This window comes from Stenella coeruleoalba (genome assembly GCF_951394435.1).
Source record: "Stenella coeruleoalba genome assembly, chromosome: 15".
NCBI lineage: Eukaryota > Metazoa > Chordata > Mammalia > Artiodactyla > Delphinidae > Stenella > Stenella coeruleoalba.
The window spans coordinates 32,357,332-32,429,420 of NC_137161.1; positions in this window are offsets into that span (position 1 = coordinate 32,357,332).

Genomic DNA, 72,089 nt, shown 5'->3' on the forward strand with positions numbered 1-72,089 from the left:
GGAGTCCAATTTGTTACCACGAGATTGTTACCATGATGTGCATTTCTTCGCCAAGCACCCCAGTAACTTGAAACCATTCTGCTTCATTTTGAACGGGAGGTTGGTATTGTACCTTCCATTGCCAAGTCCTCCTGACCCGAGAGAAATGGTACTTTGCAGGTAAAAGCATAAATAAAGGGCATTGGAATAGTGCTTAGATGCTGGGAGTAAACAAAAGACACAGAAAATATACCTCTGCTGAGTAATGCAGACTCAGAACAAATACAGAATCATTTAAGTCATATTGTGTATAAGAGCCTAAAATGAGTGGTCACATTAATACATAGCAATTTCTTTGGCTTTGGGGTTCAACATTCTGAATAGGTGTCAGGGTATCAAGAATGCATCACCTCTGGGAAGCCTCTAATATTTTTAAAACTCCCTTCATATGGCCACCAGCCCTTTAGTGTCTAGGCTCTTGGAGCCATTGTTCACCATAACTAAATTTGTTTTAGAGCAGCCCCAGGACATGACTTCTTAATTTGAAAGGGTTGTTAGCCTTCTGACACCAGCTTTTTGGACTTTTCAATTTGGTGCCTGTACCTATTGTTAACCTTCCTCTGTTTACATGGATTTGGGGGTAATTTCTCCCCATGTCATCAATCTCCAATATTCTTCATTTTGGGAAGATATTTTCACTGTCAGTCTTCAGCAAGTGCCAGTAAATAACAAAAGCAGCAAGGCTGTGAAAAAATCTAATAGTAAGAAATCAGTCAGACTCTTTCCACTCAAATGTGGGCTTTCTATGTGTGGATGCAGCTAATTTTAATCTTTTGAAACCTTATTATAGTAGCAAAGAATAATCATCAGAACTTAGGCCTCTGTGGTGGCTGCCCTTAGTGCTGCATAATGCGGGTGGAGGGAGGAAGGCTTTTGAGCCATTCTCAATTTAGAATGGGAGAGAGGGAAAGCAATGAACAGCATCCACAGGTTGGTCATTTAATGGGGTTTTAACATAAGAACTTTCAAGAGTACATGCCATCCTTCCTTCCCCTGCCAGCCCGTCTTTAGGCTATTTGTATTTTCCTGGTTTTAGCCCAGTTAGTTGAGGTAGTTAACTAGGGATGCTAGTGAGATCAAGATCATATGGTTATTATCCAGTATTGTCCAATATTGACCACTTGAGAGGTAAACCAATGTAATGGCAGAAAGGTGAGTTCTAGAACCAGAAGACTCAGGTTTGAAATCCAGGCCCTGTTACCTACTATGACCTTGGATTTGTCAATTAATCTCTATGAGCCAGTTATGAATGACAAAATATGAATAGTATCTCATTTCCAGGATTGTCTAGGGGGACTAAATTAGATGATGTATACACCTACCTGTCATATATTAGTTACTCACTAACTAGATATGCTTCTATTAGCTCTTCAAAAAATAAATGTTTCCAAAACCACAAACAATATCTTATTTCTTTCTGGTAAATTGTCTTTTTTTTTTTAAACATCTTTATTGGAGTATAATTGCTTTACAATGGTGTGTTAGTTTCTGCTTTATAACAAAGTGAATCAGTTATGCATATACATATGTTTCCATACCTCTTCCCTCTTGTGTCTCCCTCCCTCCCACCCTCCCTATCCCACCCCTCTAGTGGTCACAAAGCACCGAACCGATCTCCCTATGCTATGCGGATGCTTCCCACTAGCTATCTATTTTACGTTTGGTAGTGTATATATGTCCATGCCACTCTCTGACTTTGTCACAACTTACCATTGCCTCTCCCCATATCCTCAAGTCCATGCTCTAGTAGGTCTGTGTCTTATTCCCGCCTTACCACTAGGATCTTCATGACCTTTTTTCTTTCTTTCTTAGATTCCATATATACGTGTTAGCATACGGTATTGTTTTTTCTCTTTCTGACTTACTTCACTCTGTATGACAGACTCTAGGTCCATCCACTTCACTACAAATAACTCAATTTCTTTTCTTTTTAGGGCTGAGTAATATTCCATTGTATATATGTGCCACATCTTCTTTATCCATTCATGTGTTGATGGACACTTAGGTTGCTTTCAGATCCTAGCTATTGTAAATAGAGCTGCAATGAACATTTTAGTACATGACTCTTTTTGAATTATGGTTTTCTCAGGGTATATGCCCAGTAGTGGGATTGCTGGGTCGTATGGTAGTGCTATTTGTAGTTTTTTAAGGAACCTCCATACTGTTCTCCATAGTGGCTGTATCAATTTACATTCCCACCAGCAGTGCAAGAGGGTTCCCTTTTCTCCACACCCTCTCCAGCATTTATTGTTTCTAGATTTTTTGATGATGGCCATTCTGACCCGTGTGAGATGATATCTCATTGTAGTTTTCATTTGCATTTCTCTAATGATTAATGATGTTGAGCATTGTTTCATGTGTTTGTTGGCAATCTGTATATCTTCTTTGGAGAAATGTCTATTTAGGTCTTCTGGCCATTTTTGGATTGGGTTGTTTGTTTTTCTGTTATTGAGCTGCACGAGCTGCTTGTAAATTTTGGAGATTAATCCTTTGTCAGTTGCTTCACTTGCAAATATTTTCTCCCATTCTGAATGTTGTCTTTTGGTCTTGTTTATAGTTTCCTTTGCTGTGCAAAGGCTTTTAAGTTTCATTAGGTCCCATTTTTTAATTTTTGTTTTTATTTCCATTTCTCTAAGAGGTGGGTCAAAAAGGATCTTGCTGTGATTTATGTCATAGAGTGTTCTGCCTATGTTTTCCTCTAAGAGTTTGATAGTGTCTGGCCTTACATTTAGGTCTTTGATCCATTTTGAGCTTATTTTTGTGTATGGTGTTAGGGAGCATTCTAACCTCATACTTTTACATGTACCTGTCCAGTTTTCCCAGCACCACTTATTGAATAGGCTGTCCTTTCTCCACTGTACATTCCTGCCTCCTTTATCAAAGATAAGGTGACCATATGTGTGTGGGTTTATCTCTGGGCTTTCTATCCTGTTCCATTGATCTATATGTCTGTTTTTGTGCCAGTACCATACTGTCTTGATTACTGTAGCTTTGTAGTATAGTCTGAAGTCAGGGATCCTGATTACTCCAGCTCTGTTTTTCGTTCTCAAGATTGCATTGGCTATTTGGGGTCTTTTGTGTTTCCATACAAATTGTGAAAATTTTTGTTCTAGTTTTGTGAGAAATGCCAGTAGTAGTTTGATAGGGATTGCATTGAATCTGTAGATTGCTTTGGGTAATAGAGTCATTTTCACAATGTTGGTTCTTCCAATCCAAGAACATGGTATGTCTCTCCATCTATTTGTATCATCTTTAATTTCTTTCATCAGTGTCTTATAATTTTCTGCATACAGGTCTTTTGTCTCCTTAGGTAGGTTTATTCCTAGATATTTTATTCTTTTTGTTGCAATGCTAAATGGGAGTGTTGTCTTAATTTCACTTTCAGATTTTTCATCATTAATGTATAAGGATGCCAGAGATTTCTGTGCATTAATTTTGTATCCTGCTACTTTACCAAATTCATTGATTAGCTCTGGTAGTTTTCTGGTAACATCTTTAGGATTCTCTATGTATAGTATCATGTCATCTTCAAACAGTGACAGCTTTACTTCTTCTTTTCCGATTTGGATACGTTTTATTTCTTTTTATTCTCTGATTGTTGTGGCTATAACTTCCAAAACTATGTTGAATAAGAGTGGTGAGAGTGGGCAACCTTGTCTTGCTCCTGATCTTAGAGGAAATGGTTTCAAGTTTTCACCATTGAGGATGATGTTTTTTCTGGGTTTGTCATATATGGCCTTTATTATGTTGAGGAAAGTTCCCTCTATGCCTACTTTCTGCAGGGTTTTTTATCATAAATGGGTGTTGAATTTTGTTGAAAGCTTTCTCTGCATCTATTGAGATGATCATATGGTTTTTCTCCTTCAATTTGTTAATATGGTGTATCATGTTGATTGATTTGTGTATATTGAAGAATTATTGCATTCCTGGAATAAACCCCACTTGATCATGGTGTATGATCCTTTTTATGTACTGTTGGATTCTGTTTGCTAGTATTTTGATGAGAATTTTTGCATCTATGTTCATCAGTGATATTGGCCTGTAGTTTTCTTTCTTTGTGACATCTTTGTCTGGTTTTGGTATCAGGGTGATGGTAACCTCGTAGAATGAGTTTTGGCCAATTGTCTTAACAAAGGTTGAATCTCTACTGCCTGGGATGTGCTTGGCACATAGTATGATTTCAATAAACATTTAAATAAGTGAAATGTGCCCTACTGCCTTTAAGAGCATTTCCATTTGTAGCATGTTCTTTGTACAGCAGAAGATCCCCCTCACCCACCTTTTCTTCTTTGAGCAGTGCTCTATCTGAATTGTTGTAAAGTGGGGCTCTGGAAGGAAAGAGGAATGATTGTGCTCTGATGAGAGAAGAAGGGGGGGATTAGGCCCACTAGATGATTCCAGTCACCCAAAACATGTAGGGACATTCTATCTGGTCTGCCCTGGGCCTCTGGAAAAAAGGCCTGCCACTCTACTAAACAGCCTGTCTCCACACATGGGACATGGACCTTTCTTCCCTTCCCTCAACATATACTGTGGGGCTCTTCCCAGCTGGATGTCTGATTTGACCTAATTTTCTACCATGTTGGTCCCACTTTTCACCTCTCTGCAAGACAGATCCTAACAGGGAAATTCTGTGCTGAGAAGAAACACTGAAAATAGAATCCAAATTGAGCAGGACAGAGACAATGGGGCAAAAGAAAGAGAAGGTCTAGATAAAAGTGCGGGAAACGGAGAGTCAGACACCATGTTTATGATCACTTCCCAAAAACAACAGAAGAGAGAGATTGAGAGCTGTGAGGTGATAAAAGCTATCACCTTTTTCTCCTAAGAGTATAGACAACTGAATCACCCTTGAAAATAAGCCACAGAAAAGGATTTAGTTTGACTCTAATGCAAAATTACTGTAAAGAAAAAAGAGAATGTGGAGCAGAATAATTCTTTTACAAGCAATGAAGGCATGCAATAAAGACATGCTCACAAAGAAGATAAAGAGTATAACTTTATATTTTAAAACAGACTAAAAGAAATTAATGAATTGATAAAAGCAATAAAAGAATAAATCAAAGTTAGAAAAATTCATAAAATATAACAAAAGGAAATTTTGAGAAGTAAGGGGCAAAACAGTACAATTTAGATGTTTTAAAAAATATTTCAGAAGTTTGAAGACTAAACTAGAAGGAACTCAAGTGTAAAAACTTACCATTGATAATGGTTTAAGAGAAAATTTGCAAAGGAGGAAGATCTTTAAAATAAATAAATGCAACAAGAGATAAAAGGGATTCATGAGAAAGTAATGGATATAAAAAGACAAGCAAAAATAGATATAAAAGGAAAGCAAGGGCTTCCCTGGTGGCACAGTGGTTGAGAGTCTGCCTGCCGATGCAGGAGACACGGGTTCGTGCCCCAGTCTGGGAAGATCCCACATGCTGTGGAGCGGCTGGGCCTGTGAGCCACGGCCACTGAGCCTGCACGTCCGGAGCCTGTGCTCTGCAATGGGAGAGGCCACAACAGTGAGAGGCCTGCGTACTGCAAAAAAAAAAAAAAAAAAAAAAAAGCAAGCAAAAGTGATCCAATATATGTACAATAAAAAGTCCACATGTAGAAAGCCAACACAATGGATTGAGTTTGACTCCTATGCAAAATTACTGTAAAGAAAGAAGATATGGAACAAAATAACTCTTTTACAAGCAATGAAGCCATGCAAGAAAGACATGATTACAAAGAAGATAAAGGCTGTAATCTTATAAATAAAAACTATATATAGGGCTTGCCTGGTGGTGCCATGGTTAAGAATCTGCCTGCTAATGCAGGGGATGCAGGTTCGAGCCCTGGTCCAGGAAGATCCCACATGCCGCGGAGCAACTCAGCCCGCGTGCTGCAACTACTGAAGCCCGCGCACCTAGAGCCTGTGCTCTGCAACAAGAGAAGCCACTGCAATGAGAAGCCAGTGCACCGCAACGAAGAGTAACCGCCGATCTCCAAAACTAGAGAAAGCTCCGTGCACAGCAATGAAGACCCAATGCAGCCAAAAATAAATAAAATTTATTAAAAAAAAACTATATATAAAGATACAAATATTTAAACATACATAACAAAACAATTATTGGGAAACAGCAGCATAGCACAGGGAGATCAGCTCAGTGCTTTGCGACGAATTAGAGAGGTGGGATGGGGAGGGTGGGAGGGAGGCTCAAGAGGGACGGGATATGGCAATATATGTATGCATATGGCTGATTCACACTGTTGTACAACAGAAACTAACACAGCATTATGAAACAATTATACTCCAATGAAGATGTATTAGAAAATAAAAAAAAAACTCATCCTAACATACAAAAAAAGTGTAAGAATTGGGATCAAATATATTGATCATATTGATAAGGATAATCAAAAAAAGATTTTCAGATTGAATACAAAGCAAGTTAACAATGTGTTGTGTGTAAGACAAACCAAAACCAAAACGAGTCAAAAGGTTAAAAATAAAAGAATGAACAAAGTACATCAGGCATATTCAAACTAAAAGAAGGCTGATGTCTCAATCTTGTTATATGATAAGAATTAAGACCAAAAGGCATTTTTATTTTTATTTTTAAATTTTTTAAATAAAAAAAATATTTTTCACTGGAGTACAGTTGATTAACAATGTTGTGTTAGTTTCAGGTTTACAGCAAAGTGATTAAGTTATACATATACATGTATCTATTGTTTTTCAAAATCTTTTCCCACTTAGGTTATTACAGAATATTGACCAGAGTTCCCTGTGCTATACAGTAGGCTCCTGTTGGTTATCTATTTTATTTATTTATTTATTTATTTATTTATTTGTTTGTCTATTTTTACTGGTATAGACATCTTTTATTTTATTTATTATTTTTTTAATTTTCTATTTTTATTGGACTATAGTTGATTAACAATGTCATAATTTCAGGTGTACAGCAAAGTGATTCAGTTATACATATACATGTATCTATTCTTTTTCAAGTTCTTTTCCCATTTACATTGTTACATAATATTGAACAGAGTTCCCTGTGTTATACAGTAGGTCCTTGTTGGTTATCCATTTTAAATATAGCAGTGGGTATGTGTCAATTCCAAATTCCCAATCTATCCCTCTCCCCGCCCTTCTCTCCTGGGAACCATAAGTTCATTCTCTAAGTCTGTTTCTGCTTTGTAAATAATTTCATTCGTATCATTTTTTTTAAGATTCTGTATATAAGCCACATCATATGATATTTGTCTTTCTCTGTCTGACTTACTTCACTTAGTATAATAATCTCTAAGTCCATCCCTGTTGCTGCAAATGGCATTATTTCATTCTTTTTAATGGCAGGGTAATATTCCATTGTATATATGTACCGCATCTTCTTTATCCATTCATCTGTTGATGGACATTTAGGTTGTTCCCATGTTGGCTATTGTAAATAGCACTGCAATGAACACTGGGGGTCATATATCCTTTCAAACCATGTTTTTCTCTGGCTATATGCCCAGAAGTGGGATTGTTGGATCATATGGTAGCTCTATTTTTAGTTTTTAAAGGAACATCCATACTGTTGTCCATAGTGGCTGTATCAATTTACATTCCCACCAGCAGTGCAAGAGGGTTCCCTTTTATCCACACCCTCTACAGCATTTATTGTTTCTAGATTTTTTGATGATGGCCATTCTGACCAGTGTGAGGTGATATCCCATTGTAGTTTTGATTTGCATTTCTCTAATAATTAGTGATGTTTAGAATATTTTCATGTGCCTCTTGGCCATCTGTATGTCTTCCTTGGAGAAGTGTCTCTTTAGCTCTTATGCACATTTTTAACTAGGTTGCTTGTTTTTTTTTGATATTGAGCTGCATGAGCCATTTGTAAATTTTGGACAATAATCCCTTGTCAGTCACATTGTTTGCAAATATTTTCACCCATTTTAAGTGTTGTCTTTTTGTTTTGTTTATGGTTTCCTTTGCTGTGCAAAAATATTTTTGTTTTTATTTCCATTATTCTAGGAGATGGCTTGAAAAAGATATTGCTGTGATTTATGTCAAAGAGTGTTCTGCCTACGTTTTCCTCTAAGAGTTTTATAGTGTTTGATCTTATATTTAGGTCTTTCATCCATTTTTAGTTTATTTTTGTGCATGGTGTTAAAGAGTGTTCTAATTTCATTTTTTTTTTACATGTAGCTGTCCAGTTTTCCCAGCACCATTTATTGAAGAGACTGTCTTGCATCCATTGTATAGTCTTGCCTCCTTTGTTGTAGATTAATTGACCACAGGTGTGTGGGTTTATTTCTGGGCTTTCTATCCTGGTCCATTGATCTATATTTCTGTTTTTGTGACAGTTCCCTACTGTTTTGATGACTGTAGCTTTGTACTATAGTCTGAAGTCAGGAAGCCTGATTCCCAGCTCCATTTTTCTTTCTCAACATTGCTTTGGCTATTCAGGGTCTTTTGTGTCTCCATACGAATTTCAAGATTTTTTGTTCTAGTTCTGTGAAAATTGCCACTGGTAATTTGATAAGGATTGCATTGAATCTATAGGTTGCCTTGGGCATATGTAGACAATGTTGATTCTTCCAATCCAAGAACATGATATATCTTTCCATCTGTTTCTGTAATCTTCAATTACTTTCATCAGCATCTTATAGTTTTCAGAATACAGGTCTTTTGCCTCATTAGGAAGCTTTATTCCTAGGTATTTTATTCTTTTTGATGCAGTGATAAATAGGGTTGTTTCTTTAATTTCTCTTTCTGATCTTTCATTGTTAGTGTATAGGAATGCAAGAGATTTCTGTGTATTAATTTTGCATCCTGCCACTTTACCAAATTCATTGATAAGCTCTAGTAGTTTTCTGGTAGCATCTTTAGGATTTTCTATGTATAGTATCATGTCATCTGCAAACAGTGACAGCTTTACTTCTTCTTTTCCAATTTGTATTCCTTTTATTTCTTTTCTTCTCTGATTGCCCTGACTATGACTTCCAAAATTTTGTTGAATAAAAGTAGCAAGAGTGGACATCTTTGTCTTGGTCCTGATCTTAGAGGAAATGCTTTCATCTTTTTACCATTGAGTGTGATGTTAGCTGTAGGTTTGTCATATATGGCCTTTATTATGTTGAGGTATATTCCCTCTACGCCCACTTTCTGGAGAGTTTTTATCATAAATCGGTGTTGAATTTTGTCAAAAGCTTTTTCTGCATCTATTGAGATGATCATATGATTTTTATTCTCCAAAAGGCATTTTTTAAAAAGAAAAGAAAAGACACTTTATAAGGCAGAAGTCCTTATTTACAAATATATAGCCACTATTAATATTTATGTACCCAATAGCACTTTAACAACTTTTGCACAGCAAAAGTTAGAAGAAATGTAAGGAGAAAGAAAACAAAAATGCTAATAGTAGAGAATTCTAATATGTCTTGCTCAATTCCAAATAAATCATATAGGGGAAAAATCAGTTACAATACAGAAAACTTATTCAACATAATAACCAAGGGCTTGCCTGGTGGCACAGTGGTTAAGAATCCACCTGTGAATGCAGGGTGCACGGTTTCAAGCCCTGATCTGGGAAGATCCCACATGCCGCAGAGCACCTAAGCACATGCACCACAACTACTGAGCCTGTGCTCTAGAGCCCGTGAGCTACAACTACTGAGCCCACGTGCCACAACTACTGAAACTTGCACACCTAGAGCCCTTGCTCTGCAACAAGAGAAGCCACCGCAATGAGAAGCCTGAGCACCACAACGAAGAGTAGCCCCTGCTAGCCACAACTAGAGAAAGCCCATGGGCAGCAACAAAGACCCAATACAGCCAAAAATAAATAAATGAAATAAATTTTAAAAAACATAATAATCAAGTAGATCTCATAAATATCTAACTCTTAATCCCAATAATGGAAAATATACATTTCCACTGTACATGGAACATTCATGAAGATTGATCACACCTTAAGCTGGAAATAAAACTTCAATAAATTCTAAAGAATTGCATTCTGATTTAAAAAATGCTATAAATGAATTACAAAATCAGATCACCTACTTGGAAATTTAAAAACCCACCATTAAAACAAATTCTTTGGTCAAAGAAAAAATGCTAAGTGAAATTGTAGAATTTCCTATAAACAATGATAAGCAGTAAAGCCACTATGGAGAACAGTATGGAGGTTCCTTAAAAAACCACAAATAGAACTACCATATGACCCAGCAATCCCACTACTGGGCATATACCCTGAGAAAACCATAATTCAAAAAGAATCATGTGCCACAATGTTCATTGCAGCTCTATTTACAATAGCCAGGACATGGAAGCAACCTAAGTGTCCATCAACAGATGAATGGATAAAGAAGATGTGGCACATATATACAATGGAATATTACTCAGCCATAAAAAGAAATGAAATTGAGTTATTTGTAGTGAGGTGGATGGACCTAGAGTTTGTCATACAGAGTGAAGTAAGTCAGAAAGAGAAAAATAAATACCGTATGCTAACACATATAGATGGAATCTTAAAAAAAAGAAAAAGGTTCTGAAGAACCTAGGGTCAGGACAGGAATAAAGACGCAGACTTAGAGAAACAACTTGAGGACCCAGTAAGGGGGAAGTGTAAGCTGGGATGAAGTGAGAGAGTGGTATGGACATATATACACTACCAAACGTAAAATAGATAGCTAGTGGGAAGCAGCCGCATAGCACAGGGAGATCAGTTCCGTGCTTTGTGACCACATAGAGGAGTGGGATAGGGAGGGTGGGAGGGAGATGCAAAAGGGGGGGATATGGGGATATATGTATACATATAGGTGATTCACTTTGTTATTCAGCAGCAACTAACAAAACATTGTAAAGAAATTATACTCCAGTAAAGATGTTAAAAAAGTATATTATACAATGATACCAATAAAAATTAAAAATAAATGAAATAAAAAACAAAGTTTAAAAACCAGAAAAAGAACAAATAAACTAGAAAAAGCAGAAGGAAGAAATTAATATAGATGAAAGCAAAAATTAATAAGAAAAACTGGTTCTTTTAAAAAAATCAATAAAGTAGACAAACTGCTAACCTAATTAGTAAAAAAGGGAGGAAACACACAAAATTAGAAATGTCTAAGTGAAAAATAATCAAAACAGGAAATTTTAAAGAAATCATAAGAGGCTACTTTGCACAACTTTATGCAAATACATTTGAAAATCTTGATGAAATTAATACTCGTCTGAAAAAATACAGTTTACCAAATATAGGTCTCAGTGAGAGATATAAAAAGCCTACTATACAATCTTCTATGATAGACAGTTACATAGACAAAGTGATCAAAATAAATTGCAGTGATGTTCCTGGACACTTTGAGAGAACCTTTCCTCTAAAACATTATCCATCTGGACTATCATAGTAAATTAAAAAAGAAACCTAATGGCATTATGCTTGTAATCCAAGACAAATTTTTGTTTTGCTGGATGAACTCAGCCTGGAATGAGCATGAGCCAGGACAAAAATTAATCCACACTCTGATAAGCACTAACATCCACAAGGACCTCAGAATGTGAAAAAGTCTTAGTTGTCAACTTGCCCCTGGCTTTCTTAAACCTTCCTTGTAAAATCTAGGCACAAGCCCAAATGCTGTGATAAGCTCCTCCCAACTTCCTCCTACTGAGGTGCCCATGATTTCTCAGTGTGCGTTCTCCTTTGCTGCAGCAAGCTCAATAAACCTAACTTTATCTTTGATTACAGAAGTGTGCCTGGTCTTCTTTGACTGGTGGGCACTGACAGATGTACAAATCCCTTAACCCATGGGACAAGAAGTCAAATCTCTGAGTAACATCACATTCCAGCAATTAGAGTCTAGTAACAAAAAAATAATTTAAAAAGGAAATTTAATCTGTGAGAAAGAAATCTAAGTATACCACACCTGTAGAAGTCTTTCTTCTCCTACTCACTTTCTTTATATGAACATAGTTTTGAAGCACCTCCTCATTACCCCAGTCTCAACACCCTTTGACCTCCCGCTCTTGTCTCCTCTGTCTTTCCACTCCGTTATTATGTAGATGAATCTAGTCCTCTCCCAGCAAGAAAGACTCTTCCCTAGGAGGAAGACGGGGAATGAGGTTTTGGTTTTATGGTTCTTTTTGGTGGGCTAGGGGAGGAGGAAATTGATGAAACTGCCATATAGTAGCTTTTTTTTTTTTTTTTTTTCGGTACGTGGGCCTCTCACTGTTGTGGTCTCTCCCGCCGCGGAGCACAGGCTCCGGATGCGCAGGCCCAGCGGCCACGGCTCACGGGCCCAGCCGCTCCGCGGCACGTGGGATCCTCCCGGACCAGAGCACGAACCCGTGTCCCCTGCGTCGGCAGGCGGACTCCCAATGACTGCGCCACCAGGGAAGCCCATATAGTAGCTTTTTGTCTTCCCACTACTACAGAGTTTGATAGTTTATGAGCAGTTTCCTTTTTCATTGACTCATCCCAACAGCTGAAGAGGTGTTGGCAAGTTGTGATTCTTTCCCCTGTAATAATTGAGGGAAAATTCAGAAAGGCTAAGGACCCCCAGCCAGTAAATTAGCAGGCTGCAATTAGAGCCACTTGCTCCAAGCAGGCTCTCCATCTAAGCTCATAGCCTCCATTTACATTAGTAATAGTTACAAAACCATCACCTCCCCTGATGAGCTCCTACTTCGTGCCAGACTAATGATAGGTGATTTACGCAAGCGCTTCTCAAACTGTGATATGTACATCAATCACGTGGGCATCTTGTTAAAATGAAGACTGTGATTCATTGTGTCTGGGTGGGGCCTGAGGGTCTACATTTCTAATAAGTAAGTTCTCTGTTAATGCTGATGCTGCAGGTCCACCGTCCATACTTTGAGTAGCAAGGCTTTATATTTACCGCCTTGATTCAGCCTCACAGTAAACCCACACGGCAGTACTTCTCAACCCTGGCTGTACCTCATCAGGGAGGATGGCATTTGAAGACTTCTAATCCTCAGGTGCAGCCCAAATTTTTCGTGAGACACCTATTGCTATATGGGCTAGGTAATATCATCCTCATTTTACAGCTGAAGAAACTGAAGCTTAGAGAGATTAATTACTTTATCTAAAATCCTATACAGTGATGGAAGTAGGATCTGAAGCCAGGGCTATTTGGCTTCAACGTCCTTTCTCTTAACTACTGCTCTCTATGGACTCCCATGGAGGCGACACTAGTTTGCAATCTATTATTGTTGTTAACTAAGAAAAGAAGACCCACACATGTTAAACCATTAGAAAAGAGCCTGAGCCCACAAATACCCCAGTGTTAAGACTCTCAAGATGATTTATGGTCCTTTAACACTAGGAAAGTAGAAATCTCTCCCTGGGGCTGCAGGTAACTATTGTCCCCTCTGCACCCCTCCCCACCCCCACCCCACCCCCGACCCAGCACATGCCCTGGAACTGACTTTGTACATTGGTTCTCTGCTTTTCCATTAAATGCTGACTGGTCAGAGTATTTTCTCTCCCATTGAGGTTTTAAGTTTAAGAGAAAGCCTGGTGCATTAAATCAGTGTAATTAGCCCTGCAATGCATGTGATTGAGAAAGTGCATTCCCAGAGAAAGAAAGAGACTCTCCAAGGTTTTATCAAACTGGAATTGTGAGCCCAGGGCTTGAAAACAACCCCTTTATGATGGGAAGCAAAGGATTCCCCAGGGACGGATGTGCTGGCAGTGGCTAGGCTTATTCTCCCATCTCTGAATTCGTTAATGAGGACTTAGGTTCAAAAGCAGATAACAAGCTAATCAAAAGGGGAAGGGAAGCCTGCAAATTATGCTGCCTAACGAGTTACACTGGGGAGAGCAAGGGAGAAGGTAGAACAGGCAGAGTGATGGGCTGGGGGTGGGGCTGTCTTCTTTGTCAGGATGCTGGCAGACCACAGGCTTTGAACCAAAGAATCAATCACATGATTGATTTAAAAAGAGAGATCACAGGATATTATTTAAAGTCAGTAATGGCATAACCCTCTTATGCCAGCCTCTTCCCTCAATATTCTTTGCTCCATCACCATCTCATTTTTCCAAAGACTGAGACCACAAAGTTCCTGCCCACTGAGAATGCCACCTGGGCCCAAGGCCAAACCAGCTAGCTGAGTGAGGGTGGGGGGTGGGGTGAGAGGTGTGGGAAGGGGGGGAGAAAAAGGAGCTTTTTGAGAGGCTTCCTCTGACCCAGATGCTATCTCAGAGCACAAAAGTGCATTGTTTATACTCAAGAACTAAACTTTTGCTTTATGCTTTAAAATAGGCAATTGGGGTTTATAAAACTAAATTTTGTTCTGTTTGAGCTCATTAGCTACATAATTTGGGAAAGAAACAGCAAATGTAATGAACGTAGTTACATTTGTCAGGTTTTCTTTGTCCCCATGGGAAATCCTTGGTGCTTTCTGACTTCCTAAACATTTTCTGATACTCAGTACATCTTCGGAGTTTTGCTTCTATTCAAAAATGAAGGAGGCCTGAAGTCTCACCCCAAATGTCACCTTTATGGATCTTCTATGGCTGAGAATCTCCTGTGAATAATAGAGCTTGGAACCAGTTTGAATACTGATATGCCACCAAATTGATCACTTTCATGGCTTCTCTCTTCCCAGGTGTCTCTCTTCTGTCCATTCCTCTGTCTTCCACCTGTCCCTCTCTTTTCATCCTTTACTCAAACTCTTCTCTCCCTTCTGTCATGAAAAACCATTAGTTGTCCGGTACCTTGACTGTCAGGGAATGAACATGAGAACCCTGACTAGAGCTGTCCTCAGTTGTGGTGCTGAAAGGATAACTTTGACCATCTACTAACCAAAGATTCTGGAAACATTGGAGAGCCTAAACAATGAATTAGAACAGCTTTTGGGAAGGTCCTTTTTGGGGTGTCCTTCAGGTCACTCAACCTTTACAGTCCAAAACAAAATTCATTTTCTTCCAGACACCCTGTTTTCCCTCTTATATTCCCCAAGTCTTGCCATCCTTCTTCTTAGTTTTCAAAACCATCTTCTCCTCTCCATTCCCATTGTCATTAAAATAATTTCCTAACTGGTTTCTCTCAAATATCTCAATACTCAATGGCTTTCATTAACAATTCCCATCCCCAATTCCTATAGAATTTAATTCAAAATTGTTAGAGTGGGAGCAGGTACAGCAAAGCACTCCAGAAACTCTGCCAGTTAAACCATAAACACCAACCAATAGTAGATGAGAATGATATATACAAACAGCTCCTTGGAGATAAAATAGTTCCAGGTCTAGAAACAGCAAGAGTAAACAAAGCCTGCTTATGTGAGCCAGATCAATCCTGGACAGAGTGAAGGCCATGTCAATATTTAAAGAGGGTCAATAAAAGAAATACGTTGTTCAAAAGGGTTGTTCACAACAACACAAATATGTTGTTCAGAAGATAGGAGGGTGAGTTTGCAATAAGGAAGAACTGCAACTGTTGGTTCTAGCACTGCTTTGGTGGCCTGTCTGCTCTTCGTCACTGATGCATCTCTGGTGGGTAAACAAGATGTGCTGGTTATTCTCAGTTGGCTCCTCTACCCTGCTCTGGCCTTGGGAGGCTGACCTGAATGGACCACATATATGTGTTCCCTTGCCCTCTGGCTTTGCATTGGAATTGGTTACTAGAGAACATATTCAGGAGATAAGAGGGAGAGAGGAGAGTGAGGTTGGATTATTACTTCTTCCAGTTCCATCCCATGCTGGTTGTCCTGACTTATGCCCATAGTGTCTGCACTGTGGCTTCTTCTACAGTCTTTCCCTCTGACTTGCAATAGCCACTCCCTTCTCTCATCCCTGCTGGCCTGGAGGTAGTGATGATTGTATTGCACCGTCCCCCAAGTTACCCACTTCACGTGTGCCATCTGTTTCCTGCTAGGTCTCTGATTAGGGCCTGATATCATTAAGCATTCGAATCCCAACTCCTCTGTCCCAATTTCATCCTCACCAAATATTACTCTGTTTATAAATTGGCTTCACATGTAAATCCATGTACATGTAGAGAGTGTACTGGTCATGTTGACACAAGCATTCTGTTCTGCTTGGCATTTATTTAGTTATTTAGTTTTGTTTCTTATTAGTATATACCTTTTATTTAAAAAAATTAACTTTTATTGAAGTATAGTTGATTCACAATATCATGTTAGTTTCTGCTGTACAGCAAAGTGAATCAGTTATATGTATACATATATCCACTCTTTTTTAGATTATATTCCCATATAGGTTATTACAGAGCACTTAGTTTAGTTCCCTGTGCTACACAGTAGGTCCTTATTAGTATCTATTTTATATATAGTAGTGTGTATTTCAATCCCAATCTCCCATTTTCCCAATCTCCCAATTTATCCCTCTCCATCCCCTTTCCCCCTTGGTCACCATAAGTTTGTTTTCTACATCTGTGATTCTATTTCTGTTTTGTAAATAGGTTCATTTGTACCTTTTTTTTAAATTCCACATATTGCTTGGCATTAATACTTCTCATTGTTAATTAAAGAATTGGCATTCTGATTTTATATCTTCTTATTAAACTAGCTTTGTTAGTGCAATTTAGCCTGCCTGGGATTAATGAATCTGAGGTGTTGCCAAAGCTGAAGGTCTGGCCAACCTCTGCTGGTTTGGGGCTGGGGAACAGGTTGTGGATTTTCTATAGGATAAAGCTGCTCTCATTTGTAATTACTTTTAGGGATGGGAAGCTGTTCTGGTCTTTCTAAATTAAAAAGAAGATTGAAAGACATTAAAAAAATAACACGAAGGTCTGGGCTGAATTCACCCAGATGATATTATCTTTGGGGGCCTCTGTGACCATCCACACACACCCCTCACCAAGTTACTTGGTCCTTATGTTTCCTCTACCATGTCATGCTTTCATGCCTTTGGGTTTTTATCCAGGCTGTTCTCTCTGTCTTTGAAACCCACACTTTCATCCCTTGGATCACTCCTATGCATCCTCCAAATCACTGTTCAGGCATCACTTCCTTTGTGGAGTATTTATCTTTTATAGAAATAATCTATTTAGCAGCTCTTTATTGAGCACATTTGTACCAGGAACTCTGAGATGTCCTGGGGACATAGGAGTGACTCAGACAGGTCATACTTTGCAGTTTCATAGATGAGATGAAGTGATGTAAAAAAAAAATCCTCTCTAAATGACAAGGTAAGACATCTGACAGTGACAAGCATAGGATGCAACGGAGACGTGAGTGGTGCAATGGATGAGCAGGTGTCAGGGGAGAAGGCTACCTGTAAGGGATTTTATTTAACCTTGTTCATGAATAAATGCGACAGGCAAAGGTTTTCGGGGTAGACTCTGTCAGAGGTCTGTCAAGCTTGTAACCGCCCTCTGAGTGGCAGCTTAAGCATGGATGCTGCATCCAGGATATTGGCCCTCCCACTTTGATCCCAGCTGACTGGAGCAGGACTGGGTGCCAGATCAAAGGACAGACACTCTATAGGGTGGACAGGGACATAGGAAGGGGCTAACATGAAAACAGTGCTGCTGTATAAATGAGCCAAATATGGCCTCTGTGTATTGGTCCCCAGGTTGTTTATGTCTTCACAGCAGGCTTAGACTCATTAGCTCAAAAGTCCACAGACACCAAATTCAAAATTTTACATATTTACTTATTTTAAAAAGAGCCCAAACAAGCAAAATTTTAGCCATTTAGGGCCTGCCTGTCTTGCATACCCTGTGAAACTATACCTACCATCTGCTTGCCATTGATAAGACAAAGCCTTGTGGTCAGAAGACACCCCAAGCTTCTACTGCCCCTCAGAGCTCTCTCTGACCCAGATAGGTAAACCCCCTCTCCATCCCCCCTCTCTCTTGAGAGTTCCCTTCCTTCCTCTCCTTCTGGATGGTGGTCCCTGTGCCGTAGCCTCTGGACAGTTTCATGTTACGAGGAACTTCCCTCTCATGCAAATATGTCCAAACAACACCCAATAAAGCTTATTGTGTGTTACTGCCTCTTGTGGTCATATCTTTTTCCTTGATCAGCTTCAGATTCCTCAAACCCCCTAGAAGCCCACACTGGATGCTGACCGACTCAACCCATTAGAGCCCTTCTTTGAGGGAGTTTTTATCTGAAGGGGAGAGATGATGAGCATTTGACAACCAGGAGCAGAAGTAGAAAGGCATGAAGAGAAAAGGAGGCAGTAAGCAGGAGCCACAAGGCAGCAGAAGCCATGAATCAGAGGGAAGGGGCAGGGCTCTTAGTGACAGTAAAAGACAAAGCAAGGACAAATAGACCTAGAGTGACCATAAACGTGAAACACTGGAGCAGGAAACTGTGGGTACATATAGCTAGCTAGGGAGGAACAAAATACTACAGGAGTACCCAAATGGCATTTCTGTTCCTGAACCACATTCTGGTCTCCACAATGCCTGTCAGTGTCCTGGTTCCAGTCCTGCAATGAGGACATGCTACTTAGTGTAAATTCCATTCTGATAGACAATAACACCTTTCCTAAGGCAATGCTAGTATGTTGCATTATTATTCTTTGCATCCAAGAGAGCCAGCTCCCACATAGACTATAGGAAGAGCATAGGCAAGGTCTGGAGTGGGGAACTCTGTAGTGTTTTGGGGAATCCCAAGCAATTTGATATTTCTAGTTAAGACAGTGCAAGTTGGAGGGTTGGTGGAAATGAGATTAGAGAGTTGAGCAGGGTCAGGACATGGAGTCCTTGTGTGCTCTGCTGAGGGTCCCCAGTGTCATCTTGCAGGGAGCTAGTGTGGTAAAGGCAATAGTAATGTGTCAGATTCACGTTTTCATCACATCAGTGGCAACAGTGTAGGTGGAGTTTGAGATGTTAGTTTGGAGGCAACTAGCATTCTGGACAGGAAATGAGAGAATGCATAACAGGAATGGAGAGGAGAGGACATATTCAATAAACACTCTAGAGGTGAGAGCAACAGGAGTTGGTGACATTACCTATTAGGGTGAAAGAAAGAAAGATAAATCTGTGATGGATGATTTCTGTTTTTCAGATTTTGGCACTGGATGAATGGAATACCATTGACTGAGATATAATTGCAAATTAGAGTTAGGAAGGGATAAGAAAGAGGAAGAATATGTGTTTGAGGACTGCACAGGAGTTCTAAATGGAGAAACCCAGTGGGCATTTGGGTCCATGAATGTGGGTCTCAGAGTGAGTCCTAAGTCACATCAGTAGCCATGATTACTCAGACTCATCCTTGTATGTAGAGTCCATACCCTAATATGGACCAATCCTCCAAACCTCCTCTCCATCTGAAAGATTTCCTCTGTGTCCTCTGGTACGCCAGCAAAGTTTCCTGTCATCAACACCTTCTCAAACCATTTCTTATTTCTTCTGGACTTGCACGGACTCTACTCAAGGACTCTTGTTCCCTTACAGCTCTCTCTAATGGAGGCTGGTCTTTCTTTCTTTCTTTCTCTCTCTCTTTCCTTCTTTCTTTCTTTCTTTCTTTCTTTCTTTCTTTCTTTCTTCCTTTCTTCCTTTCCTTTCTTCCTTCCTTTCTTTCTTTCTTCTTCTTTCTTTCTTTCTTCTTTCTTTTCTTTCTCCTTCCTTCCTTCCTTCCTTCCTTCCTTCCTTCCTTCTTTCCTTCATTCCTTCCTTTCTTTCTTTCTCCTCACACAACACAAGCTCTTCAGAGCCAAGAAGTGTCTTCTCTCCCCTTTCTCACTTTTATAATTCACTGACATCCTCATCACTTTCTTTCATTTGCCAAAGAAGGTGGGTCCGTTTTCATAGTCTTCTTCTCTCTTCAACATTTGCTTCATTCTGAATGATTTCCCCTTTCATGTGGATGAATAATCCACCACCCTTGTTCCTCAGTTTCTTGACTTAATCATCTCTAAAGACTTCTCCATTTCAACTTCTTTATTCCTAGGTTGAACCCTATATCATGGCTTCTGAAATAGCAACTTCAAACATCCATTCTCTAACCACTACCTCCTGTCAAATACTACACAGAAACTATCTTTGACCTTATTGAAACCTTTCAAATTTTGGCCTTCACCTTTTCTCACTTTCTAGGGTTATTGTACAGTTATTAAGATCCTAGCTTTTGGAACTAGAATGCCAGGTTAACTTGTAGGAAAGGCTGAAAATGTGGGGATATATCAGTTAAAAAAATGAATCCAGATTCCAGAGTTCATCCTGATGGTTGGGAAAGGATGAGCACTGCAGGGAGATGGACATCAATAATGGATGGTTTCCATCATAGTCATGGCAAGAAAGCAGAAGAAATGCTGGAATCCACCCCTCACATAACTCTCTCATCACTTGTTGTCTGCCTGCAATGTTTTTTGGCTCAATAACTGGGTACTTAATTACGTACTCTTTAATTTTTCACATCTCTCTGTCTGGAGCCTGGAATGCGGTCATGGAAAGTTCCCTGGGCCTGCATTCAAAACAATGGATTCCAGATACAACTTCTTCCTGCAAGGTCTTGAGCAAATCATTTAACTTCATTTGAAAATGTAAATAACAGTCCTCATCAAGTTGCTGTAAATATTAATGAGATAATAGATACAACAACATGTGCTAAGCTTTAAAATGTTTAAAGGACATCAGGTCTACTGTTTCCCAGTTATATTTGCGAACAGGAATTTTGTGTTCCTTGCGTGATTCATCAAGCGTGGTACTCAAATAATATTTGTTGAGTAAATGAGTGACTGAATAAATTAATGAATGAATGATTGAATGAATCAAATGCCTGAGTGCAAGCTGAGCCTCAAGCCTTTTGATCCTAGTCCAACAAGAATTAGCTGTCTTATCAAGTTAACGCCATTCATTCATTCACTTATTTGACAAACACATTCACTGCCTGCCACATCTGGTAGTATGTGTTTTTAGTTGCTATCTCATTCAAAACTCTATGTATGAGGAAGTTCTTTTGAATTCCATCCTACAGATGAGGAATCTGAAGTACAGAGAAATTAAGTAACTTGCCCAAGGTGATACAGGTAAGGAGTTATAGGACTTGAAATATAGACAGGGCTCCTAGATATATGCAGGAGTCAACATTGAGAGGTACCCTTAAAGGGTGTGAAAAGGAAGGAACAACAGTTTCTAAATGCACATGTGATGGCCAAGAGAAGACATAGGAAAGTCAGCTGAGAATCCATTAGGCTTGGTATCAAGAGTAAAGCTGTCTTATGTCACGTTTTCCAGAAAACATACTCTAAGACAAGAGTTTGTGTGCTGGAGAATTGAAACCTATGAGGCAGTGAAGAGGGCAGGGTGAAGAAGTTGGGTAGTGATGCAGCTACAATATAATAGAGACCTCAGCCAACATAATGGGCAGCTCTGCAGCTCTTCAGTATGAGTTGGGATGAGGGGGGTGGGCTTTTACACCTCTGCATGTACCAGCCATTGGATGCTGGATATCCCTAGGGAGGGAGTATGACCTCGGGCAAGGCAGCTCCCCAGGGAGGGACTGAGCTCTGAGTCTTCAGCAGGTGACACTTCAGCAGCTGGAAGCGTTGAGTGTCTTGGTTCTGAAGGTGGGTCTGGGCAGTGAATCACAGCATCCACCACAATGTTATTAACACTTCTAAAGAATGAGTGTGTTAACTAGTCTGGAGTGACAAATTTGCATAGAGATAGGAGTTTGAAAAAAGCAGAGTTTCAGAGACAAAGACTAGCAATATCCACAGAAGACCTGTGCCACCCATCACCAGGATGCTCTTCCAAGGATGGCTGCAGGCACCATCACAGCCTGGTGCCAGGCTGCCTTCCCATTATCCAGCACAAACTCCTTGCTGTAGGCCCAAGCCTTCCAGGAGACATTTGGGCTTCCAGTGTAGCAAGGCTACAGAGACCAAATGGTATGGTGGCATTTTGCCCCAAGAGGTCAGCCCCTCTGGCCATGTAGGCATGAGCCCCATTCCCAAGTCCTGTCACCTCCGGGACAATGAGAAGATCAAATTTCTGAGCAGGCAGCCTGAGGGCCTCACCAAGGAAATGACAACTTCTTAGGGAGCTGTCTGAGAGGCCAACAGGTCTTTCCCAGGCCTTTCCCATGGACATGGTCATTATTAGCAACTCTGCACCCTGAAAAGTAGCAGTGGAACTAACCAGGCAGGTAACAAGAATCATAGGGAATTCAGAGGAAAGAAAGGTCCAAAGAGAGATGCCGCCAAGAAATGACCATGTAAATTCACATGGGCTAGGATGTCCCTGAGGAGGCAGGTGTCCCAGTGGTTGAGGTCAGCATGGAAACCATTGAGTGTGTCAATGTGGGCCTGAGCGTTAAAAAGATGAAGAAGCTTGAGCTTTTAATGGGGCAGGAGCAAATTATTTATTCTGAAGGGATTAACCAAGCTCACTCTGTGACTTAGGGACAATTGGTGTTAAGAAACCCAGACCCAGCCGAGCTAATTTCAGTCAAAGGATGCCATTGTTAGAGACTGGGCATCTCACAAAGTTCAGCAGCAAGAAGACAGCCCACAAGGACAGAGAGAAGGGATATGAAACACCTTTGAAATGGCACTGGAAGAGGAAGGAGGCTGTGTAAACACACCAAAGCCATTTCTTTGTAAGTGACTTGAACTTGGTGCTTTTTGCTAATACTTGTGGGAGCATGATGAAGCAAAAGCAGGATTAATTTGCTGATAGTCAATGACTCTTTACTAAAGCTGAATTTTATACACATTTATGAAAGAATCATGAACATTTTCACAGACCTCTGGACAGCAGATTAGGATATCAAAACGTAACAGCAGAAAAAAGCTTAATTGAAAGATGAAAAACTTTAGTTGCATTAGTGCTATGGCAACCAGCCAGATCACTCCAATTATGTCCCTAATTTGGTCCATAAATAATTTATAATCCACCATTTGTGTCTAGGGCAAAAGATTTCTAAAAGCAAACACTTAAGTAGCTGTTAAGGCACCTAATGATTTCCGATTCTGGATTCATCAGAACTCCTCCAGGCTGTGATTCCACAGCCCTACTTGAAGTAGTTTGGTGGGGATTACTCAACTATCTTCAGTGTCTAGTTGGAACGGATTGTCAGAGAAAGCAATGAGCTCACTTCTCTTTGCTGTTAACTTTGCCATTGACTTTCAATTAAGGTCAAAAGCCAAATCCATGAAAATCAGAAATAAAACTGAAAGCGAAGTATCCAGGGACCGTACGATTAGTGCTCAGAAGCTGAGGGCAACTTGCCGCCGATAGTCCGCACTGGTTATTTCTGGTGTTTGTATGCTGCCTGTTGATTTTCACAGCTTCTCTCTGTGTTCTTATTTTTCTTTAAAATTTTCAGTTGAAGTTAGTTACATATGTATAGCACAGTGGATGAAGTGCACACGTTGTAAGTACAGAACTCAAAGAATGTTTTGCAAATGGATTCACTCATGTGAGAGGCACCCAGATTGAGATATAGAACATTCACTCCCCAAAGCCTCCCTTTCTTCCCAGTGTGATTTGCCTCTTCATAGAGACAGCTGGAGAGTGAAGCTAAAACCCTGAGTCTTGGTTATTACAGGATCCATGTGCTGTCCACTGTGAGGAGACATTGGGAACACTTCCTTATGATATCAACATGTCAGCAACTGTGAGCAGACGGGTTTAAAACTCAGATGCCCCAGGTGGTGTTTAATAATGAGATGTATGTGGCCCAGCCATAGGGGAAAGGTCTTGTTTGCTTCCTGCCAAAAGCCATGGAGGTTTACAAAGCTCCTTTTCCCACTGTCCCCTCCAGGGAAGCCACAGCTTCTCCATCCAGGAGCCCATTCAAATGTTCTGTAATCCTTGGAAGGCACTTGCATGACCACATAGGACAAGTGGCAGCCTGAATGTCTGGTTCAGCCAACGAGAATTGGGAGGCCATCTGCCACTGACCACTTCTGGAGAAGGACGAGGCCTAGGCTCTCCATGGGTCCTACTTTGTCAAGGCCTATTGCTGTAAGATTTCAGTCCCAGGAATAAGTGGCCATCCAGGATCATGCCTGGCAGGGAGGAAACCCCTGTTTTCTCTTTCACACACAGCTTTTGACCCCTGGGGAGGGATAGCTAATAGTTCATACTTACTATACATTTATTAAGTACTAGGTACCATGATGAACACTTTGATAATCATTGATAATCGATAATCTCATTAATCTTTAACTGTATTGACCAATATCTCTATTTTAGAAATAATGAAATAGAGAGAAGATACAGCTAGTAAAATGTGGTCTCAGACTCCAGACCTTGGCAATCTTGCTCCAGGGCTTTGGCATTTCCCCAAATGACCCCACTGCCTTGGTGCTTCCCCAAATGAACCTACTGCTACCCAGGTAGAGTTCCTGGGGAGTCCTTTTCATGCTCAGCACCCCCACACCTACAATGGGACTGGCTCTTTGCTAAGAGAGGAAGCACAATTCACCTGACTTATGAGTTAATTAAATTCCTGAGCCATAGCTACAAATCCACGCCTCATAAATCAAACCCTTATTTCCTAGAGGCACAAAGTTATAAACTGAAGTTCTGTTTCTGGAAATCCGTTTATTTCACAAAAATATAAAAACTGATGAAAGTAAAACAAAATACATATATGACAAAGATTTATTAAATAAGAAAAAGCAAATCATAGAAAACTAATGTTATAATTGTTAAATTGGGTGGACTTTTCTGCAACTGGCTTGGCTTGGCTAGGGTATCTTAAAACGATTTAAATGAGATTCCTCCTTTTTGAGTAAAATTTCCCTGGAGCAAAAATAGGTATTCTTCACTGTTCCAAGCACGTTTAAACAGAGTGCAAAATCAGGGGTGTCTTTCTGAAATTTTTTCATGGCGTGAAGACATCTGAAACTTTGAGTAGCATTGCTGCTGCTTTGATCATCTCTTCTGCTTTGTTAGAAATTGTCAGATGATTGTAATGTGAGGTTTGGACATGACAGTAAGTCTCACAATGAGAAAGAATGTAATGACGAGGGTGACAATTCCTGCAGTGGAGAGTCAAGGATCAGCCTGACTCATCAGCCTGACACTCACAAAACCTCCAGCCCCCCTCTGCCCCATGCTCTAAAACACCTCCACCTGGCTGCCCAGGGGGTCCAGGATCTCAGGCAGTAGGTTTAGAGGTGGTGAAGAGACATACACAGGGCTAGGTGCAAAATCGTGAGGGAAGGTGGAAAGTTTCCAGCCAAAGTCTATCTCATTTTTTATAGTCTACTCAGAGCAGTCAGAGCTAAAACATAAGCATCTCAAAGGACTGACAGCAGACCTACTCATATTTTAATGTGCATGGGAATCACTGTGAATCTTGTTAGAGAGCAGATTCTGATTCTGCAGGTCTGGGATGGGGTCTGGGACTCTATTTCTAACAAGCTCTCAGGTGATGCTGATGCTGCTGGCCTGAGGGCTACACCTTGAGTAGCAAGAGTTCACAGATGGATGGTCATGGACCAGATGTCTATGTCTTGCCTGAAAAGTATGTCTCTGTCCTAGATAACACTACCTTTGAATCCCTATCCAGAAACATTTGATCATGTCATCAGCACTTTTACTCTTGATAGTTTTGTATTTGGTCATATTAATCAGTCAATTCAGTATTTTAAGCCTCCTATGATTCAAAATAGACTAAAGCCTTTTAAAGGGGCTCTACTGAAATTCTCAGGCTTCTCCTGCTATAAGAGCTTCTCCAGACAATCCCCCCATATCCCCTAGTCCCCAGAAATCTACCTCTGATCTTTGACTGTAAGACTTCTCATGACTAAATCCTTGCTTCAATTTGTCTCTTTTCCCATTGTTAATTAAAAAAGTGATCTATGCTGGTGACTTTGTGTCATTTTGAATGTACAGGAAATTTGAAATAAATGAATGAAGTACACAGTGTGGTTCAGATGAAATTTTGGGGTTGGAAAACCATGTTTATGAAAAATAAATGAGTAAATACGGTTTGGGCTGGATAAGGCATTGGAAGATTAAGCATAAGCCAACAGCTGGCTGAAATGGGACCCCAGAGTTAAAAAGCCAGACCTGAAATGTCCACTGCTTTGGGAGATGCCCTTTGTGATTTCTCATCACAGACACCTGAGGAAAGAGCTGAATGGGCATTGACCTGGCCCTTCTGTGTCCCTAGACCACAGGCTTACCTCAGGCATTTATGAGGCCTGGGGAAAGAATACAAATAGAGGCCTTCAAACCATTTGTCTAGATACTTCAAGTTATAAATCGACATAACAAACTGTAAATAAAATGTTCTATCCTTTACCATGACATATCTCTATAATCACCTGGAAGGCCAGGTTCAATGCCAGAATTCTTGTGTTCCTTGGATTCCTGAACTAGAACATGGTGGTGCTAAGATAACTGACCCCTGGCTTGTGGTTCACCCTTTCTCCCTTTCTCTTCTACCTTCAGCTATATTCCACAGCAAGAGGAACCACTTGTGTCTGGACACTCAGCCTGCAGTCCAAGCTCCTTCCACACCCCTCCTAGCAGCAGCCCTTGGCTATTCCTCAAGGCCACGGGAGTGCACATAGGGTGTGGTCTGCCCCTGGAAGGATGATCCCAGGAAGGAGGCCTCCAAGACTCAGCTCCCTGGGGGATCATGTTGTGCTGGAAGGTGAAAGACGAAGGATGTATCTAGTCTTCAGGATAGTCCATTATGAAGGGAGACACCTCCAAGGATTCTGGACTGTGACATTGCTTCTCCTAGGACATCCCACAAACACTGCTCTGTGTGTTGGGGTCCTCTGTGAACTATGCCCTGTCAGGTAAAATCCATACTTGGACTTTTGAGTTTGCTCTTTAGAATTGGCAATTAGCTCTTTAGACAAATCACTGCAACATTTCTGTAGCAAGGATAACAATGCAGGAAGTGGAGAGGGGAGGCAGGAGCCTTCCCTGTAATTTGATTCATTTTCTATTGGAGAGGAGCACAACCAGAGTGCTTCTGCAGTGGTTGATGGCTTAACTGCCACATGCATCTCGTGGGGAACACTTACTTAGCATCCCTATGCTTGATTCCCTGGCACTTGATTTCCCTGGGAAACAGCTGACACCTGGAGGGAGTTGAAGGGGTTGGTGGCTGCCACCCAACAGTGAAGGAGGAGTTGGAAACAACCCTCCTTTGCTCCCATGTAAATCACCTCTTTATTTTTAAGGACTGTGTAAATTGGTGACATGTTAGTCACCAGAGACTGCACCTTAATTGCTCATATATTGTATCTCCAGTACCCGGGGCAGTGCCTGGCACAGGCCAGGGGTTCAGCAACATCTGCTTGGTGAGGATACACTGGCTCTGAGCTGGGTCTTGGTGAATGGCTTCATAACCCTCCTAGTCTGCGTGCATGACACCTTCCCCTCACCTTCCTCTCTTGGTAGATTGTAGTACTTGTCAGAAAATTTTCCCTTTCTCCTCCTCTGTCTGAGGTGGAATGAGCTTCCCCACCCCGCTGATGCTGGGCTTGGCCTTGTGACTTACTCTGGCTAATGGCATGTGAACAGATGTGACATAAGCAGAGGCTTTAGAAGTGCTTATGTGGTCTCACTTGGCCCCTTTGATCCTGTCCTCTGTCCTGACAAGAGCATGTCTCAGTTAGCTGCACTGCTGGCCCCAAAATGAGACTTGTGGAGCACACTTGAATCCAACCATAGCCTGGAGCTAAGCCCAGCTGAATCCAGCCAAGCCCAGTCAAATCCAAGAGTCATAGCTAACCTTCAGATCAATTAGAGAGAAATAAATGCGTATTGCTTTAAGGCACTGAGATTTTAGTGTTGTTTGTTATGCAATGTTAATAAGTCAATAGCTGATTAATATACCCTCTCATGCTGGACAACAAACCCTGGTTCAGAGCAACAGCAAAAAATGGCTTTGATAATCACAGAGACTAGAAAGAGAGAAAAACTGAACATAGCCCACTATATCTCATACATTTTCCAGCATCACCATTTTCTGGTAGTCTTATAGCTCCTGAATATCAGGATCCTTTGTTTTACACTAACATCCTGTCAATGAACACATTTCCATTCTATCCCCACTAGCTGTTTTACCCCAACTCTTTCAATTAGTCATCCCTCATGAGCATCTTCTTACAGGTCATGAAAGACTCTGCAGAACTCAAAGCATTTCCACTCCAACTTTGAGAGCCCAGTGTGCTCTTTGTTCTGGCTCTGGCTCAAATTCTTGCCCTGACTTCAGACTATACTACAAAGCTACAGTAATCAAGACAGTATGGTACTGGCACAAATACATACATATGGGAACATATGTATATGTATAACTGTTTCACTTTGTTATAAAGCAGAAACTAACACACCATTGTAAAGCAATTATACTCCAATAAAGATGTTAAAAAAAAAATTCTTGCCAAGACCAACCCCATCCCAGCTATTTCTTGGCTTGTCTGGCTGCTCCAAGCCACTGGGAGGATACAATGACTCCCCAACTCTCTAGGATTTTTGGTTTAGAAAATTAAAGCAGTGGAATTTTTTCAAATGACTAAACTAAAACTCTAAAACCCAGGCAGCTGCCTTTTATGTTCTTATAGAACATCCCACCCAAACCCTGCCACCCAAAGGCAGACCTTAGATCATACGCCATTCTCCAAATCAAACACACTTAACTCTTTAACTTGCCTCCTAAGTTCTATTTCCAAATGTTTCTCTCAGAATCACTGCTCAGCATGACAGTGATAATCAGGGTCAATTATGACTTTCGTGGGCACTTTTGCCTTCTTGGGTCCTTTCCTCAATTTAAAAAAATTTTAGGGGGGATCAAGATGGTAGAGTAGGAGGATGTGGAGCTCACCTCCCCCTATAAGCACATCAAAACTACATCTACATGTGGAAAAGTTTTCACAGAAAACTATCTGGAAACTGGCAGAAGATCTCCCATAAAACCAAAGCTGCAAGAAAGATCTCCACCTAACTGGGTAGGAGATAGGGACTCAACCTTGGGCTGCCTCTGGGTGGGACTGTGGACACCCTCATGGGTGGTGCATAGGTTCACTGGGAACACGTGGGTCTCAATTGCTTCAGCAGTCACCTCCTCTGGGGCAGGGCACACACTCAAGGGCAATGGAGGCTGATCAAACTCAACTTTCAGGGCCTCCATTCCAACAACTGGGGAGAAGAACCTGCACCCTGTGGTAATGACTGCCACAGAGCAAAGAAGAGGCCCCACCCAACATCCAGCACTGACTCTGGGCACCACAATGACAATCATACCCCTTTTCAAGGGGATAATGGCCAGCACACTCTGAGGAAAGATGTGCTGGCATCCATACCAAAACCAGCCCTCACAACAACAATACTGGACACACACAGTCTACACAGGGACACTCCCACATAAAAACACCCCTTTGAAACCAAAGTATATAACTGTTTCTTCTAAATTCATAGAGACAGAGGAAGTTAAGTAAAATGAAAAAGCAGAGGAACTACCCCCAATTAAAAAACAAGAGAAATCCACTGACAGACCAAATAATGAAACAGACCTCACCAGTCTACTAGACCCAGAGTTTGAAAAGGAGGTAACAGGGACATCCCTGGTGGCCCAGTGGTTAAGATTCTGTGCTTCCAATTCAGGGGGCCTGGGTTCCATCCCTGGTCAGGGAACTGGATCCTGCGTGCTGCCACTAAAAGCCTGCATGCCACAACTAAAAAAAAGATCCTGCATGCCACAACTAAAGATCCTGCATGCATCCAAAATTAGACAACTCAGTTGGCAAGATAAAAACCAATCCAGAAGCAATGAATAGAAGACTAAATGACACAGAAGAATGAATAAGTGATCTGGAAGATAGAATAATGAAAATCATCCAATCAGAACACCACATAGAAAGACAAATGAAAAAAGATATGAAAGCAACATATGAGGTATATGGGATAATATAAAGCATGCCAACTTATGCATAATAGGATTCCAGGAGGAAAAGAAAGAGAAAAGGGGATCAAAAGTGTATTTGAAGAAATTATGGCTAAAAAATTCCCAAACCTAAAGAAGGAAACAGATATCCATGCACCAGAAACACAGAGGGTTCCAAACAAGATGAATCCAAACAGACCTACACCAAGACATATCATAATTAAAACAGCAAAAGTGAAAAATAGAGAATTCTAAAGGCAGAAAGTCACCACAACTAGAGAAAGCCCGCACGCAGCAATGAAGATCCAATGCAGCCAAAAATAAATAAATTTTTAAAAATGTAAAAATATTGAAATATAGTTGATTTACAATGTTGTGTTAGTTGCTGGTGTACAGCAATGTGATTCAGTTATATGTATAATATAATATATTATATATATTATACACATATTTTTAATTTCTAGACCTTTATTTCTCTGTGAAAAGGAATAAAATTAAAATGGCACAGTTGAGACAAAAAACCCACTGGGGGGAAGGGATGTGGAGAAGTAGATGGGGGAGGGGTTTCCCATTACAGCAGCAGGAGCCAGCAACCTGAAATGCTCACATCTCTCCCCCAGAGTGGGCAGGAGTGGCCCTGTCCTCCCAGGGTCACTGTCCTACTCCACCTCCCTCCGTTTCCTGAATTTAGCAGGAATGCTTTCAGCTTTTCAATGTTGAGTATTATGTTGGCTGTGGGTTTGTCATAAATGGCTTTTATTATGTTGAGATGCATTCCTTTTATATCCCCTTTAATAAGAGTTTTTTTTTTTTTTTTTTTTTTGTGGTACGCGGGCCTCTCACTGCTGTGGCCTCTCCCATTGCGGAGCACAGGCTCCGGATGCACAGGCTCAGCGGCCATGGCTCATGGACCCAGCTGCTCCACGGCATGTGGGATCCTCCCGGATCGGGGCACAAACCCGTGTCCCCCGCATCGGCAGGCGGACTATCAACCACCATGCCACCAGGGAAGCCCTAGTGAGAGTTTTTATCATGAATGGATGTTGAATTTTCTCAAATGATTTTTCTGCATCTATTGAGATAATCTTGTGGGTTTTGTCTTTCCTTTTGTTAATGTGGTGTATCACATTGATTGATTTACATGTGTTGAACCACTCTTGTGACCCTGGAGTGAATCCAACTTTATCACGGTGTAAGATCCTATTTATATGTTGTTGGATTCAGTTTACTAATATTTTATTGAGAATTTTTACATCTACATTCATCAAAGATACTGGCCTCTAATTTTCTCCTTTGTAATGTCTATGTCTGGTTTTGGTATGTTGGTGATTCTGGCTTCATAGAATGAATTTGGGAATGGTTCCTTCTCTTCAATTTTTTGGAATAGTTTGAGAAGAATAGGTGTAGATTCTTCTTTGTATGTTTTGCAAAATTCCCCAGTGAGGCCTTCCAGTCCTGGACTTTTGTTTTCAGGGAGTTTTGTTTGTTTGTTTGTTTTTGTTGTTGTTGTTAAAGATCAATTAGAAGTGAAATAGAATTATCCCTTCAAATTATCTATTTCTTCTTGACTCAGTTTTGGCAGGCTATATGTTTCTAGAAACTTGTCCATTTCTTCTAGGTTGTCCAATTTGTTGACATATGACTGTTCATAGTATTCTCTTATGATTTTTTTGTATTTCTGTGGTACCAGTAGTTGTTTCTCCTCTTTCATGTCTTATTTCATTTCTTATATTTTTTATTTGGGTTCACTCTCTTTTCTTCTTGGTGAGCCTAGCTAGAAGTTTGTCAACTTTTTAATTTTTTCAAAAAACCAGGTCTTATTTTTATTGATTTTTCTCTTTTTTTTTCTTAATTTCTATTTTGTTTATCTCCTTGCTGATCTTCATCATTTTTTTCTTTTTGCTGACTCTGGGTTTTGTTTGCTCTTCTTTTTCTCATTCTTTTAGATGGTAGGTTAGGTTGTTTATTTGAGATTTTTCTTGTTTCTTGAGGAAGGCCTGTATCACTATGAACTTCCCTCTTAGAACTGCTTTTGCTACATCCCATAGATTTTGTATGGTTGTGTTTTCATTTTCATTTATCTCAAGATATTTTCTGATTTGTTCTTTTATTTCACCTTTGACCAATTGGTTTTTTAGTATCATGTTGTTTAGCCTCCACGTGTTCATTCTTTTCCCATTTTTCTTTCTGTTGTTGATTTCTAGTTTCACACTGTTGTGGTCAGAAAAGATGCTTGAAATAATTTCTATCCTCTTAAATTTGTTGAGGCTTGTATTGTGACCTAGTATGTGGTCTGTCCTAGAGAATGTTCCATGCACACTTGAAAAGAATGTATATTCTGGCTTTTTTGGATGTAGTATCCTGTAAATATCAATTAAGTTCAACTGGTCTGTTATGTAATTTAGGACCTCTTTTGTCTTATTGATTTTCTGTCTGGATGATCTGTCCGTTGATGCCAGTGTGGTGTTAAAGTCTCCTACTAATATTAAAAAGAATTTTTTTATTGAAGTATAGTTGATTTACAATATCATATAAGTTTCAGGTATACAGCACAGTTATTCAGTTATATATGGGTATATATATATACATATATATATGTTTTCTTTTTCAGATTCTTTTCCCTTATAGATTATTACAAAATATTGAGAATTGTTCCCTGTGCTATACAGTAGATCTTTGTTCATTGTCTGTTTTATACATCTCCTACTACATCTCCTACTATTATTGTATCCCTGTCAATTTCTCCCTTTATATCTGTTAGTATTTGTTTTATATATTTAGGTACTCCTATATTGGGTACATATATGTTAATGAGTGTAATATCCTATTCTTGTATTGATCTCTTTATCATTATATAATGGCCTTCTTTGTCTTTCTTTTGCTTTAAAATCTATTTTGTCTGCTGTATTGCTACCCCCCCCCACTTTCTTGTCATTTCTATTTGTATGAAATATCTTTTTCCACCCCCTTACTTTCACCCTGTATGTGCTTTTCACCCTGAAATGAGCCTTATAGGTTCTTATTTTTTTATCCAAGCTATCACTCTATGTTTTTTGATTGGAGCATGTAGTCTATTGTCATTTAAAGTAATTATTGGTAGGTATGTACTTACTGCCATTTTAAACCTTGTTTTCAGGTTGTTTTTGTAGTTCTTTATGTCTTCTTTTTGTTTTTCCTTTTGTGGTTTCATGATTTTCTTTTGTAATATGCTTGAGTTCCTTTCTTTTTGGTTTTTGTAAATCTATTGTGTGTATTTGATTTGTGGTTACCATGGAATTCAAGTATGTTGACCCACAACTGTATCTACTAGCTTTAGACTGATAGTCATACAAGTTCAAACACATTCTAAAAAAGCTAAATTTTATACCCCCCCCTACATTTTGAGATTTTGATGTCCTATTTTACAACTTTATGCTTATCCTTTTACTGTTAATTGTAGTTATAGTTGCTTTTTCAACATTTAAAAATTATTTTTAAATCTATGTACTAGCCTATTTAAGTGATCTTGAATCCTTTTACATATTTGCCTTTCTTATTGTGATTTTCTCTTTCTTACAGATTCTTGCTTCTTTTCTCTTTAGAGAAGACCCTTCAATATTTCTTTTAGGATGGTTTAATATTGTTGAATTCTTTTAGCTTTTGCTTGTCTAAGGAAGTCTTTATCTCTCTTTCTATTCTAAATAATAATCTCTCTGGGTAAAGTAGCCTAGTTTGCAGATTTTTCCCTTTCAGGACTTTGGCTATATCATGCCACTCCCTTCTAGCCTGAAAAGTTTCTAAAGAGTAATCAGCTGATAACCCATACAAATCAATAACAAATCAAACAGCCCAAACAAAAAATGGGCAGAAGACGTAAATAGACTTTTCTCCAAAGAAGAAATACAGATGGTGAACAGGCACACAAAAAGATGCTTAATGTCACTAATTATTAGAGAAATGCAAATCAAAACTACAATGAGGTATCACCTCACACCAGAATGGCCATCATTTAAAAGTCTAAAAATAACTCCACACAAAAGCTATTAGAACTGATAAAAAAATTCGGCAAGGTAGCAGGATACAAGATTAAGATACAGAAATCTGTTCCATTTCTTTAAACTAACAATGGAATATCAGAAAGGGAAAGTATTTTTTAAATCCCATTTAAAATTACATTAAAAAATACTTAGGAATAATCCTGACCAAGGAAGTGAAAGACCTATACACTGAGAACTGTAACACATTGATAAAGGAAAATGACGATGATTCAAAGAAATGGAAAGATATCCTATGCTCCTGGATTGGAAGAATTAATGTTGTTAAAATGGGCATACTACCCAAAGCAATCTACAAATTTAATGTAATCTCTATCAAATTACCCATGACATTTTTCACAGAACTAGAACAAATAATCCTAAAATTTATATAAAACCATAAAAGACCAAGAATTGCCAAAGCAATGCTGAGGAAAAAGAACTTATCTGGAGGCATAACCTTTCAGACTATATTATAAAATCACAGTAATCAAAACATCATGGTATTGACACAAAAACAGATATGTAAATCAATGCAACCTAATACTGTTTGTTTGGCTGCACCAGGCAGCTGTAGGATCTTAGTTTCCAGACCAGGGATTGAACCTGAGACTTCAGCAGTGAAAGAGCAGAGTCATAACAACTGGATCACCAGGGAATCCCCAGTGCAACTTAATAGAGAGCCTAGGAATAAACTCATGCACCTATGGTCAATTAATCTTTGCAAAAGGATGCAAGAATATACAATAGAGAAAAGACAGTTCCTTCAGCAAGTGGTGTTGGGAAATCTGGACAGCTGCACATCAATCAATGAAGTTAGAACACTCCCTTACACCATACACAAAAATAAACTCAAAATGGCTCAAAGACCTAAATATAAGACATGACACCATAAAACTCCTAGAATAGTTCATAGGCAAAACATTGTCTTACGTAAATCATAGCAATATTTTCTTAGGTCAGTCTCCCAAGGCAATAGAAATAAAAACAAAAATAAACAAATGGGACGTAATCAAACTTATAAGTGTTTGCGCAGCAAAGGAAACCATAAACAAAAAGAAAACACAACCTATAGAATGGGAGAAAATATTTGCAAATGATGCAACAAACAAGGACTTAATTTCCAAAATATACAAACAGCTCATACAACTCAATAACAAAAAAGCAAACAACCCAATCAAAAAATGGGCAGAAGACCAAAATAGACATTTCTCCAAAGAAGACATACTGATGGCCAAGAGGCACATGAAAAGATGCTCAACATCACTAATTATTAGAGAAATGCAAATCAAAACTAAAATCAGGTGTCACCTCACATCAATCAGAATAGCCATCATTAAAAAGTCCACAAATAATAAATGCTGGGGAGTGTGTGGAGAAAAGGGAACTCTTCTACTACTGTTGGTGGGAATGTAAATTGGTATAGCCACTATGGAAAACAGTATGGAGATTCCTTAAAAACTAAAAATAGAGTTACCGTATGATCCTGAAATTCCACTCCTGGGCATGTATCCAGAAGACAAAAACTCTAATTTGGAAAGATACATGCACCCCAATGTTCATAGCAACACTATTTTCAATAGCCAAAACATGGAAGCAGTCTAAATGTCCATGGACAGATGATGTATAAAGAAGATGGGATACACACACACACACACACACACACACACACAAAATATACAATGGAATATTACTCAGCCATAAAAAAGAATGAAATAATGCCATTTGCAGCAAGATGAATGGACCTAGAGATTATTATATTTATTGAAATAAGTCAGGCAGAGAAAGACAAATACCATATGATATCACTTATATGTGGAATCTAAAAAGTAATACAAATGATTTTGTATACAAAAGAGAAACAGACTCACAGACATAGAAAACAAACTTTGTTTACCAAAGGGGAAAAGGTGTGAAAGAGAGATAAATTAGAAATATGCGATTAACAGATATGAACTACTATACACAAAGTAGATAAGCTGTAAAGATTTACTGCATAGCATAGGGAATATCCTGCAATAACTTATAATGGAAAATAATCTGAAATATATATATATGTATATATATAACTGAATCACTTTGCTGTACACCTGAAACTAACACAATATTGTATGTCAACTATATTTCAATTTTAAAAATGTTAAAAATTATATTTTATGAGTGTGTTAGTATAAAGACAAATATAATGCAGACTAGATTTTATTATTCATATTTTCTTCTGATTTTAAAAGAAATTCAAACATTTCATGGTCCCTAAAAGTATCATGAGCCATAGGTACTTAAAATGGTACCTACGGTAAATACCTGAAATGGTAAGCTAACCACAGTAAGAATTAAATCTCTAAACAGTGGAATGGGTTAGCAAGGCAGATATACATCATAGACCAGATCAGTGTTAGCTAAATGTCGGAAAGCCTTAGAAGTGGAAAGTGTTAAAATACGAATTTCATGGCCCATGATAGACCTACTGAATTACGATGCTTGGGAGTTGTTTTAGATTGTGTCCTAGTTCTTCCCTGCCCTATAGTACAATTATACAGTCACACCCTTGTTGGCCTAATGTGGCTCAGCCTTATGACTTCCTTTCCCAAATGGATGCTAGCAAATATGACACAGGCAGAAGCTTATAATATATTTATAGGGTTGGACTTGTGCTTTAGTGCTTCTTCAGTCACCATAAGAAAAACATGCTCCTCCAGCCTGCGCCCCAGAATTAATCTGTGGCTTGCAGCCACGCCCAACTGAACCCAACTTTGATCAGCAAATGCCAATATACCCATGGGCTTGTGAGGAATAGAAATATTTTTTGTTGTAGGCCACCATGGAGAAAACATCTAGAAAAATAGTTGTTTTTTTTTTTTTCACACAGATCTTGAAAAACTAACCAGCATAGGAAGTGTTCCCTGGGTTCAGTGACTAGTGATGGAGCTTTTTCTACTTTCCTTAAGTTCATTTTGGCTGATTTCACACATCAAAACTCTATCATTCTCTGACTTTTACAATGACACTTAGGAAAATAAAATGAACTCTTTCTAGGATGCTTGTGACTTTTCCAACCAAAATATTTGTGCTTGGTGGATAAAGTGGGGCCTTTCAAAACTACCAATAGTAATCCCATTGCCATGATAGTTCTTGGGTGTGATCAATTTTTCCTGGGGTTAAAGGGGTCATGCTTTTCCCTATCTCTGAAATGCTGGCATATGTTAGGGTCATAGCTGCTGACATATGGCAAGGTCTGGTTGCCAAGAGACGTGGGTGCTGGTCTTGGCTCTGCCCTAACCAGCTGGGATGGGCAGTTGTTCTGTGGCTTCCCTGCATCCATATTCCACCTTCTTTTGGTAATAGCACCGGAGTCTGGTGAGACCCCATAGTAATCAAGGGATCCGAGTCTTCCATGGGCCAAGTTTAGCTTCTTGGCCTATACTAATGACCTTTAAATGCCCCCTCCATGAAATTTTAATCTTTAAAGAAGAAAATGTTTGGGGTACATTTATTCATTCTATCAATGCCCTGATAAAACTACTGATAGCTCTTGTTACATAAATTCCCCAGAGCTTGTTCCACGTTCCTATCAGCTCTGTGTCCTCCTGATAAATTCCTTGGTAATAAGTTAGCCAGATTCCATTTCTGTTGCTTATAACTACTTTGTTGACCTGAAATAAATAGACGGCCAGATATTTCTCCAGGAAAGATGGATTTATTCCTGATCAGCAGAGAATTGCTATTCCGGGTCTGCAACCATGTCAAGCCATGTGCGAGTCTCTACCAGGGCAGGGAAGGAGAGAGCTTTTATAGGGAGGAAGAGGAAGATGGGTGGCCTGTAGTAAAAAAGGAGTCCAGGGCTTCCCTGGTGGCACAGTGGTTGAGAGTCCACCTGCCGATGCTGGGGACACGGGTTTGTTCCCTGGTCCAGGAGGATCCCACATGCTGCAGAGCGACTGGGCCCACGAGCCAGGGCTGCTGAGCCTGTGCGTCCGGAGCCTGTGCTCTGCAACAGGAGAGGCCACAATAGTGAGAGGCCCGCGTACCAAAAAAAAAAAAAAAAAAACATGACCTTTCATGGGCTGAGTCCTTGCCAGGAAAGAAGAGGAGTCTTTCTTCTTCCTATTGTGCTCTGTTACCAATACAGGGTGGGAGAGCTCACCTTTCTGGTCTCCCAACTCTATTTAATTGAGCTTTCTGTTTATTAAGTTTTTACAACTTGTAACTAGCTATTTAGGAACCTGAACAGGTATATGTTCAACTTGGTCAAATGCCCATTTTACACTTTGGAGAACCTAAGTGCAGAACAGTGGAGTGACCTGATCAAGGTCACTCAGTGGGTTAGTGATAGAGAAGGGCAAAGAACCCAGGTTATTTTGGTTTCTGCAGAGTTCTCAAAAAGAATCCTGCAAAGCCACATTCCAGACTCTGGCCACCCATCCACACCACCTCTCATAGGAGTCTCCATAAGTACTGATGAAAAAACAAAACCTCTGTTAACAAAATAGTGAGAACCAAGAGCTTGGAAAATAAAAAGTGAAAAATAAACACTGAATATGATAATAAGGCTAATGATGTCAGGCAGTCTGGGATGGTGGCCAGTGCCATCTATAACTCCCAGTCTGGGTAAAATGCAACAACTCTTATCTAGCCACAAAGAGAGGTTGCTCTCTAATTAGAAAATATAATCTAATTGAGTATCTAGTATTCAGTCCTCCCATATAAGTAAAGAAGAAGGAATGTTTGATAGTAAATAACTTTGTCGTAGACTAGAAAACTTTAAGTCAGTGGCTGGTAATATAGATTCTCAAACAAAATAATACTATTCATCCAGACATCCTCAAAGCTGGAACTGTATCACTTGGAGAGAACAGCTCTTGAGGAAGCCACTGGGATTACATAGTAAGTAATTTGGCCTTATCTAAAGAAAGCTCTGGCCTTTGTCCTGCTCCTGGGAGTTTACCTCTAACCCCCTGGCGTTTCCTGAGATAGGAGTGTTTTAGCTACTCAGGATGGGCCCTGGGGCCACACCTGAGTTTATGCTGATGAGATGATTTAGGATGACGATTGGCCAGCCAGAAAGACCAACCAGGTGATTAGAGGGTTGAGGCTTTGGCCCACATGAAATCAGTTCAATCTGAATTGAATTCAACCCACATGGACTCATAACTCAATCAACCATGCCTTCAATAAAAACTGGACACCAAAGCTCAGATAAGTTTCATGGGTTGACAATAATTCATGTGAGTATCCACTATTCTTTCTGTCTTTTCCACACTCCCCAGGGGTCTCCTAGCACCTCCAACAAACTCTGAGTTTCCAGCCAATTTATTTTTATCTCCAGGTATAGAGTCACTGTCCTGCACCTGGGCCTGAACCATGCTCCTGTCTTCTGGGTCATGCTGTGCTTCCATAACCACAGAGGTGGGAATTTCACTCCACACTCACAGTCTCCCAAGTGGAAGAACAAAAATTAAAGCCTACTCACAACCGCCGAGTGGTTGGAGAGGCTCTTCCAGATTCTAGTGTCTGGCAGAATTTGCTTGGAGTTACATAGGAAAGAAGCATAGAATGAACCACCTTATCTTCCTGAATGAGGGAAGAGGATATTTACAGCTGCTAATGCCCAGCCAGGGTGTCAGGAAGCTCGAAGGAGCCTGGACACCAGAATTGTGCCAACAGCATAGTTTCAGCTATTATTGGTGAGGACTTTTTTTCTTCTTAAATCTCTTTCTACCATAACTCCATCATATAAAGTTTAGGCTAGGCTTGTATAGCTTTTTAACCAAATTCTGGGAGAAAGGACAAGGAATGGAAGACAGAGGGCCAAAGTCCCAATAGACAAGAAATCTCAATATGGTAGTGGCTGAAATGCCCTAGACTTGTGGTTTGGAGATACTCAACATAAGAATATGCACAAAGCAAACTTCATGGAAATCATCAGAATGTCACCATGCTCCACAATTAGAACTGACCAATATCCACCAGCAAATAATAAAATAGCCAGACCAGAATCAGTTGTCAAATATTTGCTGAGCACCTTCTCAGTGCCACCAAGTCCTGGGAAAAGAGCAGTAAATCAACAACATGGTGCTGACAGCACCATGGGTCTCCTCCTGCAGGGAAATGCTCAAACTGTGTGTGGCAGCTGTAGATAGGTTGTGTCTTCTTGACCTTCCTGGACTCTGGGCTGGAATCAGGGTGAGTGACCTGGATTAACCACTATTTGTTAATTGGAACTTGAAGTCCAATTAGCTCAGTGAATTGAAGGTTGGTCACTTTTTCTAATGATCTCCTTTTTTAAAATGAAAGAGAATTACACAAAGTGTTGGTAAAGAAAACACGATCATCAACTGGAGCAAACACTTGAAAAAACCGTTAAAATCTACATTTAATAAACGAAATGCTAGCTTCCTAAACACGCTATGTACTCCATCATAGTAGGGCTACAATTTATAAGAAAACCCAAAACAACAACAACAACAACAAAAACAAGATACCTTAGTGTCCTGTAAGAGTTAATGGCGCTTTCATAATGGCATCTTAACTTATGTAGAAAGAGGAACTAAAGGGAGATCTCTGGCCCAATAATAGAAGGCATCACAAACTATTCATTCTCTGGCTATCAGAAAATAATTCAAATTCGTTTCCATAAATATCCCATTCCACCTAGATGGACTTGTCCTAGTGTTTACAAAATAGAGCAATTTTATAAATATTTTGCCATCAAAGCTAAAAGCCATTTCCAAGAAACAGCAATGGGATGCTTTTAAGAGTACGTTCCCATCTCTATCAGATCAGGTCTCTGATTAACAAACTATACATTTCCCTAAATGGCCCTTCTCATTTATTTATAATGTCACAATCATTATTAATTGGAGCTTTAGCTGATAGCTGCCTCTGCTTGAAGATGATTTTTGAATTAAAGATTTAAGTAGATTACCAAAATAAAAGGTGGTAGAATGAGGAACCAATGTAAAAAAAAAAACCAACAGAGGAAATTGAGAAATAGCTTAATAGTTTGAGAAAGAATGTAACTGCTGACCCCAAAGAGTCTAGTGATGTGTTTTTTTTTTTTTTTTTTTTTTTGTTTTTTAAAATGATGTTAATAGTAGAATTTGTTTTCTTTTCTTTTTTTTTTTTTTTTTTTTTTTTATTTTTTTATTAACATCTTTATTGGGGTATAATTACTTTACAATGGTGTGTTAGTTTCTGCTTTATAACAAAGTGAATCAGTTATACATATACATAAGTTCCCATATCTCTTCCCTCTTGCGTCTCCCTCCCTCCCACCCTCCCTATCCCACCCCTCCAGGCTGTCACAGAGCACCGAGCCAATATCCCTGTGCCATGCGGCTGTTTCCCTCTAGCTATCTACCTTACTACGTTTGTTAGTGTGTATATGTCCATGACTCTCTCTCGCCCCGTCACAGCTCACCCTTCCCCCTCCCCATAACCTCAAGTCCGTTCTCTAGGAGGTCTGCGTCTTTATTCCTGCCTTACCCCTAGGTTCTTCATGACATTTTTTTTTTTCCTTAAATTCCATATATATGTGTTAGCATACTGTATTTGTCTTTTTCGTTCTGACTTACTTCACTGTGTATGACAGACTCTAGGTCTATCCACCTCATTACAAATAGCTCAGTTTCGTTTCTTTTTATGGCTGAGTAATATTCCATTGTATATATGTGCCACATCTTCTTTATCCATTCATCCGATGATGGGCACTTAGGTTGTTTCCATCTCCGGGCTATTGTAAATAGAGCTGCGATGAACATTTTGGTACATGACTCTTTTTGAATTTCAGTTTTCTCAGGGTATATGCCCAGTAGTGGGATTGCTGGGTCATATGGTAGTTCTATTTGTAGTTTTTTAAGGAACCTCCATACTGTTCTCCATAGTGGCTGAACCAATTCACATTCCCACCAGCAGTGCAAGAGGGTTCCCTTTTCTCCACACCCTCTCCAGCATTTATTGTTTCTAGATTTATTGATGATGGCCATTCTGACTGGTGTGAGATGATATCTCATTGTAGTTTTGATTTGCATTTCTCTAATGATTAATGATGTTGAGCATTCTTTCATGTGTTTGTTGGCAGTCTGTATATCTTCTTTGGAGAAATGTCTATTTAGGTCTTCTGCCCATTTTTGGATTGGGTTGTTTGTTTTTTTGTTGTTGAGCTGCATGAGCTGCTTGTAAATTTTGGAGATTAATCCTTTGTCAGTTGCTTCATTTGCAAATATTTTCTCCCATTCTGAGGGTTGTCTTTTGGTCTTGTTTATGGTTTCCTTTGCTGTGCAAAAGCTTTGAAGTTTCATTAGGTCCCATTTGTTTATTTTTGTTTTTATTTCCATTACTCTAGGGGGTGGGTCAGAAAGAATCTTGCTGTGATTTATGTCATAGAGTGTTCTGCCTATGTTTTCCTCTAATAGTTTGATAGTTTCTGGCCTTATATTTAGGTCTTTAATCCATTTTGAGCTTATTTTTGTGTATGGTGTTAGGGAGTGTTCTAATTTCATTCTTTTACATGTACCTGTCCAGTTTTCCCAGCACCATTTATTGAAGAGGCTGTCCTTTTTCCACTGTACATTCCTGCCACCTTTATCAAAGATAAGGTGTCCATATGTGCATGGGTTTATCTCTGGGCTTTCTATCCTGTTCCATTGATCTATCTTTCTGTTTTTGTGCCAGTACCATACTGTCTTGATAACTGTAGCTTTGTAGTATAGTCTGAAGTCAGGGAGCCTGATTCCTCCAGTTCCTTTTTTTGTTCTCAAGATTGCTTTGGCTATTCGGGGTCTTTTGTGTTTCCATACAAATTGCGAAATTTTTTGTTCTAGTTCTGTGAAAAATGCCAGTGGTAGTTTGATAGGGATTGCATTGAATCTATAGATTGCTTTGGGTAGTAGAGTCATTTTCACAATGTTGATTCTTCCAATCCAAGAACATGGTATATGTCTCCATCTATTTGTATCATCTTTAATTTCTTTCATCAGTGTCTTATAGTTTTCTGCATACAGGTCTTTTGTCTCCTTAGGTAGGTTTATTCCTAGATATTTTATTCTTTTTGTTGCAATGGTAAATGGGAGTGTTTTCTTGATTTCACTTTCAGATTTTTCATCATTAGTATATAGGAATGCCAGAGATTTCTGTGCATTAATTTTGTATCCTGCTACTTTACCAAATTCATTGATTAGCTCTAGTAGTTTTCTGGTAGCATCTTTAGGCTTCTCTATGTATAGGATCATGTCATCTGCAAACAGTGACAGCTTTACTTCTTCTTTTCCGATTTGTATTCCTTTTATTTCCTTCTCTTCTCTGATTGCTGTGGCTAAAACTTCCAAAACTATGTTGAATAAGAGTGGTGAGAGTGGGCACCCTTGTCTTGTTCCTGATCTTAGTGGAAATGCTTTCAGTTTTTCACCATTGAGGATGATGTTTGCTGTGGGCTTGTCGTATATGGCCTTTATTATGTTGAGGAAAGTTCCCTCTATGCCTACTTTCTGCAGGGTTTTTATCATAAATGGGTGTTGAATTTTGTCAAAAGCTTTCTCTGCATCTATTGAGATGATCATATGGTTTTTCTCCTTCAGTTTGTTAATATGGTTTATCACATTGATAGATTTGCGTATATTGAAGAATCCTTGCATTCCTGGAACAAACCCCACCTGATCATGGTGTATGATCCTTTTAATGTGCTGTTGGATTCTGTTTGCTAGTATTTTGTTGAGGATTTTTGCATCTATGTTCATCAGTGATATTGGTCTGTAGTTTTCTTTCTTTGTGACATCCTTGCCTGGTTTTGGTATCAAGGTGATGGTGGCCTCATAGAATGAGTTTGGGAGTGTTCCTCCCTCTGCTATATTTTGGAAGAGTTTGAGAAGGATAGGTGTTAGCTCTTCTCTAAATGTTTGATAGAATTCGCCTGTGAAGCCATCTGGTCCTGGGCTTTTCTTTGTTGGAAGATTTTTAATCACAGTTTCAATTTCAGTGCTTGTGATTGGTCTGTTCATATTTTCTATTTCTTCCTGATTCAGTCTTGGCAGGTTGTGCATTTCTAAGAATTTGTCCATTTCTTCCAGATTGTCCATTTTATTGGCATAGAGTTGCTTGTAGTAATCTCTCATGATCTCTTTTATTTCTGCAGTGTCAGTTGTTACCTCTCCTTTTTCATTTCTAATTCTATTGATTTGAGTCTTCTCCCTTTTTTTCTTGATAAGTCTGGCTAGTGGTTTATCTATTTTGTTTATCTTCTCAAAGAACCAGCTTTTAGTTTCATTGATCTTTGCTATTGTTTCCTTCATTTCTTTTTCATTTATTTCTGATCTGATTTTTATGATTTCTTTCCTTCTGCTAGCTTTGGGGTTTTTTTGTTCTTCTTTCTCTAATTGCTTGAGGTGCAAGGTTAGGTTGTTTATTCTAGATGTCTCCTGCTTCTTAAGGTGGGCTTGTATTGCTATAAACTTCCCCCTTAGAACTGCTTTTGCTGCATCCCACAGGTTTTGGGTCGTTGTGTCTCCATTGTCATTTGTTTCTAGGTATTTTTTGATTTCCTCTTTGATTTCTTCAGTGATCACTTCATTATTAAGTAGTGTATTGTTTAGCCTCCATGTGTTTGTATTTTTTACAGATCTTTTCCTGTAATTGATATCTAGTCTCATGGCGTTGTGGTCAGAAAAGATACTTGATACAATTTCAATTTTCTTAAATTTGCCAAGGCTTGATTTGTGACCCAAGATATGATCTATCCTGGAGAATGTTCCGTGAGCACTTGAGAAAAATGTGTATTCTGTTGTTTTTGGATGGAGTGTCCTATAAATATCAATTAAGTCCATCTTGTTTAATGTATCATTTAAAGCTTGTGTCTCCTTATTTATTTTCATTTTGGATGATCTGTCCATGGATGAAAGTGGGGTGTTTAAGTCCCCTACTATGAATGTGTTACTGTCAATTTCCCCTTTTATGGCTGTTAGTATTTGCCTTATGTATTGAGGTGCTCCTATGTTGGGTGCATAAATATTTACAATTGTTATATCTTCTTCTTGGATCGATCCCTTGATCATTATGTAGTGTCCTTCTTTGTCTCTTTTAATAGTCCTTATTTTAAAGTCTATTTTGTCTGATATGAGAATTGCTACTCCAGCTTTCTTTTGGTTTCCATTTGCATGGAATATCTTTTTCCATCCCCTTACTTTTAGTCTGTATGTGTCTCTAGGTCTGAAGTGGGTCTCTTGTAGACAGCATATGTAAGGGTCTTGTTTTTGTATCCATTCAGCTAATCTGTGTCTTTTGGTGGGAGCATTTAGTCCATTTACATTTAAGGTAATTATCGATATGTATGTTCCTATTCCCATTTTCTATATTGTTTTGGGTTCGTTATTATAGGTCTTTTCCTTCTCTTGTGTTTCTTGCCTAGAGAAGATCCTTTAGCATTTGTTGTAAAGCTGGTTTGGTGGTGCTGAACTCTCTCAGCTTTTGCTTTTCTGTAAAGGTTTTTATTTCTCCATCAAATCTGAATGAGATCCTTGCTGGGTAGAGTAGTCTTGGTTGCAGGTTTTTCTCCTTCATCACTTTCAGTATGTCCTGCCACTCCCTTCTGGCTTGTAGGGTTTCTGCTGAAAGATCAGCAGTTAACCTTATGGGGATTCCCTTATGTGTTATTTGTTGTTTTTCCCTTGCTGCTTTTAATATGCTTTCTTTGTATTTAATTTTTGACAGTTTGATTAATATGTGTCTTGGCGTATTTCTCCTTGTATTTATCCTGTATGGGACTCTCTGTGCTTCCTGGACTTGATTAACTATTTCCTTTCCCATATTAGGGAAGTTTTCAACTATAATCTCTTCAAATATTTTCTCAGTCCCTTTCTTTTTCTCTTCTTCTTCTGGAACCCCTATAATTCGAATGTTGGTGCGTTTAATGTTGTCCCAGAGGTCTCTGAGACTGTCCTCAGTTCTTTTCATTCTTTTTTCTTTATTCTGCTCTGCAGTAGTTATTTCCACTATTTTATCTTCCAGGTCACTTATCCGTTCTTCTGCCTCAGTTATTCTGCTATTGATCCCATCTAGAGTATTTTTAATTTCATTTATTGTGTTGTTCATCGTTGCTTGTTTCATCTTTAGTTCTTCTAGGTCCTTGTTAACTGATTCTTGCATTTTGTCCATTCTATTGTCCATTCTATCTCCAAGATTTCGGATCAACCTTACTATCATTATTCTGAATTCTTTTTCAGGTAGACTGCCTATTTCCTCTTCATTTGTTAGGTCTGGTGCATTTTTATCTTGCTCCTTTATCTGCTGTGTGTTTTTCTGTTTTCTCATTTTGCTTATCTTACTGTGTTTGGGGTCTCCTTTTTGCAGGCTGCAGGTTCGTAGTTCCTCCTGTTTTTGATGTCTGTCTCCAGTGGCTAAGGTTGGTTCAGTGGGTTGTGTAGGCTTCCTGGTGAAGGGGACTAGTGCCTGTGTTGTGGTGGAAGGGGCTGGATCTTGTCTCTCTAGTGGGCAGGTTCACGTCTGGTGGTGTGTTTTGGGGTGTCTGTGGCCTTATTATGATTTTAGGCAGCCTCTCTGCTAATGGGTGGGGTTGTGTTCCTGTTTTGCTAGTTGTTTGGCACAGGTTGTCCAGCACTGTGGCTTGCTGGTCGTTGAGTGAAGCTGGGTGCTGGTGTTAAGATGGAGGTCTCTGGGAGATTTTCGCCGTTTGATATTATCTGGAGCTGGGAGGTCTCTTGTGAACCAGTGTCTTGAAGTTGGCTCTCCTACCTCAGAGGGAGAGCCCTGCCTCCTGGCTGGAGCACCAAGAGCCTTTCATCCACACGGCTCAGAATAAAAGGGAGAAAAAGTAGAGGGAATTAGTAGACGTATGAGGAAAGAAAGAAGGAAAGGAGGGAAGGAAGGAGGGAAGGAAGGAAGGAAGGAAGAAAGAAAGAAGGAAGCAAAGAAGGAAAGAAGGCAAGCAGGAACGAAAGGAGGGAGGGAGGGAGGGAGGAAGGAAGGAGGGAAAGAAGTAAAAACAAAAAGAAAGAAGATACAGTAAAAATAAAATAAAGTATAATAAAGTTATTGAATTAAAAAATTCTTAATTAGAAAAAAAAAAAAGGACGGATAGAACCTTAGGACAAATGTTGGAAGCAATGCTGTACAGACAAAGTCTTACACAGAAGTGTACACATACACCCTCACAAAAAGAGGTAAAGGGGGAAAAATCATAAATCTTGCTGTCAGAGACCACCTCCTCAATTTGGGATAATTCGTTGTCTAAAGGAGGGAAGGAAGGAGGGAAGGAAGGAAGGAAGGAAGAAAGAAAGAAGCAAGGAAGGAAAGAAGGCAAGAAGGAACGAAAGGAGGGAGGGAGGAAGGAAGGAAGGAGGGAAAGAAGGGAAAACAGAAAGAAGATACAGTAAAAATAAAATAGAGTATAATAAAGTTATTGAATTAAAAAATTCTTAATTAGAAAAAAAAAAAAAAAAAAAAAAAGGGACGGATAGAACCTTAGGACAAATGTTGGAAGCAAAGCTGTACAGACAAAGTCTTACACAGAAGCGTACACATACACCCTCACAAAAAGAGGTAAAGGGGGAAAAATCATAAATCTTGCTGTCAGAGACCACCTCCTCAATTTGGGATAATTCGTTGTCTAAAGGAGGGAAGGAAGGAGGGAAGGAAGGAAGGAAGGAAGGAAGAAAGAAAGAAGCAAGGAAGGAAAGAAGGCAAGAAGGAACGAAAGGAGGGAGGGAGGAAGGAAGGGAGGAGGGAAAGAAGGGAAAACAGAAAGAAGATACAGTAAAAATAAAATAGAGTATAATAAAGTTATTGAATTAAAAAATTCTTAATTAGAAAAAAAAAAAAAAAAGGGACGGATAGAACCTTAGGACAAATGTTGGAAGCAAAGCTATACAGACAAAGTCTTACACAGAAGCGTACACATACACCCTCACAAAAAGAGGTAAAGGGGGAAAAATCATAAATCTTGCTGTCAGAGACCACCTCCTCAATTTGGGATGATTCGTTGTCTAAAGGAGGGAAGGAAGGAAGGAAAGAAAGAAAGAAAGAAAGGACGAAGGTAAAGTATAATAACGTTCTTAAAATTAAAATTGATTATTAAGAAAAAAAAATTTTAAGAAAAAACCATGGACGGATAGAACCTAGGACAAATGGTGGAAGCAAGACTATACAGACAAGATCTCACACAGAAGCATACACATACACATTCACAAAAAGAGGAATAGGGAGAAAAATCATAGATCTTGCTCCCAAAGTCCACCTCCTTAATTTGGGATGATTGGCTGTCTATTCATGTATTCCACAGATGCAGGGTACATCAAGTTGATTGTGGAGCTTTAATCCGCTGCTTCTGAGGCTGCTGGGAGAGATTTCCCTTTCTCTTCTTTGTTCTCACAGCTCCCAGGGGCTCAGCTTTGGATTTGGCCCTGCCTCTGCGTGTAGGTCGCTGGAGGGCGTCTGTTTTTTGCTCAGACAGGACGGGGTTAAAGGAGCCGCTGATTCGGGGGTTCTGGCGTACGGAGGCCGGCGGCGGGGAGGGAGGGGCACGGAATGCGGGGCGGGCCTGCGGCGGCAAAGTCCGGCGTGACTCTGCACCAGCCCGAGGCCCGCCGTGCGCTCTCCCGGGGAAGTCGTCTCCGGATCCCGGGAACCCGGCAGTGGCGGGCTGCACAGGCTCCGCGGAAGAGGGGAGTGGAGAGCGACCTGCGCTCGCGCACAGGCCCCTTGGTGGCGGCAGCAGCAGCCCCAACGTCTCCCGCCCGCCTTGGGGTCCGCGCCTCCAGCCGCGGCTTGCGCCCGTCTCTGGAGTCAGCGCCCTCAGCCGCGGCTCGCGCCTGTCTCTGGGGTCCGCGCCCTCAGCCGCGGCTCGCGCCCGTCTCTGGGGTCCGCGCCCTCAGCCGCGGCTCGCGCCCGTCTCTGGGGTCTGCGCTTTCAGCCGCGGCTCGCGCCCGTCTCTGGAGTCCGCGCTTTCAGCCGCGGCTCGCGCCCGTCTCTGGGGTCCGCGCTTTCAGCCGCGGCTCGCGCCCGTCACTGGGGTTCGCGCTTTTAGCCGCGGCTCGCGCCCGTCTCTGGAGTTCCTTTAAGCAGCGTTCTTAAACCCCTCTCCTCACGCACCAGGAAACAAAGAGGGAAGAAAAAGTCTCTTGCCTCTTCGGCAGGTGCCGGCTTTTCCCCGGACTCCCTCCCGGCTAGCTGTGGTGCACTAACCCCTTCAGGCTATGTTCAAGCCGCCAACCCCAGTCCTCTCCCTGCGCTCCGTCCGAAACCGAAACCCTAGCCTCAGAGCCTCAGCTCGCAGCCCCGCCCGTCCCGGCGGGTGAGCAAACAAGCCTCTCGGGCTCGTGAGTGCCGGTCGGCACCGCTCCTCTGTGCGGGAATCTCCCCGCTTTGCCCTCCGCACCCGTTGCTGTGCACTCCTCCGCGGCTTCGAAGCTCCCCCCTCCGCCTCCCGCAGTCTCCGCCCGCGAAGGGGCTTCCTAGTGTGTGGAAACTTTTCCTCCTTCACAGCTCCCTCCCACTGGTGCAGGTGCCGTCCCTATTCTTTTGTCTCTGTTTATTCTTTTTTCCTTTTGCCCTACCCAGGTACGTGGGGAGTTTCTTGCCTTTTGGGAGGTCTGAGGTCTTCTGCCAGCCTTCAGTAGGTGTTCTGCAGGAATTGTTCCACGTGTAGATGTATTTCTGGTGTATCTGTGGAGAGGAAGGTGATCTCCGCGTCTTACTCTTCCGCCATCTTCCCTTCGACTAGTGATGTGTTTAAAGCAGGGTTTATATTGCACAATTTTAGTGAAGGTGACAGTTTGGGTCTAGTGCACACGTCTTATTTCCTTTCTTCTTTAATCTTTGCCTTGGAGGGACAGACAGATGCTCTGAAAGCTCCCATACACTCATGACTTAAATATATGATTCTCTGTGTAGTAGCCACATTTCATGTCTTCTTGTCATTCCATCTCAATGCAAAGGAAAATGCACTGTCTAGAAATTTCAAGAAATCACACCTCATTACCTTCCATTTTGTTGATTTTTGCTGATTTTCTTATGGAACATTTTAAAATCTGGTGAGGCAGTTATTTGTTGCAATGGAAGATACTTTTTTTTTTTTTTTTTTTTGGCCGTACGCGGGCCTCTCACTGCTGTGGCCTCTCCCGTTGCGGAGCACAGGCTCCGGATGTGCAGGCTCAGCGGCCATGGTTCATGGGCCCAGCCGCTCCGCGGCATGTGGGATCTTCCCGGACTGGGGCACGAACCCGTGTCCCCTGCATCAGCAGGCAGACTCTCAACCACTGCGCCACCAAGGAAGCCCGAAGATACTATTTTTAACTAACAATCTTGAAAACTGTCTTCCACTCTGGTTTTTCATTTCCCATAAGCACACAAGCACAAAACCAGTTCCAAGGGCAGGTAATTTCATATTTAAAGTTAGAAATTCACATCACCAAAATAAATACCATCCATCATTAACCACCAAAGATTTTGAGTTCCATTTTCATAACTTACCGTAACAGAGAAGAGCCAAATCTGACTACATGTTAGATGTGCTTCTTTTACTTTAACCTTTGCTTTCTGCTACTTCTGTTCACTCAAAGGATACTGTCTATACATACTGGCCTGCCTTGGGGAACACTGCCTCTCTGCCTGAATGTTAAATCAAAGTGCCTTTGTTCAGGGAAACATCCGGAACCTGTCCATCTGTGGATGGCTACAAAAAAGAAGAAATTAACACATCCCCTCCCCGAGTCTGGCCATTCCAGGGGACATTTGCAAAACTTATGGCCTTTTTACTTTACTTCTTCATCTCCTCCCCCTCTCTGTGCTATAAAAGAAACTGGCATCCAAACCCTGATAAGATGGTTATTTTGAGACTTCAGTCTGCCATATTCTTGGTCTGCCAGCTTTCCAAATAAAGTCGTATTCCTTGCCTCAACACCTCGTCTCTGATTTATTGGCCTGTCATGTGGTGAGCAGAGTGAGCTTGGGCTCAGTAACAAATTTGTCTTAGCCAGCCAGGAGCCTTGTTGCTCGTGGCTAGCCGGCCCCAGTCAGGGAACATCGGGGCAAGGCCCTAAGAGCTGCCAGGACTATTTGTCCTGAGGATCTTCCCTTCAAAATTCCCTGAAGCGGCACCGGCTACCCCAGCACTTGGCAGTTGAAGGAAGGAACCGACCAACTTCTGCGAGTCCACAGACTCCATTTTGTAGGGTAAATCTACCCAATTCGGTAACCAGTTCATTTGTTTTGGTCTTGGTCTTATTTTGGTTTTGTGTATCCTTCTGTGTTGTGAGTCGACAGACTCAATTTTGTAGGGTAGGTCGCTCCCGCATGCACACTGGGAACATATTCCCCTCTCAATTTGGGTTTTCCCTTATGGCATAAGGCAATTTGTTTGATTGGGGTACCCTATTGGAGGGGGGAATTATTGTTGGACTCTACCTGATTTGAAGACGGTTCATTGGGAACTAGTTCTTTAGTTTTGTAGGGTAAGTCTACTAGTTCGTTGGTTTCGTAAGGTAAGTCTACGCCATTCAGGAACCAGTTCTTTGGTTTTGGTCTTATTTTTGTGTGTGTCGATGTCAGAATTTGTTTGGGCCTTTTGTGTTGGAATTTGTTTTCGTCTTTTGTGTTATCAAACTTATAAAAATGGGAAATACTCCATCTATCCTGAAAGAGAGCCCTTTGAGGCATACATTAGATAAATGGGTGAAACATAGCCATGAGCCTTTGTAAGAAAGACATGATGTACTATTGTAATAGGGTGTGGACCCAATATTTAAGATCAGAAGAACGATGGACCCTAAATGGCTCACTCAATTATTATATGATCTCCAGTTGGAAGTGTTTTGCAAAAGAGCAGGCTGCACTGGCAGTTGTTCCAACTGCACCCATCCCACGATGCTGCCATCATATTCACCACCTCCTGTTTCCCCTACCCATGGGGATCAAATAGAAGTTTCTATGTTAACCTCTGGAGCACAGGAGCCTGATTTAGTATCATCATCTAAGACCCGACAGGGGACCCAATTTGGCCCAGGAGCCACTTCCGCAGCAGGGCAATTTCCCTTGCACCAACATCCTGTAAGAGGCCAGATGACTCACTTGGACTTGAGGTGTCTGATTCTAATTTCCCCACAGGAGCCCCAGGTAACTTTGACAGTGGGAAACAAGTTGATTGACTACCTTCCCTATTTATCTTAAGAGGCTTGTAAATATTAAACAAAGGAGAAACAAAGTCATCCTAGGAAAAACTTGCCTGTATCTTTGAGATGCAAATGTCCTATCTGGTCTTCTCAGGAACCCTCATCTCTGCCATCTTTTTAAAATGCAAACTTTGAAAAGAGGGTAAGTAATTTAGAAATTGACTTGTCAAGGATAAATAAAAAACCTAAGTGACTTTTCTGTAAAAATTCAGCCATCTAGACAAGTGAGCTTGATTTGTTCTATCTGCCAGAAACCTGATTTTAATCCAATCTCTTTTTGTAAATTGATGGGTTTTACATTGCTGTACCTGACTCAGGACTGAAATTTTGAAATGAGAACTATTATGTCTCTGTTTGTTTGTGTCCTTGTATGTGTCTTTGGATAACCTTTGGAGGTTGATTTGCTGATTTGTGGATGAACTCTATTTAATTGGCTTAAAGAAAAGTAAGTGCTTACAAACCAAATAATTCTAAATACAAGAAAAATTAAGCTAAATGAGTATTAGGTTCATGTGAACTGAGAAATATTCAGTATTAAAGCTTGTTGATCTAATAAATACAGACATGTCATTAGAGTCATCAACATTAAGTATAATATTTTATTGTGCTTAGATTTAATATAAGCTAAATAAAATCTTGTTATATCTGTTGCAAATTTGTCAGCAAGGAAAGTAACTGGATGTGAAGAACCTTTAAGAAAAAAATGCAAATGAGATAAGAGCTTTAGGTGAACTTTTAAAAATAATTATCTTTTAAGAATGTCTATCTAAAATTACACTCTCCAGATATTCGACAACTTGAAAGTTAGAATTGTGCTAAAATAAGTTAAGTGATGGAAGGTTTATGGAAACTGGACCCCAAGAAAAGAGTTTTGTACATGGTCAGGATTGACTAAGTTTAAAATAAGTTTAATTGAGTAAAAATATTTCAAAAGTAAGCTGGTGTAAAACTTGAATTTGGCTTTTCTCTCTGTTAAGAAGATCAGGTTTCTTAATATTTTGAATTTCCTTTGATAACACATTTTAAGTTTCTCTAACTTTTTAGTGATCTGTTCTGTATTTGCTTTCAAATCATTTATTGTTATTTCAGCTAAGTGAATAACTATTGTTTCACAGGGACCTGTGATCCTATCTGACTGTTTTAAACTTTTTTGATATTTTTTGACCAAAATTCCCAAATCAGATTTTCCTGATCAACAACTCCAAATATGCACAGTAAAAAATTAAACCAGAAGCTTAAGATTCCTGTGTTTTTAGGGAGTCATTTACAGTTAACCTAAATGAGTAAAATAGCCCTGCAGAGACTACTGTAACTATGGTGACCATTAAGAAGACAGATTTTGGAGATTGGTTCAAGATGGCAGAGTAGAAGGACATGCTGTAACTCCCTCTTGCAACAACACTGGAATCACAACTAACTGCTGAATAATCATCGACAGGAAGACACTTGAACACACCAGAAAAGATACCCCACATCCAAATACAAAGGAGAAACCACAATGAGACAGTAGGAGGAGTGTGATCACAATAAAATCAAATCCCATAACTGCTGGGTGGGTGACTCACAAACTGAAAAATACTTATACCACAGGAGTCCACCTACTGGAGTGAAGGTTCTGAGCCCCACGTCAGGCTTCCCAACCTGGGGGTCTGGCAACAGGAGGAGAAATTCCTAGAGAATCAGACTTTGAAGGCTAGCAGGATTTGAGTGCAGGATTTTGACAGGACTGGGGAAATGGAAACTCCACTCTTGGAGGGCACACACAAAGTAGTGTGCACATCAGGACCCAGGGGAAGGAGCAGTGACCCCATAGGAGACTGAACCAGACCGACCTGCTAGTATAGGAGGGTCTTCTGTAGAGGCAGGGGGTGGGTGTGGCTCACTGTGGGGACAAGGACACTGGCAGCAGAAGTTCTGGGAACTTCTGGCATGAGCCCTCCCAGAGTCCACCATTAGCCCCACTGAAGAGCCCAGGTAGGCTCCAGTGTTGGGTTGCCTCAGGCCAAACAACCAACAGGGAGGGAACTCAGCATCACCCATCAGAGGAGAAGTGGATTAAAGTTTTATGAGTTCTGCCACCAGAGTAACACCATCTCCACCCACCACCGTCATTCCCATCAGGAAACTTGCACAAGCCTCATAGATAGCCTCGTCCACGAGAGGGCAGACAGCAGAAGCAAAATGAACTACAATCCTGCAGCCTGTGGAACAAAAACCACATTCATAGAAAGAGACACAAGATGAAAAGGGAGAGGGCTATGTACCATATGAAGGAACAAGATAAAACCCCAGAAAAACAACTAAATGAAGTGGAGATAGGCAAACTTCCAGAAAAAAAATTCAGAATAATGATAGTGAAGATGATCCAGGACCTTGGAAAAAGAATGGAGACAAAGATTGAGAAGATGCAAGAAATGTTTAACAAAGACCTAGTAGAATTAAAGAACAAACACCTAGAAGAATTAAAGAACAAACAAACAGACATGAACAATACAATAACTGAAATGAAAAATACACTAGAAGGAATCAATAGCAGAATAACTGAGGCAAAAGAACGGATAAGTGACCTGGAAGACAGAATGGTGGAATTCACTGCTGCAGAACAGAATAAAGAAAAAAGAATGAAAAGTAATGAAGACAGCCTAAGAGACCTCTGGTACAACATTAAACACAACAACATTCTCATTATAGGGGTCCCAGAAGGAGAAGAGAGAGAGAAAGGACCTGAGAAAATATGTGAAGAGATTATAGTTGGAAACGTCCCTAACATGGGAAAGGAAATAGCCACCCAAGTCCAGAAAGTGCAGAGTCCCAGGCAGGATAAACCCAAGGAGAAACATGCTAAGACACATAGTAATAAAATTGGCAAAAATTAAAGACAAAGAAAAATTATTGAAAGCAACATGGGAAAAAAGAAAAATAACATACAAGGGAACTCCCATAAGATTAACAGCTGATTTTTCAGCTGAAACTCTATAAGCCAGAAGGGAGTGGCATGATATATTTAAAGTGATGAAAGGGAAGAATCTACAACCAAGATTACTCTACTTGACTAGGGTCTCATTCAGATCCAACAGAGAAATCAAAAGCTTTACAGACAAACAAAAGCTAAGAGAATTCAGCACCACCAAACCAGCTCTACAACAAATGCTAAAGGAACTTCTCTAGGCAGCAAACACAAGAGAAGAAAAGGACTTACAAAAACAAACCCATTACAATAAAGAAAATGGTAATAGGAGCATACATATCGATAATTACCTTAAATATGAATGGATTAAATGCTCCAACCAAAAGACTCAGATTCACTGAATGGATACAGAAACAAGACCCATATATATGCTGTCGACAAGAGACCCATTTCACACCTAGGGACACATACAGACTGAAAGCGAGGGGATGGAAAAAGATATTCCATGCAAATGGAAATCAAAAGAAAGCTGGAGTAGCAATACTGATATCAGATAAAATAGACTTTAAAATAAAGAATGTTACAAGAGACAAAGAAGGACACTACATAATGATCAAGGGATCAATCCAAGAAGAAGATATAACAATTATAATTATATATGCACCCAACATAGGAGCACCTCAATACATAAGGCAACTACTAACAGCTATAAAAGAGGAAATCAACAGTAACACAATAATCGTGGGGGATTTTAACACCTCACTTACACCCATGGACAGATTATCCAGAGAGAAAATTAATAAGGAAACACAAACTTTAAATGACACAATAGACCAGATAAATTTAATTGATATTTATAGGACATTCCATCCAAAAACAGCAAATTACCCTTTCTTCTCAAGTGTTCACGGAACATTTTCCAGGGCAGATTACACCTTGGGTCACAAATCAAGCCTCAGTATATTTAAGAAAATTAAAATAACATCAAGCATCTTTTCTGACACAATGCTATGAAATTAGAAACCAATTACAGGGGGCAAAAAGTAAAAAAATAAAACAAAAACATGGAGGCTAAACAATATGTTACTAAATAACTAAGAGATAACTGAAGAAATCAAAGAGGAAATCAAAAAATACCTAGAGACAAATGACAATGAGAACACGATGATCCAAAACCTATGGGATGCAGCAAAAGCAGTTCTAAGAGGCAAGTTTATAGCAGTACAAACCTACCTCAAGGAACAACAAACATCTCAAATAAACAAAATAACCTTACACTTAAAGGAACTAGAGAAAGAAGAACAAACAAAGCCCAAAGTTAGCAGAAGGAATGAAATCATAAAGATCAGACCAGAAATAAATGAAATAGAAACAAAGAAAACATCAATAAAACTAAAAGCTGGTTCTTTGAGAAGATAAACAAAATTGACAAACCATTAGCCAGACTCATCAAGAAAAAGAGGGAGAGGACTCAGATCAATAAAATTAGAAATGAAAAGGAGATGTTACAACAGACAGTGCAGAAATACAAAGCATCCTAAGAGATGACTACAAGCAAGTCTGTGCCAATAAAATGGACAACCTGGAAGAAATGGACAAATTCTTAGAAAGGTATAACCTTCCAAGACTGAACCAGGAAGAAAGTGAAAATATGAACAGACCAATCACAAGTAATGAAATTGGAAGCTGTGATTAAATATCTTCCAAAAAACAATAGTCCAGGACCAGATGGCTTCACAGGTTAATTCTATCAAACATTTAGAGAAGAGCTAACACTCATCCTTCTCAAACTCTTCCAAAAACTTGCGGAGGAAGGAACACTTCCAAACTCATTCTATGAGGCCACCATCACCCTCATACCAAAAGCAGACAAAGATATTATGAAAAAAGAAAATTACAGACCAATATCACTGATGAATATAGATGCAAAAATCCTCAGCAAAATACTAGCAAACAGAATCCAACACATAAAAAGGATCATACACCATCATCAAGTGGGATTTACCCCAGGGATGCAAGGATTCTTCAATATACGCAAATCAATCAATGTGATACACCATATTAACAAATTGAAGAATAAAAACCATATGGTAATTTCAAAAGATGCAGAAAAAGCTTTTGACAAAATTCAACACACATTTATGATAAAAACTCTCTAGATAGTGAGCATAGAGGGAACATACCTCATCATAATAAAGGCCATATATGACAAACCCACAGCAAACATCATTCTCAATGGTGAAAAACTGAAAGCATTTCCTCTAAGATCAGAAACAAGACAAGGATGTCCACTCTCACCATTATTATTCAACATAGTGTTGGAAGTCCTAGCCATGGAAATCAGAGGAGAAAAAGAAATAAAATAATACAAATTGGAAAAGAAGAAGTAAAGCTGTCACTGTTTGAAGATGACATGATACTATACATAGAGAATCCTAAAGATGCCACCAGAAAACTACTAGAGCTAATCAATGAATTTGGTAAAGTTGCAGGATACAAAATTAATGCACAGAAATCTCTTGCATTCCTATATACTAATGATGAAATATCTGAAAGTGAAATTAAGGAAACACTCCCATTTACCATTGCAACAAAAAGAATAAAATACCTAGGAGTAAACCTACCTAGAGAGACAAAAACCTGTATGCAGAAAACTATAAGACACTGGTGAAAGAAATTAAAGATGATACCAAAAGATGGAGAGATATGCCATGTTCTTGGATTGGAAGAACGAATATTGTGAAAATGACTATACTACCCAAAGCAATCTACAGATTTAATGCAATCTCTATCAAATTACCAATGACATTTTTTTTACAGAACTAGAACAAAAAATCTTAAAATTTGTATGGAAACACAAAGGACCCCAAATACCCAAAGCAGTCTTGAGGGAGAAAAACGGAGCTGGAGGAATTACAGTCCCTGACTTCAGACTATACTACAAAGCTGCAGTAATCAAGACAATATGGTACTGGCACAAAAACAGAAATATACATCAATGGAACAGGATATAAAACCCAGAGGTAAACCCACGCACCTATGGTCAACTAATCTGTGCCAAAAGAGGCAAGGATATATAATGGAGAGAAAAGACAGTCTCTTCAATAAGTGGTGCTGGGAAAACTGGACAGCTACAGGTAAAAGAATGAACTTAGAACACTCCTTAACACCATATAGAAAAATAAACTCAAAATGGATTAAAGACCTAAATGTAAGCCTGGATACTATAAAACTCTTAGAGGAAAATATAGGAAGAACACTCTTTGACATAAATCACAGCAAGACCTTTTTGATCCACTACCTAGAGTAATGGTAATAAAACCAAAAATAAACAAATGAGATCTAATGAAACTGAAAAGCTTTTGCAAAGCAAAGGAAACCACAAACAAAACAAAAAGTCAACCCTCAGAATGGGAGAAAATATTTGGAAACGAATGAACAGAAAAAGGATTAACTTCCAAAATATATACAGCTCATGCAGCTCAATATTAAAAAGACAAACAACCCAATCCAAAAATGGGCAGAAGACCTAAACAGACATTTCTCCAAAGACATAGAGATTGCCAAGAAGCACATGAAAAGCTGCTCTACATCACTAATTACTAGAGAAATGCAAATCAAACCTACAATGAGGCATCACCTTACACCAGTTGGAATGGGCATCATCAGAAAACCTACTGATGAAAGTAGATGATGCTGGAGAGGGTGTGGAGAAAAGAGAACGCTCTTGCACTGTTGATGGGAATGTAAATTCATACAGCCACTATGGAGAACACTATGGAAGTTCCTTAAAAACCTAAAAACAGAATTACCATATGACCCAGCAATCCCACTACTGGGCATATACTCAGAGAAAACCATAATTCAAAAAGACACATGCACCCCAACGTTCATTTCAGCACTATTTACAATAGCCAGGTCATGGAACCAACCTAAATGTCCATTGACAGACGAATTGATAAAGAAGATGTGGTACATATATACAATGGAATGTTACTCAGCTATAAAAAGTAACAAAATTGGGTCATTTGTAGAGATGTGGATGAATCTAGAGACTGTCATACAGAGTGAAGTAAGTTAGAAAGAGAAAAGCAAATATCATATACTAACGCATATATGTGAAACCTAGAAAAATGGTACAGATGAACAGGTTTGCACGGCAGAAATTGAGACACAGATGTAGAGACCAAACGTATGGATACCAATGGGGGAAAGTGGTGGGGGGCAGTGGTGTTGGTGTGATGAATTGGAAGATTGGGATTGACATACATACACTACTATGTATAAAATGGATAACTAATAAGAACCTGCTGTGTAAAAATATCAATAAAATAAAATTCAAAAAAACCCTTCCCAAATCAAATTATAATGAAGTTCCTTTGACCTCTAGCTAACTTTGGGATGCTTCAAAGAGCCCCTGAAACACCCCAAAGTGAGAGATTAACTAATTGGTTTCACTTGGTATGTTGAAGTATATGGGAAGTGTTGTCAAATAAGTAATAAATCTTCTTAGGTTATATTGTATGGCAAATGATGCAGGTATTCTAGAGATTATACAGAGTTCCTAGAATTTTATATGTCCTGGTAAAATGTTATCAGTCATAATTCTAGCTATTATCTGAAAGTGTTGCATGTCACAGCAGTAAACAAGTTACTTTGTCAGTTGCATTGTAATCAGATTTAAGCATGCCTTCTTAAGTCTTTCATCATTATAGACAGTTATTGTATAACTCTGATGCCTTTGCAAAAATGCTTCCTCTTCAAGAAGACTTATAGAACGGACCTTTGGATAAATACAAACTTCTGGCTTTCAGACCATAATGCTGAACTGGGTAAGAAACTGAAGAATTCTAGTGAGAAACTTGATGGCTTCATAAAGCTGTTAACAAGGATTGTTACATAGAACTGAGTAAACTAGTGAATATGGTTATAATTTTTATGGTTTCTATCTGAAAAATGACTGGTTTAAATCTGTGTTTTCCAGGTGTAAAGAAAACCTTTCCCTTAAACTGATTATGACTTAACAGTAATTTGGTGAATTATACCTTTGTAAGCCAAATTGTTTGTGCTTTGTGTCTCCTTGCAGGACTATGTTTTTTCCAATGTTACCAGGTGCATTACTTATATCCTGTCTATTTTATAAGATTGTTATCTCTTACAGTACCCAGTGTGTAACCAAGCTTCCAACAAAACTTCTATGACTAAACATCTTGAGGAAATAGATCACATTTATAACATAAAATAATTGTAATAGTATGATTCTAGGTATGGGGAGAAGCAACAAGGAAAAATATCTCCTGGATCATAATTAGATAGAGGATCCAGAGAACCTTTAATTATCAATAGGGCTTAATTGAAAAATGAGTACCTGGAGTGGCATATCAAGAATTTCGCTTGATCTGGGATGAGTCTCCCAGCACCATGGGACAAAATTTGATCATGAAATATTGGATTGGACCAAATATTGGTCAAGATCCTGACCAAGAGGAGAGGATATGAGAAATGGAATATTTCCTGCCACATCAGTCATTAGCGATTGCAGCCCTCCAATGTGAGCCTGTGAACGCTGAGGAAACTCAGGATATGAGAATACAGGATACAGGCCCCAGAGAGCTGAGGTGCATATCAAGGGATTGATTTCAGTGAGCTCAGATTCTTGCATTTTCCCATACATAGAAAAGTGCTAAATTCCTTAACTCTCTTGAGATGCTGCCTCCTGGGCTTGAAGCCCTCAAAATTCCTGCTGAATAGATCATAACTCTCAACCTTTAGGTTGTGAATATTTTTTTAAGGCTACTGGTGTAAAGGAGACACTTTCCAGAGAGGAATAAAAGAAGCAACTTTTGGAACACTGGAACAGATGGTGGACACTCCCAGAAAGATCCATCTGACGAAGCAATTAGAATGGTCATCACCCCTTTTTTCCACAAGATTGTGGAATGGAGATTGACAGTGGGGAATTGTAACAGAGAAGAGCCAAATCTGACTACATGTTGGATCTGTTTCTTTTACTTTAACCTTTGCTCTCTGCTCCTTTATTTCACTAAAAGGATACTGTCTATACATAATGGCCTGCCTTGGGGAACCCTGCCCCTCTGCCTGAATGTTAAACTAAAGTGCACTTTGGTTTAACATCATCATCCAAAGTGGCCCAGATTAGGACAGCTGAAACACAGTAGGAAGTTCAATAACTATTTGTCCAATAAATGAATGATCCAATGAATCAGAGAATGCTCTGGTTCTAACTCCTCAGTTCCAGACAGGGGCTCAGGGCACTGAAAGGACTTGTCCAAAATCTCCACAAGTCAGTGGCTAGGTTGAAACAAGAACCCAGTCTCTTCTACAGACTCTTTCTACCTTGGGCCACTCTGAGCAGTTAACTGTTTCTTACAGATGTGGGGTGAATGTACAATTTATCATCCAAACCAGGGTGCTTTCAGAGGGAGATGGAGTATTAGTAATATTTATGCAAGAATAATAAGTGAAAGCTAGGGTGGTCCTGGGCAAACTGGGGTGTGTGTTCATCCTACCTGTAGGTCTTGGCTCATTGGATGGAGACTTTGAAGACAGGACTCCCATGTTGCACTTCTCCACGCTCTGCGCAGCACAGGGGCCCAGCTGTCACGCTCCACACTGCATTGTGCAGGGATGACCCTACAGGCGGGACAGTTGGGATTCTTCTGGGGCTCTTGAGGGGACATTACAGAGATCAGCTGTGCCACACGTTTGCAATTAGAAGATGTGTATTCACTGAGTGCACTTATTGAGGCCATGAGGAGTGGAGGAATGGCATCTAAAACAGAAAATCTGTAGCATCTGGTCAAGAAATTCTGACCATGAAAACTGTGGAGCGTGCACAATAAAAATGCACAGGTTGCTGATGACCCTGCATGGCCTTCCATGTGTGGTGCTCCACTAGTAAGGGAAAATTTAAGGGAAACAGCTCTTAGAGTGCATGTACAGTGGTTTCAGGGGACAGATGTGCAGGACCAGAAGCTGATGCAACCTGCTGCAATCCAGGCCACACCTCAACCTTCCCCTCAATGAACATTCCACCCTTAATCAAAAGGACCCCCACCCATTAAAAGGGCTAAAAATAAGATAAAGGGGGATCAACAACCTTTTGTGACACTCCCACTCTCGAGAATGCCCACACTCTTCTCTTTCGAGTGTATAACTTTCACTTCTGCCCTGAATAAACTGCTTCTTTGTTCTCTTTGCTTCTCATTCTCAGTGTGTGTGTGTGTGTGTGTTTGTGTGTGTGTTTATTTTTTCTTGGTGTGTTGTGTTCCTTGCCCAAATTCTTTTGGACAAGTTGAACAAGAGCCTGGACTTTTGCTAAAGCTTTTCTGGTATCAATTTCAGGAGGACTTCATTGAAATTAGGACATGCATTGCAGCCCACAGTTTCCATGCAGGGTGACCCATGGAGATGGGTCAGATCTTCTCTATCTCAGCACTGCCTGTAGGAAGTGGTGAGGATGCATTTGTTTTCTTTATTTTTTTCATTTTAACATCTTTATTGGAGTATAATTGCTTTACAATGGTATGTTAGTTTCAGCTTCACAACAAAATGAATCAGTTATATATATATATATATTCCCATATCTCTTCCCGCTTACGTCTCCCTCCCTCCCACCCTCCCTATCCCACCCCTCCAGGCGGTCACAAAGCACGGAGCTGATCTCCCTGTGCTATGCAGCTGCTTCCCACTAGCTATCTACCTTACGTTTGGTAGTGTATATATGTCCATGTCTCTCTCTCGCTTTGTCACTGTTTACCCTTCCCCCTCCCCATAGCCTCAAGTCCATTCTCTAGTAAGTTTGTGTCTTTATTCCTGTTTCACCCCTAGGTTTTTCATGACATTGTTTTTTCTTAAATTCCATATATATGTGTTAGCATATGGTATTTGTCTCTCTCTTTCTGACTTCACTCTGTATGACAGACTCTAGGTCTATCCACCTCATTACAAATAGCTCAATTTCGTTTCTTTTTATGGCTGAGTAATATTCCATTGTATATATGTGCCACATCTTCTTTAACCATTCATCCAATGATGGACACTTAGGTTGTTTCCATCTCTGGGCTATTGTAAATAGAGCTGCAATGAACATTTTGGTACATGACTATTTTTGAATTATGGTTTTCTCACGGTATATGCCCAGTAGTGGGATTACTGGGTCATATGGTAGTTCTATCTGTAGTTTTATAAGGAACCTCCATACTGTTATCCACAGTGGCTGTATCAATTTACATTCCTACCAACAGTGTAAGAGGGTTCCCTTTTCTCCACACCCTCTCCAGCATTTACTGTTTCTAGATTTTTTGATGATGGCCATTCCGACTGGTGTGAGATGATATCTCATTGTAGTTTTGATTTGCATTTCTCTAATGATTAGTGATGCTGAGCATTCTTTCATGTGTTTGTTGGCACTCTGTATATCTTCTTTGGAGAAATGTCTATTTAGGTCTTCTGCCCATTTTTGGATTGGGTTGTTTGTTTTTTTGATATTAAGCTGCATGAGCTGCTTATAAATTTTGGAGATTAATCCTTTGTCAGCTGCTTCATTTGCAAATATTTTCTCCCATTCTGAGGGTTGTCTTTTGGTCTTCTTTATGGTTTCCATTGTTGCACAAAAGATTTTAAGTTTCATTAGGTCCCATTTGTTTACTTTTGTTTTTATTTCCATTTCTGTAGGAGGTGGGTCAAAAAGGGCCTTGCTGCGATTTATGTCATAGAGTGTCCTGCCTATATTTTCCTCTAAGAGTTTGATAGTTTCTGGCCTTCATTTAGGTCTTTAATCCATTTTGAGCTTATTTTTGTGTATGGTGTTAAGGAGTGATCTAATCTCATACTTTTACATGTAGCTGTCCAGTTTTCCCAGCACCACTTATTGAAGAGGCTGTCCTTTCTCCACTGTACATTCCTGCCTTCTTTATCAAAGGTAAGGTGACCATATGTGCGTGGGTTTATCTCTGGGCTTTCTATCCTGTTCCATTGATCTATATTTCTGTTTTTGTGCCAGTACCATACTGTCTTGATTACTGTAGCTTTGTAGTATAGTCTGAAGTCAGGAAGCCTGATTCCTCCAGTTCCATTTTTCATTCTCAAGATTGCTTTGGCTATTCGGGGTCTTTTGTGTTTCCATACAAATTGTGAAAATTTTTGTTCTAGTTCTGTGAAAAATGCCAGTAGTAGTTTGATAGGGATTGCATTGAATCTGTAGATTGCTTTGGGTAGTAGAGTCATTTTCACAATGTTGATTCTTCCAATCGAAGAACATGGTATATCTCTCCATCTATTTGTATCATCTTTAATTTCTTTCATCAGTGTCTTATAATTTTCTGCATACAGGTCTTTTGTCTCCTTAGGTAGGTTTATTCCTAGATAGTTTCTTCTTTTTGTTGCAGCGGTAAATGGGAGTGTTTTCTTGATTTCACTTTCAGATTTTTCATCCTAAGTGTATAGGAATGCCAGAGATTTCTGTGCATTAATTTTGTATCCTGCTACTTTACCAAATTCATTGATTAGCTCTAGTAGTTTTCTGGTAGCATCTTTAGGATTCTATGTATACTATCATGTCATCTGCAAAGAGTGACAGCTTTACTTCTTCTTTTCCAATTTGGATTCCTTTTATTTCCTTTTCTTCTCTGATTGCTGTGGCTAAAACTTCCAAAACTATGTTGAATAAGAGTGGTGAGAGTGGGCAACCTTGTCTTGTTCCTGATCTTAGTGGAAATGCTTTCAGTTTTTCACCATTGAGGATGATGTTGGCTGTGGGTTTGTCATATATGGCCTTTATTATGTTGAGGAAAGTTCCCTCTATGCCTACTTTCTGCAGGGTTTTTATCATAAATGGGTGTTGAATTTTGTCAAAAGCTTTCTCTGCATCTATTGAGATGATCATATGGTTTTTCTCCTTCAATTTGTTAATATGGTGTATCACGTTGATTGATTTGCATATATTGAAGAATCCTTGCATTCCTGGAATAAACCCCACTTGATCATGGTGTATGATCTGTTTAATGTGCTGTTGGATTCTGTTTGCTAGTATTTTGTTGAGGATTTTTGCATCTATATTCATCAGTGATATTGGCCTGTAGTTTTCTTTCTTTGTGACATTCTTGTCTGGTTTTGGTATCAGGGTGATGGTGGCCTCGTAGAATGAGTTGGGGAGTGTTCCTCCCTTTGCTATATTTTGGAAGAGTTTGAGAAGGATAGGTGATAGCTCTTCTCTAAATGTTTGATAGAATTCGCCTGTGAAGCCATCTGGTCCTGGGCTTTTGCTTGTTGGAAGATTTTTAATCACAGTTTCAATTTCAGTTCTTGTGATTGGTCTGTTCATATTTTCTATTTCTTCCTGATTCAGTCTTGGCAGATTGTGCCTTTCTAAGAATTTGTCCATTTCTTCCAGGTTGTCCATTTTGTTGGCATAGAGTTGCTTGTAGTAATCTCCCATGATCTTTTGTATTTCTGCAGTGTCAGTCGTTACTTCTCCTTTTTCATTTCTAATTCTATTGATTTGAGTCTTCTCCCTTTTTTTCTTGATGAGTCTGGCTAATGGTTTATCAATTTTGTTTATCCTTTCAAAGAACTAGCTTTTAGTTATATTTATCTTTGCTATCATTGCCTTCATTTCTTTTTATTTCTGATCTGATCTTTATGATTTCTTTCCTTCTGCTAACTTTGGGGTTTTTTTTGTTCTTCTTTCTCTAATAGCTTTAGGTGCAAGGTTAGGTTGTTTATTCGAGATGTTTCCTGCTTCTTAAGGTAGGATTGTATTGCTATAAACTTCCCTCTTAGAACTGCTTTTACTGCATCCCATAGAATTTCAGTCGTCGTGTCTCCATTGTCATTTGTTTCTAGGTATTTTTTGATTTCCTCTTTGATTTCTTCAGCGATCACTTCGTTATTAAGTAGTGTATTGTTTAGCCTCCATGTGTTTGTATTTTTTACAGATCTTTTCCTGTAATTGATATCTAGTCTCATAGCGTTGTGGTCGGAAAAGATACTTGATACAATTTCAATTTTCTTAAATTTACCAAGCCTTGATTTGTGACCAGAGGTATGATCTATCCTGGAGAATGTTCCATGAGCACTTGAGAAAAATGCGTATTCTGTTGTTTTTGGATGGAATGTCCTATAAATATCAATTAAGTCCATCTTGTTTAATGTATCATTTAAAGCTTGTGTTTCCTTATTTATTTTCATTGTGGATGATCTGTCCATTGGTGAAAGTGGGGTGTTAAAGTCCCCTACTATGAATGTGTTACTGTCGATTTCCCCTTTTATGGCTGTCAGTTTTTCCCTTTTGTATTGAGGTGCTCCTATGTTGGGTGCATAAATATTTACAATTGTTATATCTTCTTCTTGGATTGATCCCTTGATCATTATGTAGTGTCCTTCTTTGTCTTCTAATAGTCTTTATTTTAAAGTCGATTTTGTCTGATATGAGAATTGCTACTCCAGCTTTCTTCTGATTTCCATTTGCATGAAATACCTTTTTCCATCCCCTTACTTTCAGTCTGTATGTGTCTCTAGGTCTGAAGTGGGTCTCTTATAGACAGCAAATATATGGGTCTTGTTTTTGTATCCATTCAGCCAATCTGTGTCTTTTGGTGGGAGCATTTAGTCCACTTACATTTAAGGTAATTATTGATATGTGTGTTTCCATTCCCATTTTCTTAATTGTTTGGGGTTCGTTATTGTAGGTCTTTTCCTTCTTTTGTGTTTCTTGCCTATAGAAGATCCTTTAGCAGTTGTTGTAGAGTTGGTTTGGTGGTGCTGAACTCTCTCAGCTTTTGTTTGTCTGTAAAGGTTTTAATTTCTCCATCAAATCTGAATGAGATCCTTGCTGGGTAGAGTAATCTTGGTTGCAGGTTTTTCTCCTTCAACACTTTTAATATGTCCTGCCACTCCCTTCTGGCTTGCAGAGTTTCTGCTGAAAGATCAGCTGTTAACCTTATGGGGATTCCCTTGTGTGTTATTTGTTGTTTTTCCCTTGCTGCTTTTAATATGTTTTCTTTGTATTTAATTTTTGACAGTTTGATTAATATGTGTCTTGGCGTATTTCTCCTTGGATTTATCCTGTATGGGACTCTCTGTGCTTCCTGGACTTGATTAACTATTTCCTTTCCCATATTAGGGAAGTTTTCAACTATAATCTCTTCAAATATTTTCTCAGTCCCTTTCTTTTTCTCTTCTTCTTCTGGAACCCCTATAATTCGAATGTTGGTGCATTTAATGTTGTCCCAGAGGTCTCTGACACTGTCCTCAGTTCTTTTCATTCTTTTTTCTTTATTCTTCTCTGCATTAGTTATTTCCACTATTTTATCTTCCAGGCCACTTCTTCGTTCTCCTGCCTCAGTTATTCTGCTATTGATCCCATCTAGAGTATTTTTAATTTCATTTATTGTGTTGTTCATCATTGTTTGTTTCATCTTTAGTTCTTCTAGGTCCTTGTTAACTGTTTCTTGCATTTTGTCTATTCTATTTCCAAGATTTTGGATCAACTTTACTATCATTATTCTGAATTCTTTTTCAGGTAGACTGCCTATTTCCTCTTCATTTGTTAGGTCTGGTGGGTTTTTATCTTGCTCCTTCATCTGCTGTGCGTTTTTCTGTCTTTTCATTTTGCTTATCTTACTGTGTTTGGGGTCTCCTTTTTGCAGGCTGAAGGTTCGTAGTTCCTGTTGGTTTTTGTGTCTGTCCCCAGTGGCTAAGGTTGGTTCAGTGAGTTGTGTAGGCTTCCTGGTGGAGGGGACTAGTGCCTGTGTTCTGGTGGATGAGGCTGGATCTTGTTTTTCTGGTGGGCGGGTCCACGTCTGGTGGTGTGTTTTGGGGTGTCTGTAGACTTATTATGATTTTGGGCAGCCTCTCTGCTAATGGGTGGGGTTGTGTTCCTGTCTTGCTAGTTGTTTGGCATAGGATGTCCAGCACTGTAGCTTGCTGGTCGTTGAGTGAAGCTGGGTGCTGGCATTGAGATGGAGATCTCTGGGAGATTTTTGCCGTTTGATATTTTGTGCAGCTGGGAGGCCTCTTGTGGACCAGTGTCCTGAAGTTTGCTCTCCCACCTCAGAGGCACAGCACTAACTCCTGGCTGCAGCACCAAGAGCCTTTCATCCACACCGCTCCTTAATTTGGGATGATTCGTTGTCTATTCATGTATTCCACAGATGCAGGGTACATCAAGTTGATTGTGGAGCTTTAATCCGCTGCTTCTGAGGCTGCTGGGAGAGATTTCCCTTTCTCTTCTTTGTTCTCACAGCTCCCAGAGGCTCAGCTTTGGATTTGGCCCCGCCTGTGCGTGTAGGTCGCCGGAGGGCGTCTGTTCTTTGCTCAGACAGGACGGGGTTAAAGGAGCCGCTGATTCGGAGGCTTTGGCTCACTCAGGCCGGGGGGTAGGGAGGGTCATGGAGTGTGGGGCGGGCCTGCGGCGGCAGAGGCCGGCCTGAAGTTGCTAGCCTGAGGTGCACCGTGCGTTCTCCCGGGGGAGTTGTCCCTGGATCCCGGGACCCTGGCAGTGGCTGGCTGCACAGGCTCCCCGGAACGGGGGTGGGGATAGTGACCTGTGTTCGCACACAGGCTTCTTGGTGGCGGCAGCAGCGGCCTTAGCGTCTCATGTCTGTCTCTGGGGTCCGCACTTTTAGCCGCGGCTCACGCCCGTCTCTGGAGCTCCCTTAAGAAGCGTTCTTAATCCCCTCTCCTTGCGCACCAGGAAACAAAGAGGGAAGAAAAAGTCTCTTGCCTCTTCGGCAGGTCCAGACTTTTCCCCGGACTCCCTCCCGGCTAGCCGCGGTGCACTAACGCCCTGCAGGCTGTGTTCACGCCACCAACCTCAGTCCTCTCCCCGCGCTCCGACAGAAGCCGGAGCCTCAGTTCCCAGCCCCGCCCGCCCCGGCGGGTGAGCAGACAAGCCTCTCGGCTGGTGAGTGCCGGTCGGCTCCGATCCTCTGCGCTGGAATCTCTCCGCTTTGCCCTCCGCACCCCTGTTGCTGTGCTGTCCTCCGCGGCGCCGAAGCTCCCCCACTCCGCCACCCGCAGTCTCCGCCCGCGAAGTGGCTTCCTAGCGTGTGGAAACTTTCCTCCTTCACAGCTCCCTCCCGCTGGTGCAGGACCCGTCCCTATCCTTTTGTCTCTGTTTATTTTTTTCTTTTGCCCTAACCAGGTACGTGGGGGGTTCCTTGCCTTTTGGGAGGTCTGAGGTCTTCTGCCAGCGTTCGGTAGGTGCTCCGTAGGAGTTGTTCCACGCGTAGATGTATTTCTGGTGTATCTGTGGGGAGGAAGCTGATCTCCGCGTCTTACTCTTCCGCCATCTTCCCGGAAGTCTCCGAGGATGCATTTGTAAAGTAAATTAGGGGATCTTTTATTTTGGCTTTCAGCTCACTCCAGAGCCCCAGAAATCATGAGGCTCATGGTTCTCCCAGTCTGTAAAATCAAACCAAAGGTATTCACAAGCACAAGAAAACTCTAAGCAGTGATACATCAATAAATATTTAGCAATTGGCTCCCTGAAGAAAAAAACAAACAAACCCTGACAGGTACCTTCTACTATGATCTCTTTCTACCCATAGAGTAGTTCTGACACCAAATGTGTGGGTTTTCCACACCAAGCGATCCTCCAGTTCTCTCTGGACACCAACTGGGTGTTCCACAATTTAATTCAATTCTGACACTATCTACCCAAAGTTAGTACAGACCCTAGAGGTTAAGGGCTCAGTCCCATGAGATTGCCTCCCAATTCAGATGACAATTACAAGCAGTGGGTCCCCAGGACCCACATTTTGTCCAACTTAGCTACAGCTGGGTTGTTCTCACTTCCCTCTCCATAGTTTTGATAATTTGCTATAACAACTCACAGAACTCAGGGGAAAACTTTACTTATTATTGCCAGTTTATTAAAAATATATCATAAAGGATACAAATGAATAGCCAGAGGGAGAGGTCTGGAAGGGTCCTAAGTACAGGAGCTTCTGCAGAGTTTGGGGTCCACCACTGTCCTGGAATTCACCAACCCAGAAGCTCTCTAAACCCCATCATTTAGGGTTTGTAGAGAGGTTCCACTTTGTAGGCATCGTTGATTAAATCATTGGCCACTGGTGATTAACTCAATCCCTATCTTCCTCCCCTCTTTGGAGATTGGGGGTGGAGCTGAATATTCCAACCCTCTAATCACATAGTTGGTTCCTTTGGCAACCAGCCCCCATCCTGAAGCTCTTTAGGGGCCTATGAAGAGTCACCTCATTGACATAAACTTAAGTATGATTGAAAGAAACTTATTATGAATAACAAAACATGCTCACCCCTATCACTCAGGAAATTCCAAGGGTTTTAGAAGCTCTGCGCCAGGAACCAGGGACAAAGTCCAAATATATATATTTTTATTATATCACAGCAGCATTTGCCAATTTTCATGGTGTAAATGCTTTCGGCATGGACAATTTCAAGCTACCAACTTGACGTCTATAAACATGGAGTGGGGAAGAGATGAACACAATTGGCTGTCCCCAGCTGGCAGGGGCCATCTCCAGCATACCACTGAGTCTTAAGCAACCCTAAAATGTCAAGTTTTAAGGAAGGAGATGAGAACTAAGTATCTTCCCATTAATCTGAGCTGGAAAGGTAGTCTTGCATTCAACAACTTTCTGTTTTTCTATGTTGTGATATTTATGTCATTCTGTTTGTGTCAGATCCACAAAAACTGTGATGGGAGAATGCAAAAGTCATAAGGGACATGGCCCCTGCTTTATATATATATTCAGCCCCTCTGTATAGTCACATACCTGAACTCACCTGGTCCTCATAGCAACTCTGTAAGGGGAGGAGGAGGCATAATAATTAACATTTTAGAGATGAGGAAACCAAAGCTTCATGACATCTTCCCAAGGTCACACAGGTGTAGGGGAGAACAGTGTCTTGAACCTGTCTCCTTCTCCCACTCCAAGCACTTTCATCTGTGACACATTATTACTCCTCATTGGACAGCAATCCCAGGGCAATGTCAATGCTGGCTCCTAAACTTGGTTATCTCAGGGCTGTGTTCAAGTGCTTGCACAGACTACTTAACCCAGTGTCTGTCACTAAAATAGAGGTTTGCAGCCTTTGGAGTTGCTTTGCTGTACTAGCCATACTCTGTCCCGAAGAATGATTTTGCTTTTCTTATAGGTCAAGTTGTGTCTCCTTTCAATAGCATATTTTCAGAAGAAAGAGTGCAATGACTCCAAGCTGCTGGTCCACTGCATAAATGTGGCAGAGGCTGAACAATAATTGAATTAAGAACCACAAAAGTTGAATATTTTCTCCCAGGTGATGTACTTAAAATTCAGATAAACTACCCTCATGTAACCAGCAGAGACTTATGGAAAACAAGCTGAGTTTCCATTAAGCAAATTTCATGGAGCCAAAGGAAAATTGTACACTTTGTTGCACTTTAAAAATAGGAACTGCAAGTATTAAGAGAGCAAAGTATCACAGTTAATAATCACGGTGTGAAGCTTAATCATAAATTATTACATCTATATACTTACATCATGCATTGTGAAAATAATGAACTATTAGAGCAGAATTTAAGGAAACATAAATGCTAAAGTATCATTAGCTAGTTTTATCTGCAACAGCTACATGTGCTTAATTACCTTTTATTTTTTTAAGTTTTCCCTTTCAAATGTAGGTTCTTTTTCTTTAAATTTATTTATTTTATTTATTTATTTTTAGCTGCAGTGAGTCTTTGTTGCTGCACGCGGGCTTTCTCTAGTTGCGGTGAGTGGGGGCTACCCTACGTTGCTGTGCATGTGCTTCTCATTGCGGTGGCTTCTCTTGTTGCAGAGCACGGGCTCTAGGTTCATGGGCTTCAGTAGTTGTGGCATGCGGGCTCAGTAGTTGTGGCTTGCAGGCTCTAGAGCACAGGCTCAGTAGTTGTGGTGCACGGGCTTAGTTGCTTGGCAGCATGTGGGATCTTCCCAGATGAGGGCTTGAACCCGTGTCCCCTGAATTGGCAGGCGGATTCTTAACCACTGTACCACCAGGGAAGCCCAGTGATTAACTACCTTTTAATCAACCTAGTTTTCCCTGAGTTCCCAGAAGAACAGGATATTCAAATTTATCTTAAACTCATTTAAACAAAAATCATTCAAGGACACATACCCAATACAAATGCTTTGGGGCTACAGAACATCCAAAGCCATTTCGGT